Raw genomic sequence first — 56,448 nt, 5'->3', positions numbered from 1 at the left:
CATTATCAGTCCATAAATAGGAGCCAGTGAGTTAGAAACAATGTTCATTCAGTTTCAGAAGCACTGAAGCAGATGTCAATTCTGATTCTTACAATTTCTTGAAACTGAATATATAATGTGGATGAGGTGAACTTTTTTCATGCCCCCCATGCCTTTGTTCACATGTAAAGAGGAAGGAATGCAGTGATGGTGAGGGATTCAGATGCAAGCCCTGAGGCCGTGAGGTTGTTGAGGATTGTTGCACTGTGGCCACAGTCACTATTTTAAAATCATGTGACACTGGTCCAAAAATACTTCTCACAGAAACACTTACTACTCATGGAATGAATGTAAAAGGACTGATAGATTGTCGGAACTCTGAATCCCGATTCTCTTTACCCATACATGTTAGAAGAGATGTACATGTTACACTCTGGGCTGTGGCTTGTAAACAGCTCTGCAGTTAATGCAAAAAGACCACAGTTCAGACCAGGAGCCTGTTTGAGGTCAGTACAACAGAGCACCTGTGGACAGTGAACTGCAGATAGAAGCAAGTCTGTGTGTTTAGACTGAGTTAACACCCTTTACTTTGAAATTATTAGTGGCACGAGGCAACACAAGAGCGTAGCTCGAGCCACTATTGTTATCCCGCGTGTTTTTTCATCTTCCGCCAGAATTTTGGCGCGTAACTAGTCTCGCAGCTTTGAGAAAACCCTCACAAACTATATATCAAAACGTGCAGCTCGATCGGGAATGGTGTGCTATGTCTTTTATAGCTCTTTCGTCAACAATTCGCAAAGTTATTTGCAAAAAACTGTGAAGAATTTCCCATAAGAAATGAATGGGGAAATTTCCTCAAATTTCAGCCTTTTTCAATTGTCCACTGCTTCGCCATACTTTCTCCTAGAGACTTCATTCAAACTTTAAAACGTAGATACTTTTGTCGGGTCGAAATGAACCTCTGAACATTTTCTGCTATCTCTTACAGTTTTCGAGCTATGACCATCTCAAGACCATAAAGTTTCTCAAAAAAAATGCTCAGAATCTCTCCCCCTACAGTGGATGACATCATCACAGAGCCAGTGAGAAATCGCCTGAAATTTTTTCTAAAATTGCCGTAAAATCCAAACGGTGAATAGGAGACACATAATTTTTGGATCTTTTTGTAGACAAACCTTTCTTCTCTCGTCAAAGTTAAATTTTAAAGGGTTAGCCCCCACCAAATTTAAATATCAAATCAAATCAAATCAAACTTTATTTATATAGCACTTTTCATCCATTTAAAATGCAACACAAAGTGCTTCACAAGATAAAAGAATACAACAACAGAGAAAATAAAAGCATAATATGACAGACAATATCCCACTTCCAGATATACACACATGCCGTAATGGCTGAATGCAGCCTCCCCGTAGGTTTTTGTATGAACTCTAGGAATAATTAAAAGTCCAGTGCCGGAGGACCTCAGGACCCGCGAGGGTTGATATGATAAAAGCATGTCAGATAAATAAGTGGGCCCAAGACCATTAAGACATTTAAAAACTAATAAAAGAACCTTAAAATCGATCCTGAAACACACAGGGAGCCAATGCAGCGATTTTAAAATCGGTGTAATGTGAGCCCGCCCTCTGGTCTTCGTCAGCACGCGTGTGGATGAGTTCTGTAATAGTTGCAGGTTAGAAATGGTCTTTTTGGGGAGGCCAGAGAGCAGGGCATTACAGTAGTCTAAACGACAGGAGATAAAGGCATGCATCAGCACCTCTGTGTTAGCTTGAGAGAGAAATGGGCGGACTCTGGCTATATTCTTAAGATGAAAAAAACCTATTTTTGTTACATTTTTAATATGTGGAATAAACTTCAGCTCAGAGTCAAAAATGACGCCCAGGTTCTTTACACATTGTGTTGGTTTAAAATCTTGTAGTTTTGGTAAAAGTTTCTCTCTCTTGCCTTCAGGACCAATGACTAAGACCTCTGCTTTGTCCTGGTTGAGCTGTAGGAAATTCTCTGCCATCCGTGAATTTATATCTAAAATACAGTTAAAAAGAGCATCAATTGGCCCTGTGTCTTCAGGAGACACGGCAATGTACAGCTGTGTATCATCTGCATAACTGTGGAAGCTGATGCCATGTCTCCTGATGACGTCCCCAAGGGGAAGCATATTGAGGAACATGGATCCAAACTTACCCGGAAATATCGATCTGTGAGATAGGAGCTGAACCAGTTAAAAACAGTACCAGAGAGGACGACAGTACCAGAGAGGACGACTAGGTTTCTCAGTCTGTTTAATAAAATGTGGTGATCTACTGTATCAAAGGCACTTAGATCCAGTAGTACCAAGTCTGTGAGTTCATGTGAATCTGCGTTATACCTAATGTCATTTAAAATCTTTAAAAGGGCCGTCTCTGTACTGTGGTTCATCCTAAAACCAGATTGGTATTTCTCCAAAATATTGATACTATTTAAAAAATCATTTAATTGATTAAAAAACAGCTTTTCTAATATTTTACTTAAAAATGGTAAGTTGGACACAGGTCTGTAGTTATTAAAAATGTTGGGGTCTAGGTTACTCTTCTTCAGAAGGGGCTTCACCACTGATGTTTTAAAGGCGGCGGGGAAGACACCCGTCTGAAGAGAGTAATTTACAATATTTAAGATCTGTTCCTCAAAGAAGCCATAAAATGTTTTTAAAAGTGATGTGGGAATTGGGTCTAAAAGGCAGGTTGTTGGGTTTACTTGGGAGAAAGCTCGACCAAGTGTCCTTGCGTCCACCAGGGCAAAACTCTCCAGTGTTTCCTCAGGTAAAGGTAATGGTACAGGTGTGTTAAAAAATAAATTCTGTTGGGGTAAAAGACTGGATCTGATATTATCGATTTTATTTCTGAAGTGGTCTGCAAAGTCCTCACAGAGGGCATCTGATGGGGGTTTGGAGGGTTTTTTAAAATTGCTATTGGTTAAACAATCAATGGTGGAGAACAGGAATTTGGTGTTGTTTCTATGGTCTGTGATGAGTCTTGAAAAATGAGAGATTCGTGCCAGTTTGACTGTGTTATTGTAGATTTTCAGCTGTTCACGTAATATTTCATAGTGAATTGTCAGTTTGCTTTTTCTCCACCTCCTCTCTGCACTCCTGCAATTTCTTTTGAGTTTTCTGATTTCGTCGTTATTTCTCCACGGTGGTGTAGGTTTTGTTTTTATGGTTTTGGTTAAAAGTGGAGCGACAGAGTCCAGTGTTGTTTTCAGTTTGCTGTTAAAATTGTCAACAATAAAATCACAAGAAGCAGGTAAAATTTCTGCAGGAGTGCTCTTTAAAATCTCCATAAAATTTGCAGCCACTTCAGAAGTAATGTAGTGTTTCCTCACCGTTCTCACCGGGGCCTCCTGGTGGTTAAAACTGGTGATGTTAAAATACACACAGTAGTGGTCAGACACAGCCAGGTCAACGACAGAGGACACACCAGTGGACAGGCCATAGGTTATGACCAGGTCCAGGGTGTGTCCTCTGTTGTGAGTCGGCTGTGTGACGTGCTGTTTAAAATCCATGCAACTTAAAAGATTTAAAAAGTCATTGGACATTGCGTCAGAGCTATTATCGACACATGTAGGTTAAAATCACCAGTTATTAGAATTTTGTTATAGTTGGTGTGTATGATTGATAATAGTTCAGAAAATTCACTGATAAAAGAGGTAGGATGATGGTGGGGTGGTCTGTAAACTGTGATACCAAGAATAGGAGGACTGCTAAAAACAAAGGCATGATGCTCAAACGATGTGTAACTGTTAAAAGAGACTTCAATTGAGTTCAAAATGTTTTTAGTGATAGAGGCAGTTCCACCCCCTCTTTTACCACTCCTGGTCGAAAATAAAAAATTAAAATTTGGTGGGCAAGCCTCGGTGAGAACAACTGGTGCGTCAGTGCCAAGCCATGTCTCTGTTAAAAGAATGCTGTCTAACTTGTTATCTAAAATCAGGTCGTTTATGATAAAAGTTTTATTTAAAAGGGAGCGTACGTTCAGCACGGCCAGCTGGATGTTCGTGCTGAACGTGCGCTCTTCGTCACAGTGTGAGGAGGTTGAAGCAGAAGTGACAGGAACTAGGTTATTTCGCTTATTGCTGGTCCATGATGAAACTGGTCTGAGAATTCTGTTTGTGATTCTGACTGTAATTCTTGCTTTATGAAATGTACTGTCATGAGAGGTGGTGGTGCTATGAAGGCTAGTGGAGGGTGTACCTGAGTCATGTGAGATTGGTAGTCAATCACGTGATGAGGTGGATGGTGATGACAACGATGATGAAGATGATCCAAGCTGGTCAGCTGCGTGGTGATTGTCCATGTGGTGTAGGATGGTGAAGTTTATGTTGGAGGAGAGCAGCCGCAATCCCCGAAAATTCAGATGAAGGTCATCTGATTTAAAAGAGTCCCTGCGTTCCCATAAAAGATTAAAATTGTCGATAAAAGCAACACCGTGTTCCCGGCATGACATGGAAAGCCAGGTGTGGAGGCTCAGTAGCCGGGAGAAACGCTCCATTCCACGGCCGAGGGTCGGTACTGGTCCGGAGATAAAAGCTCTCACTCCGGATTGCTTCAGGATGTTAAAAAGTCGAGTAAAGTCTTCTTTTAAGATCTCTGACTGTTGCCTTTTAATGTTGTTAGTTCCCAAATAAAGAGGGATCTTGCACCAGCTGCTCTGCTCTGTTGCTCCATTTAAACCTATACAATCTCCTGTTTTCTGAGTCGCAGCCTGCCGGAGTGTGTCTATTTAAATCGACCATTTAGTCATTTTTCTAAAGAATATCTGGACATAAAACACACGTACATCTGGCCCAGACTTGTCTGCATCTCACAGTGTAATCAGTTTTTTGATAGCAGCTACCGTTTTGTCACAATCACAAGTTGTTCAGAAGAAACCGACAGCGAAAAAGTAGCTTTTCAAGGGGAGAATTGTGAACAGGTGCAACTGTCATTTACACACATACCGGTCAATAACCCACGCACACACATCTGCAGGACAACCAGCCTGAGAATGATTAAATCCATTAAGATCAAAGTTGTCCTCTTAACGAGCTCAGTCAAAACAAGGTCATTGTTTGAAAACAATCTCTGTCCAACAAGCAGCTAAACTCAGCTTCAGAAAGCGCTTTGCCAAAAAGGTTGAGGCAGTAGTCACACACGCACACACAAACAGGACTAACCAACAGCTAAAAAGTGATTAAAAACAAGCACGTCAAAACTGAACAGGAACAGGTAAACAGTGGGAGAGGTAGAGAGGTAATTATCAGCAGGTGGGGCAGAAGTTACACACGCACACACATACGCATTCAGCCACACATATACCAGACACATCTCCATGTAGGAACTGGTTGGGCTGCTTGTTCAAAATACTTGGGACAATTTGATAAATGTGTAGTTCAAGCAGACACACACACACAAACAGACGAAGACACACACATACACAGTCACACACAAAGAGTCAAAATGAACCTCGGCTCACTTTTTGATATCTCTTATGGTTTTCGATGACATACATCTGAAGACCATAAAGTTTCTCAAAAAATGCTCGAGAGGCAGTGAGAAATGGCCTGATTTTGTTTTTAAATTGCCATAAACTTCAAACAGTGAATAGGAGACAAACGTCTCTTCTCGCCTCTGATTTCAATTTTAAAGGGTTAGCCCCCACCAAATTTAAATGAATAGGGATTTTGCACCAGTTTCCCTGCTCTGCTGCTCCATGTAAGCCAATACTCCATGCTCCATGTAAGGTGTGCTCCAACACACCTGATTCAAATGCTCAGCTCGTTGCTGGGCTCTGCTGAGGCCTGATAATGAGCCATTCATTTGAATTAGGTGTGCTGGAGCAGGGATACATCTAAAACAGGCATCTCAAACCGGTTCCATAAAGGGCCACGTGGCTGCAGGTTTTCATTCCAACCCAGGAGGAGCACATCAGGCCAACCAATCAACATCAAGGGGTCACTTAGTTATCAGCTGAAGACTGAGATCAGCTGATTAATTGATTCCAGCCTGGTGTGTTCCTCCTTGGTTGGAATGAAAACTTGCAGCCACGCGGCCCTTTATGGAACCGGTTTGAGATGCCTGATCTAAAACATGCAGGGCAGTGGTATTCCAGGCATGAGAAACAGTGGTATAGATAAGACCAGCAGCCCCCTTGTGCCACTGTCAAAATTACGGCGGCGCCGGAATTGTCTAGTTCAAACTTACAATTGCAGGCATCAACACATTAAGCTCCTCTCATGAAAATGCGTTACAAAGTTTGATTGAAGGGTTAAAATTGACTGGTTTGGTGCTACTAATAATCCCAGTTGCTGTGTTCCAGTTAAGATTTACTATATCTGTTAGCAGTTCTACAGCTTGGTCTAATATTAAACTGCAGCCCCAACAAGACTCAAATTTGGCTTTAGAAATATAAAGCATCTTTCAAGGCCTTACTAATAAATTATTTGATCCTTGAGCATAATCTGGACATGACTCACTAAAGCCAAATAGTTTCTTGCCATTAACTGAAGCTTGCCCACCTGATTATCATAATGTTCATTACAGTGTAATGCTTTAATGTCTGTTTTCAACCTAACCTCCAAGCAGGATATCAAATGTGATTCATTTGAGGTTCTGGTATTAAAACGATCAGATCTGAATTGGTTTGTCCAGGGAAATGTCACCTTGTGGTACTCTGTAGACCACCTGGCCCAAGAATTTGGATACTTTATCTCAGACCTTACCTCACAAATGTAATTGGCAATTTGAATATTCACACAGTTAGAAGGTGGTCAAACTCCAGATGAGACAGAAGAAACATTCAGGTGAGACACCTCTACCCCACAGCAGACAATCAAGTCCAACATTCATGTGCTAAGTCTCAGCTACTCTCAGTTCTTAAGACATTGTCTAAACAGGTTTTAGCTTCAAAACCAACTACCGGTCTCCTGGACCCCTTCAGATAAACCTTTTAAAAAGCTCTGGCCACCTCTGGGACCTACACTGCTGAATATTGTTCATTTATCACTTGCAACTGGCTTTCTCAAGCCCCACCATCATCTGGGGTCTCTAAATAATTATCAGTCAGTCTCTAACCTTCCATTCCTTCAAGTTTTAGAGTTATGTCTCATCAACTTTTGCCCTACAAAATTAACAGTAGTCTTTTTTAACATTTTCAGTCTGCTTTCAGGTCCTGTCACTCCTCTGAAACTGCACTCACTAAGGAGGTAAACAACATTTTGTTTACTACTGATACATATTCCGCCTCTGTGCTTCTACCAGTGGAACTCTGTGTCTTTTGATACCACTGATCACAGTATCCTCCTTGACTGACTTGAAAATTAGTTTGGCATCTCTGGTCTGGTTCCTTGTGTGATTAAAATCTTAACATCCAAAAGTGTGTTTCCCACAGTAATACTACATCAATGTTTTCTGGTGTGAAATGTGGACCACCCCAGGATTCTGTTCCTGGTCCTCTTTTGTTGTCTTTATATATTTCACCTCTTGACCATATGATATGCAGTTGCGCAATACATTTCCATTGCTACACTGATGATGCTATACTGTTTTATTGTTTTACTGGTACAACTGTTTTATGTCTTTTAATCTATTCTTGTATTTTATTCTTTCATTTTGTTTTTATTTATTTTTTCTATACAGCGCTTTGGTGGTTGTTTTTAAAGTGCTTTACAAATAAAGTTGGATTGGATGGATTGGATTGGATTGTATGTCCCTGTAAGGGCTAACGTTAATGCTTTCTTCAGGAATAACCTCCCTGCTGCTACAGGACAGTCCGACTGTTGAGGCCTTTAAATCTAAAAAGCTAAAAACCCATCTTTTCACCGTAACTTTACATTTATGCTCATCCTTGATACCTCAGACCTTGTCCCAGTTAACATGATCCTCCTGGTGGGTCAGCGTCTGTCTCAATTAAACTGCTAACCTTATTGCTTGTGATCCATGTTTATCCTGCACGATGAGAAATCAACAACCGAAGTGTAAACTTTTGATAAACACAGCATCTCTCTTACTTCTGTTGTCTTCATTTCTGTTTACCACAAGCTGTTTGCTTATTTCTCTCTCTTCTTCTTCTCCTTTTCTCCTTCTCTCTTTTCACTGAGACTCTTCTCTTGAGGACCATCTACTGTCCGTGAATCTCTCTCTCTATCCTGGCTGTCGGTGCCTCATCCAGACATTTGGATCTGGATCATCGTCCCCCAGGAGGTTCAGCTTCTCCCTCTCCCCCTACTTTTACATGCTATCTTCGCCCTCTCCACTTGTGTTTGTCTGTCTCTCCTCTCTGTATGAATGTTATGCTGCCTCTTCTGTGTTTGAGTGGTTTATCCTCCTTTCAGGTCTCCATGGTGGAAAGGAGGTCATGTGGCTCAGGTCTTACCTATTCAAGATTCAAGATTCAAGATTGTGTTTATTGTCACTGAGCATAACATGTCAATTAAATTTGCATTGCAACCCCATGTTAGAAACAATAAGAAAGATAATAAAATAAAATAAAGATACTAGAATCAAATAAAATAAGATGCAGATAAAAATATGCGTAAATGCACTAAAAAATATACCAGAAATGAAAATATACTAAGACAATAAACAATAAAATATACCAACAGCAGCTGAAATATACTAAAATGTATATACTGAATGCAAATGGCTGACATTTAGTTAAGCGTGTGTGTACTTAAAAGTCAAGTACACAGAAGGTGCAGGTGCAGGTGGAGGTGTAGGTGTAGGTGTAAAGTGCCGTGTGCAGTGGCTCATAGTCCTCACAGTCACTCCAGTGAGGGGCTGCTGGGGGTGATAGCTCTAACAGCTCTGGGGAAGAAGCTGTCCCTCTGTCTGTTGGTGGTGGTGTGGATGTTCCTGTACCACTTTCCTGATGGAAGCGTTACAAACAGTCTGTGGCCCGGATGGCTGGATCTGGCCCTCTTCCCTACCCGGCCTTCATATATAGAGTCTAGGTCAGGAAGGGGGCAGCCCGCAATGCCCTGTGCCAGTTGTTTCCTCTCCTGTGCTGTGCAGCTGCCATACCACACTGTCACACTAAGGCAGAGGATGCTTTCTGTTGTGGCCCTGTAGAAATTGACGAGCAACCGAGAGGAGAGTCCAGCCCATTTCAGTTTCCTGAGGAAGAAGAGCCTTTGTTGTGCCTTCTTCACCAGGCGGGAGGTGTTCATGGACCAGGAGAGGTCAGATGTGATGTGGAGGCCCAGGAACATGATGTTGTCCACACACTCCACCACTTCTCCGTCCATGAGGAGGGGGGCGTGATCCGTCTTCCTGGACCTCCTGAAGTCCACAATAACCTCCTTGGTCTTCCCTGTGTTCAGCACCAGGTTGTTGGCTGAACACCACTGGGTGAGCTGGTCTCCTCTCTGTAGTGGGTCTCGTTGTTATCTGAAATGAGACCCACTACTGTACTATCAGGTGACACTAGACACTAGGAGTTGTTCAATGTCCTCCTGGATCCATATTCTTCACTTATGTTTTACGAGCTACATGTATCTGTATATTTGTCATCAACATTTACATACACTGTGATTTTTTGCTGGTCTGTTCTGTACTCATGACATCTATTGAATGTCAGTCCTGGTATAGGGATCCCTCCTCTTCCTGAGGTTTCTTCTTCCTGTTTTCCCTGTTAATGGGTTTTTCGTAGGATAAATTGCACCCTGCTGCTATGACTGATGGGCTCCATTCAAAAGAAAGAAAGAGGTTTGACTGCCAGTAATAAACAACAGGAAACATCATTCACTTAAAATTGTTTTTTTTTTTTTAATATTTAACATCATCAGATTTATTTTTAAATCCACAATTGGTATGACAAAATTGAAAATTTTCGTTTTATTTATGGAAAGTATTTAATCCTGATTAATTATTTGAGAAACAGGATTTGGTTGGGATACAGAACTTTCTACAAATAAGACTGTATTATGTAATAGAGAGACTAAGGCCCCTAACAGCTGACATACTCCTACCCTACCCTATCTGAGGTAGAACAAAGCACAGCTTTTTGCACAACTTTAATATGTCTAGTTTTTGAAAAGGCTGGTTGTATCAAAATATGTTACTACAAAATTTGTTTATTTATATGATGTTTGGATCCTCCTGAAAACTGGAAATCTTATAACTTTTGACAATATATAATTATACATATATACAAATAAACATACATGTATTATAGTGAAATTGAATGGGAAATTAAAAATCTAATTGGTATATGTATGCAGTATGCATGTCTGTCAATATTAAAGTGAGGGGACCAATCGCCCAAAACATTTCATGTATATGTTCTAAAGACTGTTATCTTATCATAAAAGTAGGTGATTTGACTCTGATCTAATCAAAGAACGAGGTCACGTGACTAGTAAGCAAAGCACAAAATAAGAATACACATGAAAGAGAAAAACTGATAATGAGGTTACATAGAATATTTTAGCATCATGTCGCTGCGAACTACCCAGCAAACAGGCAACCTTTATGAAACGTTCACAGACAGTGAAAAAAATTACAGAATTTTCTCTGAAGGTTTCCAGAAGGTTATTCTTGAAAAACAGGAGAATCTACAGGGGACATTCCTGAAAGATGAAATATGCGCGCTGTAATTGAGATTCAAATCGAAGTGAAAATGTAATTTCCATTCATAGTATAGTACAGTATACAGTTTCAGTACTACGTGTGTGTGTGTGTGTGTGTGTGTGTGTGTGTGTGTGTGTGTGTGTGTGTGTGTGTGTGTGTGTGTGTGTGTAAATGCGCTATCTACCATTTTCCCAAGGAACTTGAATGCAACACGCCAGGAGAAGGAGTCTCGGTGCGCATGCTCGCAGATTTAGCATTTAGTGTACTGGGATGTGTGTGTGCTTTATGAAGGTGTGTTGTCATCTAGCTATATCGGTGTGTATTTCTTGAATCCGTGTGTTAGTGTACGCTGAAGCAGATCAGTAACCGTCCATGTATTGCAGAGAAAAGTTGTAACGCTAGCTACCGTAGAGCTATCGGCGTGCCGCTGGAGGAAACGGACTATGTCGGCAAATAAAACAAAGAAAGTCAAAATGGCTACTAAATCTTGCCCTGAATGCGACCAACAGGTGAGAAAATACATTTTAATTGAATTCTGAACGTGTTGTTTGTTGCCTCGCTCCTGTACTTTTCGAGATGTTATTGACAACAGTCACAGGCAGCTCTGAGGACGGAAATGGCTGAGTGGCAGCCACAGTGCACACGTGTAAACAACATATCGCCTCTCAAGTTAGCTGTTGGGTCTCTGTTGAAGACAGGTAGCATTCATGTTCTCTCAATTATCCATATATTTGCATACATTCCACCTATTTCGGCAGTTATCGTCTCGTGACAGTCTTGTATTCAACACCAGATATACATATCTCATTTTTGTACATGCAACATTTGCTTCATTGGTGTCGTTGTCTTCTTCAGAATAGACACGGTCCAGGAACATGAACTGGGGAACTAGTTTAGTTCAGATATCACTAAAATAACTGGTGTTAAATTTCAAACTTTTCGAATGAAATTTGGCATGATTGCTTACCCTTGGTTTACATTAGTGTCGAGGCTGTTGTTTTATGGCCGTGGTGATTTTTAGTTAAAGATGAGTAACTGCTCACATTCATACACACCAGAAAATATTCTACAGTGTCAGTGATCAACATGTTGTGGCTTTGCAGTGAATGCTGCAGTGGTTTCTCATTTAAAGGGGAACTCCACCAATTGCACACGTCATAGTCTGCCTGCAGGTCTTGAGGAGTGCAACCTTAGACGAGGAAGAAAGTTCTAATAAAGGCTTTTGTGACTCCAGAGGAGCTGTCTAAAATTTGATAAATTGCCTCAGGTGATGTCACTTGAGGCATCATTAATTGATTGGGCCTGAAGGCTAAAAGTCTGAAAATGAAAACGATCAGGTGTGTGTACTTAGAAAGAAGCTTGCCAGACCTTTGTAGCCCGCTCCTTGTCTCTGCTTGAGACAAAAAACTGCCAGCACACTCTGTCTTTCAGACCATGTCTGTTCTGAGACCCCCAGTCCAGCATTCACACCCACAAGGTGAGAAAGGAGCCGGGGGGTCTGAACTCTCTCAAGCTCCCTTTTCCTTCTTGATACAACTACTTCAGCGACTTTCCATGCGAACCGCTGCACCTCTTTGAATAGCTTCCAGGAGACACTGTCTGAAAATGTGAAATGTCATCCTCATATTTCTACGATATAGCGTCCTCCTCGATGATGATGTTTGCCCTTAAGTGCGGCTACATGATGGCCTTCATGTGAACTAGCTTTGTTGGAGAGTAACCTTATTCTAACACGCCAGAATTCCCAGCCTGAACTGGTGGAGGTCCTGTTACAGTGTGGGTAACGCAGGCGCCGGGTTTCGACAAGGGAGAAGAATGCATTTAATAAAAAAGACAGTATCTCTGCTTCTGCTGCATCAATTTGGACCTTTTCTTGAGTGCAACAGTGTTATGGGAGAGCAAATCTAAAATTGGTGGAATATTATTTCAAGTAAGCTCACTAACCGTAGCTGCACCAAGAACTGTATTCAGTTCAGTGGGTATTAATTACGTTTGTCTCACCCTGTAACATTTCATTAAGTCAAATTTTATGTTGTAAAAGTGCACAGTATTAATGGGGATGAGATGTTAACATTAATGGCTCTGAACAGTTGTTCAGTGTATAAGTAGCATGTGGCCTTGAATTTGGGGAATTTCAGGAAGGCAAAAAAAAAAAACCTGACAGGAATTACCAGTGAACACGTCCACAGTAAACAAAAGCAGCTTCTTTTGAGGTAGTGTTCAGCTTGCTCAGGGTGGAACTGAATCCCTCCTGAAGCAGTTTTAAAGATTCAAGATTCAAGAGTCTTTATTGTCATTGCACATGTCAATTAAATTTTCATTGCAACCCCCATGTTAGATGGTAAGAAAGATAAGACTAGAAAGAGTGAATAAAATTAAGATGACTACAATAAAATAAAATAAACCAACATGCAATAAAAAAAAATATTCGTGAAGCAATTAAAAATATAACAGAATGAAAATATACTTAGGCAATAAAATATACTAAACAATAAACAATAAAATATGGAAGTGAAATGTGCAAACAGAATAAAATATACAAGCAGAATAAAATATAAAATATACACAGTGAAATGTTCCGACAGAGTAAAATATGCCAATGAAACTGAAATGTGCTGATATACTAAAATGTATATAATTATAGTATATGTGTATACATAAAAGTCAAGTACACAGAAGGTGCAGGTGGAGGTAGAGGTGTAGGTGTAGGTGTAAAGTGCGGTGTGCAGTGTTCACAGTTCACACAGTCTCTCACTGCAGTGAGGGGCTGCTGGGGGTGATAGCTCTAACAGCTCTGGGGAAGAAGCTGTCCCTCAGTCTGTTAGTGGTGGTGCGGATGTTCCTGTACCGCTTTCCTGATGGAAGAGGTACAAACAGTCTGTGGCCCGGGTGGCTGGGGTCCGTGGCGATGGATCTCGCCCTCTTTCTGACCCGACCTTCATATATAGAGTCTAGGTCAGGGAGGGGGCAGCCCACGATGCCCTGTGCAGTTTTAACCACCCGTGCCAGTTGTTTCCTCTCCTGTGCCGTGCAGCTGCCATACCACACTGTCACACTGAGGCAGAGGATGCTTTCAATTGTGGCCCTGTAGAAGTTAACGAGCAACCGAGAGGAGAGTCCAGCCCGTTTCAGCTTCCTGAGGAAGAAGAGCCTTTGTTGTGCCTTCTTCACCAGGCGGGAGGTGTTCATGGACCAGGAGAGGTCAGATGTGATGTGGAGGCCCAGGAACCTGATGTTGTCCACACGCTCCACCACTTCTCCGTCCATGAGGAGGGGGGCGTGATCCGTCTTCCTGGACCTCCTGAAGTCCACAATGACCTCCTTGGTTTTCCCTGTGTTCAGCACCAGGTTGTTGGCTGAACACCACTGGGTGAGCTGGTGTATCTCCTCTCTGTAGTGGGTCTCGTTGTTATCTGAGATGAGACCCACTACTGTAGTGTCGTCCGCAAACTTCACGACTGTGTTGGTGGGGTGGATGGCAGCACAGTCGTGAGTAAACAGGGTGAAGAGGGCTGGGCTGAGCACACAACCCTGTGGCGTGCCCGTGCTGAGGACCAGAGGGGATGATGTGATGTTCCCTATTCTCACCACCTGAGGCCTGTTGGTGAGAAAGTCTCTGATCCAGTGGCACAGAGACGCAGGCAGACCCACCGTGTGTAGCTTCAGCGCCAGCTTGTCTGGGATGACGGTGTTAAAAGCTGAGCTAAAGTCTACAAATAGCATCCTGACGTAGGTGTTGGGCTGCTGCAGGTGGGTCAGGGCTGTGTGCAGGGTGATGGAGACAGCATCCTCTGTGGACCGATTCCCTCTGTAAGCAAACTGAAGGCTGTCTAGGTCCGAGGGGATGAAGTCTCTGATGTACCTGAGAAGCACTTCATGATTACCGGGGTCAGTGCAACAGGCCGGTTGTCATTCAGGCAGGTGATGGATGTCTTCTTCGGTACCGGAATGATGGTGGAGGACTTGAGGCACTCAGGAACCGTGGACAGCTGCAGGGACAGGTTGAAAATGTCCAGGAACACTCCTGCTAGCTGGTCAGCGCATGTCCTCAAAGTCTTGCCTGACACCTTATCCGGTCCTGCAGCTCTGCGGGTGTTGATCCTCCTCAGGGTGGATGACACCTGGTGCTGCTGCAGGACAAGGGGCTGGTGCTGCTCCTCCAGCCGGGGTAGGTGTGTGACTTCTCTGCTGCCTGATGTGTCGAAGCGGGCAAAGAAGCTGTTCAAGGTGTCAGGCAGGGCGGGGTCGTGGCTGGTGAGCTGAGTGTTCGGCTTGTAGTCCGTTATGGTTCTGATGCCTCTCCACATGCTCTGTGGGTTGTTGTTCTTGAAGTGATCTTCAATTTTGTTTTTGTACTGGAGCTTGGCCTGCTTGATTCCTTTCTTCGAGCCCTGCTATAAGCCAGCCTGTCTCCAGATCTGTAGGCAGTATCCCGGGCTTTCAGCAGGGACCGCACTGTGCTGTCCAGCCATGGTTTCTGGTTGGGAAACACTGTGATGGTCTTAACAGGGAGGACAGCATCAGTGCAGAACTGAACATAAGACAATACAGATGATGTGTACTCCTCAAGGTCTGCCTCTTCTCTGAACACAGTCCAGTCTGTCAGTTCGAAGCAGTCCTGAAGTGCAGAGGAGGCCTCCTCAGTCCATATCTGTACTGTCCTGGTGGTCGGCTTTGTTCTGCAGGCCAGAGGCTTGTAGGCAGGAATGAGTTTCACGGAGATGTGGTCTGACATGCCCAGGTGTGGAGCTGCTACAGCCTTGTAAGCAGCAGGGATGTTGCAGTAAACTTGATCCAAAATGTTACTGTCTCTGGTAGGAAACTTTATGTACTTATGAAATTTGGGAAACACCGCCTTCAGTTCAACGTGATTAAAGTCCCCCGCCACAATCACGGCCGCCTCCGGGTTGTCGTTCATCTGCCCGCTGATCAGGCAGTACAGCTCCTCTAATGCTAACTTAGCATTAGCCCGCGGTGGGATGTAAGCGGCCACAATAACAATAGACGAGAGTTCTCTAACCAGCTTGAACGGTCGGCATTTCACCACCAGGTATTCCAAATCAGGAGAGCAGAACGTGCTGACGGTGCGTGTGGCTGTACACCAGGCATTGTGTACATACAGCACCAAGCCTCCGCCTCTGCTCTTACCTGAAGCTGCATTCCTGTCCGCCCGGAACAGAGAGCGCCCCGCTATCTCCACCGCTGCGTCCGGGATGTTGTCGTCCAGCCAGGTCTCTGTGACAACGGTAACACAGCTGTCCATCCGGCGAGAGACTATCCTTAGACGGACCTCGTCGATTTTGTTGGTGAGAGACCTGGCGTTGGTGAGGAAGAGACTGGGGAGAGCCGGTCTGTGAGGGCTAGCTTGTAGCCTAGCACGCACGCTGGCTCTCTTGCCCCGCTTTTGTTTACGGTGCCTCCTCCGTCTCCTTGGCAGCAGTGGGGGGATGGTGGTGGGCTCTGGGGTCCGTAGCAGCTCCGGTGGAATAAAGTCCAGTTTAGGGCGTGTGTGAAGTCCGAACTGTACTCCAAAGTTCCACAGTTCAGACCTGCTGTACTGTGTCAGAGCTTCCAGAAGAGAAGTAAAAGTGGAAACGAGTAAAAACAAACAAACAAAAACGTAAACACGGGAGCTACGAGCCGCTGCGTCTGCACGCGCCGCCATCTTGGAAAGATGATTAGAATAAGCATAAAGGACTGTTTCAGATTTCCAGAATATGACAGTGATCCTTCATGATTTGTAGAATGTCCTCAGTTCTTTCCACTTAAATCTTAAATCTATTTGGATGATTTATTAACCCCCCCTGCTCTTTAATTTGTGTCTATCTGCAAATCCCTAGTTTTTCTATGACTCACTGTGTGCTGAGTGGTTCGTCACACTGATTGTTATTTGGTTACTTTAAGTGTGCGCTCTCCCTCATGCCTCTCGCTGCCTGGAGAGCTGTTATCTCTCCTCCTCTGCTCTCTGCTCCACTGTTATAGTGTGTACCCATCAGCCAGCAGCAGGTCTGATGTTTTCCAGTTTCATTCCCTCCTGGTGAATATCAGGTTATAGGCACCATGGGAACCCCACAAATGAGTTCCTTCATTGTTTGACTGAAACTGAACTTATGAAACATAAGCCAGTGAACCCAGTCTCCTAGACTCCTTCACATTTCCAACAATCCTTCAGGTGTATATCTATGGACCCATGAACCCAGTTTTGAGCTCCCATTGGTCCAGTGTGGTCTACAACTGATGAGGTCATCGGGTCAACAAACCCCAGTTCCCCTTTGTTCTCTCTCTTTTCTCTTCTGCTCCCTCACTCTCAGCTGATGGCTCTTGGCCCTGCAAGGCAACAATGTAAAAGCCTGCCTGAGATTAGCTAAATATGCAGCATTGACCAAGAGTAAACAAGTTTAGTTAGCACCAGGAGCTATGACACAAACTCTACCTGCTAACTTTCCAGCGAAAGCTCGTAACTCTGTATGGAGAGCAAAAGGGGGACTGGGTTTCCTCTGACATGCACCATCAGAACACTGACTGCACTGCAAAGATTGCATCATTCAACACTCATGTCTTGTTTCTAAAGAACAGCTGCAGGTTTTCAGTGAATAAAGCTTTAGCCTGAAGCTCTGATGATTCCCTTTTGTCTTAATCTGCTTCTAACGCAAGTATGAAAAGACGAGTGAAATAGCGCAGTTACTACAAAACAACAGTCATAGTCACCTACTTCCAAATATTACAAATACTATATAAATGAGATTTTATATATTTGAAATTATCCACACTTTTTAAGTGCAAGGAATTTAAACAATGAATTTATTGCATTATTTTAAGTATGAACTGTTAATACATGAGCGTACAAATACTATAAACATTACTTCCAGTTCCTTCGTAGTCAATGCAAATCACTGCTTTATATATGAACTTAATGATTGAATTTCAATTAGTCAAACATCAAACTGCATTTAGGGTGTTACAACAGCCAATGGGGAAACACCAACACTCCACTGACCAGTTGTGTAACTTCATCACTCAGTAACACAGTGGAAGACAGTGAGATAGACTTTCACAATATTATGGTTACGTGATAAAAACACAGAATTCAATATTTTACTGATAACGTAGCGTGGCCTTGCTCCTGCATAAATAGCAGAGTTGTCAGCCACTCCGATCGTCTGATCAAGGCTTTTAATGTGTTCCCTCTTCTTATTTATGTCAAGACATGTGGCTCCTAAATTATGGAACAGTCTTCCTCATTTCATCAGATCAGCTGAATGTGTGCTTTGTGTTAAGTGGCTGCTGAAGACTTACTTCTGTAGCTTCGCCTTTTTAGAAATACTCTATTTGCATTTAGTTTTCGTAATTGTGGTTGTGACATGGGCTTTAAAATGATTATGATTATAATATAGTTAGTTAGTATAGTAGTAGTATATTATTATTATTGTTATTATTATTATTATTATTATTAGTAGTAGTAGTAGTAGTAGTAGTAGTAGTAGTAGTAGTATTAAATTAGATGAGACTGATATTCTCTTGTTACAACAGCAGAATAAAAGGAGAGGTAGAAAATACACAATAAAAAGAACAAATAGACAAACCAATGCAAAATAAAATCAACTACAGAGGTTATGTACATTATATACAAAGGAGTATAAAACATATTGCCTTGTTAAAAAAGGCTCAGTATCACAGTGGAATAATAACAATACAGTGTTTTTGGGTTATTGCACAGTAAATTAAAAAGTTGTGCAGTTTTAGGATGTAAAGCAGAGCTTGATAATATTGTAAATACAGACAGCAAACGTGGAGAGATTCTGTGTCTGATGACCCCCACATACACATCAGAAGGAAACCCTGCGCTGAGGTAAAATCATTAATGAGCGGCTACGTAGCTGCTCTGGAACTTTGAGTGCTGTTCCATTATACTTTTTCTAGTAGTAGATTGAAAATTTTCAAGGTCTGTTGTCTGTCTCTAGGGCGACATTTATGCATATGTGCCTAACAGATCGGGTTTCCAGTAAGCAAATTTACCAAACAAGGGGCCAAATACAGTTTTCCTCGACTGTGGACAATAAAGTTGTGTTCTGTCCCGTTGTGAAATGTGTTGTTTAAGAAGGCTAGTTAAGCCTGAACCACTCGGACCAAGACTGTTGCAGCTTTCTTGTCTTCTCTGCTGTGGCTGTGCAGGCACCAAGAACAAACTTACTGGAGGTGGATGATGGGGATTGTATAAATTACAGCATATGTAATGGTGTTAGTGTGTTTGGTGATATGTTTTCAGCTACAGTGAATTAAACTCCTGTCAAATCAATGTGAGTGTGAGTGACTTATTTTGCTGAGCTTTACAAAAAGTGATGCAGGATGCTATCCAAAATACCTTTTCAGTCTAAGCACAGAGACATGGATCACACATTGTGAGAATCACCTGGACCTGGATGTTGAAATGCCTTTCTTTTAATATCACATGACACCAGCTCCATTTGTATGTGAGATATTTCTGAAAACACATTTATGCTCCTAGAAGAAGAACCCTTGTCTATGTGCTGATTCTACGAGCCGTTCCATCGTGCCATACATTGTTCAAAGTTAACATTTTGACCCTCCCCTCCCCCAACTGGCAAAGTCTTAACAGTAATCAAATCTTCCGCATGTTTCCTGTTTGTTTCTCTCTAGATACCAGTTGCGTGCAAGTCCTGCCCGTGTGGTTATGTGTTTATTAGCAGGAAACTCCTGAATGCCAAATTGAATGAGCGGTCTTCTCCAGCCATAGCAGGTAAGGTTCAGCTTGTATAAAGCGAATGAATTATGCCTGAAAATGTAGGTCGACCTTGTGCTAAAGGCTCACATGATTCTTCTAAATGTGTGTTGAGCAAGTTAATATTAATTCAGTTACATCTGGCTCTCTGTCAGACGCAGTAGTTAATGCAGGTACACAAACTTGCATAAAAATTGATGGCTGGAAAAAGAAATGCCAAGTGTTGACGAATGTGTTGACCTGGTGTGCAGTATTTATGTAAAGTTAATTAATCCTTTGTTATGAAGCACACACTGGCACTGGAAGATGACTTCATTCTGATTTTTTCCTACAAAGCTCACCAAACCAGAGACTCAGTGGTCAACGAGTACAGCATCAGATTTATTTAATTCACTCAACAAATCTGAGACATCGGCCTGGAGCCAATCTAACACACAAATTATGGTGCTCTGTTTTTTCATTATGCACGTTTTCTGCTCCAGACAAGCTGGACTTTAAGCGGAGGAGGACCGAGCGCATTCGCAGAGAGAGGATTGACTCTTCTTTAACCAGTGACATGGAAAACAGGAGAAGATCCCGGGCCAACAGCCAATCAGATCCCATCCGGAGAGGACGAGGCAGACCAAAAACAGTGGGGCTGAAGAAGCAGGAAGAGGAGAAAGGTAAAAGAAGAGATTACTTACAGTTTCATATTACAGGTTTCCTATAATGTTTGTCCTTAATTGAATGGAACCATGAAGCAGCAATCATTTTGTTTTTCCCTGACCCAGAAAACCACACCAAATCATTTATTTAAGTTTAGTAAAATTAACTCTGTCTTGTTCATCTGACTCTCATGTCAGTGCATATTTGATTAGGAAAGTTAAAGCAAATGTTTTTTATTAAAGTGGTGGGGTCCTGTTGGAGTAGTGCATGGAGCTGTTGCCACAGTTTTCTCCTTAACAACCTTATTGATTAATATGTAGACTTTTAATTTGATCACTGACACAAATGTCTGATATTGTGCTGCCAGTCAGGTTTGGATCTTACTCTTATCTCAAGAGCTGCTTACTGCAGGCAAATAGAGATCAGTGCAGTGAGAGAGGAAAAAGAACATTTCCCCTGGGGAAGCAAACATCAGTACTGTTAACTTTTGTTAACGGTTTGCAATGTGTGATTGTGTTTTATTGTGTTCACAGAGAAACAAGAGAAGGAAGTGGATATTTATGCAAGTCTTTCTGATGAGAAGGCCTTTGTGTTTTCTGTGGCCTTGGCTGAGATCAACCGCAAGATCCTGGGTCAAAGACTCATCCTATAGATCAAAGCCTGAATAACACGCACAAGCACAGAGAACCCAGCACAGAGAACCCATCATAGAAAATATAGCAAGAGGACGACCAAAGAGGGCAGAACTGGCTGGAGATGAACTTTGACCTGGATGACGGAGCAAGGCTCTGAAAACAGCTGAAGCTTCAGACTGACGTAGAGGGTGTTGCCATTGAAGGAAATCACAGCTCGTCAGCACCTTGAATTATACACCCAGCATCGAGATGCAAACACATGTTTCCTGACTAAAGTGAGGGTATGGTTTGTATGTTGTGAGGACGTACGTTGTTGTTCTGTAGATACATGCTTCTGTGCAGAAAAACGCACCCATCCACACCACGCCACGAGAAACTAAAGAAATACGTCTGTTTGAAATAATCAGCTGGGATATCAAGTGCACATCTTCAGCTGACTTTAGCTTCATGTTAATGAAGGGACCAAGATATTTTGGTACCTGCGTGGTTTCTTATAAACTGAAGATGATGCCTTTTTTATTGAGACAGGGGCCTATCAAAAACTAATAGTCTAGGATGGAATAAAACTTTTATCTTTTTGTTCTGATTACCATTATTTAGTTATGTTGAGCACGTAGAGCATCCTTGTTCAAGCTCTCCTAGAGTCATACAGGAAGTCAGACGAAGATTTATGGAATTGTGAGGTGCGGCTGATGTAGCGAATAGATGTTCTTTTAAAATCATTTTTTATCAATCTGTCCATTTTATTGTATGCAATTGTTGGTTAATCAATGTTCTGTTTGATGGGTTTAGCAGAATCCCATGTATCGTTGTATATTGTGATAATACCACAATATATATATATATATAAATATATTATTACAGCATTTATTCATCTTTATTATTTTACATAGACATTTTATGTAAAGACACTATACAGCCAAGATATAGCAGACTGTTGGGAGTCACACATTCTTCTGTATCTGAAAAATGATCACATCCCACTTGTTATCAGAGGGTTTCTGTTACCTCACAATAATAAATAATAGTTCAATAAGGTTCTGGATCTGTATCTGGACTGTTAAGATCTCCTTTGTAGTCTCCAGGTTCAGAAAAGTTCTCATCAACCAAACATTTCTTTGTTATGGTATGCAGAACATAATGCTGATCAAACACCCAATCAGCCCTTTAAAAGAGAACAGCAAGGATTGTAACTGCTGATGTTCTGTATTCAGAGGAGGTGTGGCTCATCTCAAACAAGCCTACTGATAAAGTTTATCTGAAGGGATTTGACAGGTTTGTAGTTGACAAATTATTCAGTGGCCAAAAGATATATTTATTACAAGCGATAACCAACGGCTGCTGTAAATCTCGCTCAGAAAATACAGTCGTACAAAGCCATTTTAGATATACTTGAGCTAAATTACAATGAAACTTGCATTCAGAGTAGGTTTAAGGCTTAATTTCAACTCCTTACAGTCTAAGATAAACATCACATACTGTCCAGTTCTGTGGGTGAAGTCCAGCTCGGGACGTGGAACGATGATGCTGCTGAACAGGAAACGTGATAAAACACCCACCTTCAATGAAAGCAAGCTTTGGATGCATTTTGGATTTTAATATGTCCCAGCTAAGAAGGAGCCTGACATGACTCATAAAATGATATTATTAAAATAATAATAAACAGTGTATAGTGTTACACAGACAGGAAAAGAAGTGGAACACTCCACACCAATATTTGACCTCCAGCCAACTCTGAATGTGAACAAAAGCTAAACATTTAGCATGGAGCTAATCATTTCAAAGGAGTTGTGGTTAACCGTTTAGACTGCATATACAACATTTGTTGGAAGAATGAATAAAGACATAGCTGCATGTCCACAGTTTCATCAACTTACAATGACAAAAGAGGACTGTCTCCTCAGATGTGTTGAGCAGATGAGCCGCTGCACCAGCAAAATATGTTCACGTATAATCCCTGAATTTTTCACACAGGTCAGAAATCTGTTATGATGCTTCTGGCCTGTCCAGGGCCTGCTGTGCAAACTGTTTTAATCCTCTAATTTCAAGCAGCATAAAGTGTGTCTACTGAATGAAGTCAGACTGATACATTTTGAAGTTGGCCACATACACCCCATTGTCTTTGTCAATCTGTTGATGTCATTGTCACTGTCATTTGTTGCTTTTGTCACAATGAACCCAAATTGCTGTCTTTGTTGTACTTTGATCAGACTTTCAAAATAACAGCCACGGTTGAAATCTGTCTGTTCAAGCTGTGGCGGTGGTCAGGGGTTAGTATTGTGTGTCTGCAGGTGCATGTTCTCCTCCTGCCCCCCACCCCCCCACTGTCCACAGACATGCAGGTTAGGTTAAATAACACTCTGCACATAGGTGTGAATATGAGAATGAATTGGCTGTACTGTATTGTGCCAGCCTTATGGCAGACTGGTGACCTGTCCAGGTGTTCACCACCACTGTGACCATGGATGCACTCCAGCAGGCAGGTAAACCTGTATAGATAATGGATTGAAGAATGTTACAGATATCATGATATATATATGGACCCCTAATCTGCCTCTTTGGCATGTATAGAGGCAGATTAGGGGTCCAAGGTTCTTCACTGACAATGAATCCTCTTTTTGAGCACAAGTATCTTGTGTTTAAATTAAATAAAGACCTTAAGATCAGTGTCACTGTCAATATATTTGGTCTAATTGGTCAGGGGATAATCACATCCAGGTACGGACCATCAGCACTGGACCCCCCAGGGATGTGTGGTCTCGCCCCAGTTCTTCTCCGTCTGTACTAATGACTGCACCTCAAGAGACCCAATAAACTCTTGTATTTTATAAACAATACAACAGTCATTGGCCTCATCCAAGACAGTGAAGAATGTGCACACACATGGGAGGTCGAACAGAGGGTCCTGGTACAGTCACCACCTGGAGCTGCACACGCCCAAAACTGGATATTTTGGACTTCAGGAGAAGCCCCTCAACACTGCCCCCTATCAGCATCCTCAATAACACTGTTTCCAATGTGGAAACCTTCAGGTTTCTGGAATCCACTATCTCCAAGGACCTAAGGTGGTCTTCAAACATAGGCTCAATCATCAGGAAGGCACAACATAGGATGTACTTCCTACATCAGCTCAGGAAGTTCAACCTGCCTCAACAACTGCCCACCCAGTTGTACTCAGGAATAATCCAACCTGTTCCATGCACATCCATCATCGTCTGCTTTGGGTCTACCACCAAACAGGACAAGAACAGACTGCAATGGACTAGAAGGACTGCTGAGTAAATCAGTGCTGCCAGCCTGCCCTCAATTCAGGAGTTCTACACCTCCAGACTGAGGAAACAGGCAGGAGGCATCACTGCAGCCCCTCACATCCTGGACACAACCAGTTCCAACTTCTCCCCTCTGGGGGGTGCTACAGATCACTGAACACCAAAACAACCAGACAGTCTCAAGTGTTATCGCCACATCATTGTATATATTGTTTATTTTACATTTTTGTATTTCTTATTGTTCAGTCTTTTTTTGTGTCCTTGTTGAACTTTGTGTTTTTGTATGCAAATATAATGATTGCAATGTTTAATCCGGAGTCACATTCTTGGTGCACACATACTTCGCGATCATCAGACATCAGACTGGGAGTTTTTCTCTGTTCATGTGTTTTAAGTCCGAGCCTCAAGTGCAATACGGCCAGAATCCATCTCTATAGAAAAGTCTTCACCTTAATTTTCAGTTGTTGTTTAACACTGTTGTCAGTTATTTGTGTACTACATTATTTATGTTATTGCGTTATTTATGTTTGACATTATGTTTGACATTTTGCTAACATCCACATGACTACACTACATCTGTGCAATATTACGTATATATTTTTACTGCGCTTATATATTACTTCTACGGTGTTATGTATTTTCTACTGTGCAACAGCACAAATCACTGTATTTGTATTACCCACATCCTGCCATGTGCAGTTCAAAGTTTTCCATTGCGAAACTGAGCCATCCTCCAAAAGGCAATTTTATTTTTATACACTGTTTGTATATAATGTACATATATATAGTTGATTTTTTCATGTCTTATTGATTTTTGTTTTTATTTCCACGTCTCCTTCTTTATTCTTGCTATCACTGCTGTCTGTAACAACATTATTTCCCCGGCGTGGAATCAATGACGTTTAATCTTGTCTTGTTGGTTTAGTTGAAATATTAAAATCCAGTAAACAGATTTTTTTTCCAGCACTAGTTAAACGTCGACCTGTTCGTAGCAGGATTATGATATACATTTTTATTTTTTTTTTATCATTTATTGGGCTAAATATAATTCCAAGTGAACAGTGAACATCAATTTCCGAATTGTATTAAAATACCAGATTTTCTGAATGTGAAGGTATCTATAATTATTCCACATTTGCCTTCACATATTGGATTCTTGTGATCTATCAGGTCACTCTGGCAAATAAAAACCGGTTTTGAAGCAGTCGTCATCGCGTCATCTCACAGTCAGCATCTACGCCGTACAAGCCACAATGATGACGTTCTTTTATTGTTTGTTTTACTGTTTGGATACACTTTGATCAATAAAGTTTTCTTGAAAAAAAAAAGGTAGCCCATCGTTAAAATGATGCGAGTGTAATTTGTCGTCCAGTCTCGCGGAGGACAGAGACGGCGCGTCAGCGCGAGGCATCGGCGTTCTTCCGCGTGCGGCTCGCTCACCGGAACGTTAACGGCTGGACGAAGGAAATACTGTAAATATTCACCAGCTGTGCTCATTGATGAACCATCGAGCTGAACCCGAGGAAACATGCATCGTCTCAGGCACTTAGTAACGTCACATCTTTCTCCGCATGTTCCCCTTCGGACGAAATCGCTGTACTCGGTTTTGTGGCAGCATGCTCGCTTTAAAACGCAGGGGCCTTCGGAACAGTACGGACTGAAACGGTTCAGCACGGCGGAGGCTACCGTGGAGGCGGGAGACCCGGCCAGGATGCGAGAGAAAACTCTGACCATGGCGACCTTAAACCCGCAGGTGAAAGCGGTGGAGTACGCTGTGAGAGGACCCATCGTCATCAAGGCGGGAGACATCGAGAGGAGGCTGCAGCAGGTCTGTCAGTGGCTGCTAACAGTTACCCCACTGCTTACTCACACACATACAAAGAGCTACACGATGATTGTGGTTAACTAGCTAAAACAGCTAACAGCTTCAGCTCCCTGACGGCACCGCTCTGTCTGGTGATGGAGGGAGTTCATGGGAATAACAGGCGGGTCACGGTTGAAGTTGATATTTTGTTTAATGCTACATTTCGTGTTTACTGAAACACTACGACAAGGCTACATTAAGTAGGTTGAATTTCACTTGTAGTGTTCACACGGGGAGCTACACGGAGCGCAGTCTCTCTCCGTGACAGCGGAGCCGCAGACAGGTTGCATCATCCTCCGTGTCCGACTGTCACTGAGCTCAGTGAGCGCTCTTTACTTGGCTGTGGTGTGGACCATTTGCACAGAGCTCACCATACAGTAATTTACTATTAACTTTAACTATTTACTATCCTTAACATTTTTGTGAAACGTTTTTCATATAATAATTGATGCGTATGATTTGCATTAACATCTGCTGTGCACAGAAATCCATTATACTTCCTTTTTTAGTGCCAATGAAAAGTTTTCTTATATGAAGTGTTGCATGAATTGCATTCAAGGCAAGGCAACTTTATTGACACAACATTTTCATGCATAGCCTTAACTCAAAGTTGTAACTAACACTGACAGTATTGTCCTGTGTAATGTTTACACTGCAGATATTGACATTACATCTGCCAATAGGAGTGTTTTTGAGCTGCTAAATCAAGTGCACACATGAGACAGGAAATTATATTGGTGTGATGTAAAAGTTTGAATGTGATCCAAATCATGCTCTGTCATTTGGTATCACAGATAAACCTCATTAAAAAAAACCTAAAAAAGACAGGTGAGCCTCAGAAAAGAATGGAGTCATAAGATCTGATTCCCATCAGAGAGCCGTAATTTCCATTATTAATTGCAACCTGGCCAGGGAAGCAGCAGGGTTCACTCCAAATCCCTACTGGGTTCGGTTAAAAACTATCCATTTTGGCCAAAGGAATTTCCACAGCCCTGCTTTTTACTGTTGTACATCAAAAAGCCTCAAACTAGCTTGAAGATGTGTTCTAATGATTGTTTTTTCTTGTCTCTCCAGGGAGTGAAACAGCCTTTCACTGAGGTCATCAAAGCCAACATTGGTGATGCCCATGCCATGGGCCAGCAGCCAATCACTTTCGTCCGTCAGGTGAGGTTTGGACAGGCACTGAATCGGGAAGCCATAGATCTACAGTCACAGCTTGAGCTCCTACTGAGAAAACACTTTTCAGTTGTGGGAATGTTCTGTGGACATTGCCTGAAGGTTAGGGGAACATTTGCTGCAAACATCGAGTTATGATCTTTCGCCTTAGGGGAGCTTCAGAAATGTAGCTAATACATCCGAGTGTCAACAAAGTATGATGTATGGGGAGAGAGAGTGTTAACAGCCTTTAAGTTATTCAGGAAAGTTTCCTTAACATTCCACGAAAGGTAATTCTTTGCTAAAAACCTTTCTGTAATGTTGCTGTTTATTGGCTTATACCTTACAATACATAGGACACCATACAGTTTTGACTGTATCAAAATTCATTCATTCCTTGTCTTCATTTACCCGCTGTCTATCACAGTGGCAACAGGGCCATCTGACCACACCAGAGATCCCTTTCCCATTGTCATCTTCTTCCAGTATCCCAAAACGGTCAGCCGCCTTGAACAGAAAAAAAATGAATATCAAGCTTTGGAAGAGCAAAGAAGAAACTACTGAACAGGCAGTCAGCATTACAGGGTCCAGTCTCAAAAGATTACAGCCACTTTAAGATTGAGAGCTGTCTTCTAGCCTCACTTGCCTCGTGTTCTTATGTAGCCTCCCACAGACTCAAGTGATAAATGAGGAGCTCTAGGGGATGACATTGCCCCCTCCAGACTGCTGTCTGCTGTCCTACACCAGTCCTCACAAACATTTAGGAATTTGTGTAAAACTATCTAGCTCAATGTAGTGTAACAGGGTAGTTTGGCTCTTTGAGGATAAATAAGATAGAGGAGCTAACCCGAGTGAAGAGCTCTGTGTCGAGATGCAGAGACAAGCAGTGAAGCTCCCCCAGCTGAGAGAGTGCTGGAGTGCGGCATCAGATCTGATCACTGTAGCTCATTCCAGCCCAGCGCTGCATGTCAGGTCTTTTGTCTCTACACACAAGGTTTTTTAGACTTTCAGAGAAGTACTGTATAGGAACCATTCTCTGAGGCTACCTGTTGGCTGGATATTGTACAAAATGGTGATGAGCATTGCTAGTGCTGCTTGTACGCCTCAAGGGTAAATACTCCCAGTGGTGATAGATCTTTGTTTAATCAGTATAATTTTGGGTTTCCACCTGGAGTTTAGTCAACATACCAAGCTGCACAGGTGTTGAACTTCCATCATGTTGCAATGTGCGTATCATTTCGTTTCATGAGGGCACACCACCGGCATGTTTCCATGGGAGTGGATCGGCACAGTCATTGGTGCTGCTTTATCAGCTCTTTGTCTGCCCAGCTCAGATTGGCGCTTGAATTGGTAACTCATGAAGCTGTCATCAAGATGGTTTAATTGTTACTATTCATGCAGGCACACTGCAGATTCGGGCCTAACTAATGCTTTGCATGTGTTGAGTGTTTATTACTGTGGATATGCTACCATGCTTCAGTCTTAGAGAATGCAGAATTTCAGCATATGGTCAAGGTCAGGCATCTCAAACCGGTTCCATAAAGGGCCGCGTGGCTGCAAGTTTTCATTCCAACCAAGGAGGAACACACCAGGCTGGAATCAATTAATCAGCTGATCTCAGCGTTCAGCTGATAACTAAGTGATCCCTTGATGTTGATTGGTTGGCCTGATGTGCTCCTCCTGGGTTGGAATGAAAACCTGCAGCCACGCGGCCCTTTATGGAACCGGTTTGAGATGCCTGGTCAAGGTGCTTGAGTTTTTCACAGTTTTTCACATAAGAGAAGGAATTACAACATTAATTAAGATTTGCTTTCATAATAACCTTACAGCAATACTAGAGTGTAAACACAAGGGAGCAACGTGGGAGAGCAGAAAGAACACATATACAGGAAAATTACAAAACAAAGGGAAGCTGTGTTAACATAAGTGTTACTACAATAATAAATACAGCCTTTGTATTAATTTTCCTGCCTAGAAAATGTCAAATCAGTTTCACTTTAAGTTTTCACTATGGAAACTGTTGACGTGCACTGTCTTTATAGTAAGTGATTGATCCAGTATATTGAATACAGCATCAGCAAACATTTGAATATGTGCCTGTCCCACCATTTCTTGCTGTTTGTGTGTAATCTTTCTTATTCTGCCTCCATGCAGGTGGTGGCTCTGTGTTGTTTCCCAGAGCTGCTGGACAGTCCGGCTTTCCCTCATGATGCCAAGCAACGGGCCAAGCGCATCCTCCAGGACTGTGGAGGACAGAGTCTAGGTTTGTGTGTGTTGTTCTTGTCACTGAGCGGGAACTCTAGGGGTCACAAGCAGACGAGTCATTGCCACGCAATCCATGTTTTTGATACCTGGATTTTTTATATTTTTATTTTATTTGGTTTCTTATTTTATTCTGGTTATTTTTTGTATTTCTGATCATTTATCAATAATATCAAGAAGTATGTGGTTCTGAAATATAAGTAAATAGTGAACAATGTACATCAGTAAAGATAAGAAATAGCTCTCACAACAACAGCATGATGATAATACCGTAATACTAACGATAATAAATCATAATAATGTGGCTTCGAAAAGTGGCTGTCAGATGTGCTGTGGCTTGAAGCTAACAAAGAACTCACCAAAATGTTGTCCAAGACCTTGTTAACATCAATATCTTGCAGTCACAACAGGTGCATTTTCTGCAGATTGAAAGAATTTCTGTCATTTCTCTACATTATTTGATAAGCACCAAATAGCGAGGAGCACAGAATGTGACACAAGCTACCGCTAACAAACAAGCTACTCAAGCTTAATAGTAGTTTTTACCCTAATATAAAATAGAGTATTGAGCTGCAAAAACTGATTAATTAAAGTTTTCAGATTCTCCCCAGGTCTTTGAATATACATTCAAATTGCAGGAAATTTTGTGATTCTTTTCTTTCTGTCTTTTTTTCTGGGGAAAGTCCCCCAAGCTCCCTAATCTAATTGTGCTTATTGTATTTATGATTGAGAGGAAACCTCCAGGGCTGAAAAATGAAGCCAACATGAAGTTCCCAAAAATGCAGTTCCTCGAATGGCCACTTGAGGCAGGCTGTAAAAGCCAGTCAATCCCCATACGCCTCCTTATTAACATGCCTAAATTTGCAGCAGAAATATGATAACAGGCTGGACCAAAAAAAATCAGTCAGTGAAAAATCTCTAAATTTTTGTTTGTTCTAATAAGCCACACCCACTGTAATCAGTCATTACCAAACAATATGCATCAAATGAGTTATGACCCAAGATTGTACATAATGAATTTTGTACAAATCCACGTAGGCAATTACGAGATATGAACTTGTCACATTTGTCGTGCCCCTTAGAGGCCGAATGTCCCAAGACTGCAAGGTGAAGCTCGGACCTAGCAATTAAAAACACGTGCTCTGAGTTTGGTTATGATTTCTTGAGCCAATTTTGAACATATATGTAAAACTGAACTTAAAGAATCAGGTTCAAAAACCTATAATTTCAAAACACCTAAAAATATACAGTAGGCCTATATCTCAGTAGTTCATTCATTTCTGTGGTGAAAACTAAATTCAGTTGTTATTTTTAAAGTTTAATTTATTATTTAAGAAATAAACTTAAACATAATGAAGATCTGAACTTTATTGACAGAGACTTCACTCTGCTACACAGTCCTGTGTTAGACAAATGCACAGTTAAAAAGCCAAAGAACTGATAAAACAATGATCAAGCATCAGGGAGAAGAAAAAGAGAAGCCTGTTAAGTATGGATGATTATTTTTTTCAATTAACACAATTATATAAGAAGTTCTTAAAGGTCACAGTCAGGAAAACTCATCTCTGATGCAATACTCACAGGAAATAATGTGCAAATTTGTCCAAATTGCTCATTTTACACAACTTTCTGCAGTTATTGCGTCCACTCTGTGGGTTAACTGTACAGTTTTCCACTTGTCTGGTACTGTTTCTGTTATGCATTGAAGTGGAGTGACAGTTGCATAGAGGCAAATTCACTAAGAGGCATTGCAACATGAACAATGAAATATATATGACATGACCAGCTAAATAGTTTTACTAGAAAAGACTTAACACCAACAGCTTCACCAGTCATGAGTTTTTGGACTTCAAAAACATTTGGCACTGTAGAAATTATTACTCATAAATGATCTTTGCCTCAGAGCAAACCCAACATGACCCAAGTTTAATTTTGGCCTGTCATTGGAAAAAGCCACTGGATCAGATGTTATTAATCAGATAATGTATCCACGTACACACACATGTTAATACCAGGTGGAGATGAGCTTAGACACATAATTACTTAGATTATATGGTTGGTAATACAGTAGGTGGAATAGATAGTTGCTTAGGAGCAGAACAGTTGTATGGAGTAGAGCAGGCATCTCAAACCGGTTCCATAAAGGGCCGCGTGGCTGCAAGTTTTCATTCCAACCAAGGAGGAGCACACCAGGCTGGAATCAATTAATCAGCTGATCTCAGTCTTCAGCTGATAACTAAGTGATCCCTTGATGTTGATTGGTTGGCCTGAGATGCCTGGAGTAGAGGTTAAGAGCACTGCTGAGCAACTTGATGGCCAGGTGAGAGACCATTCATTGAAATAACTAGGTTCTGTGCATTGGGTGTGTGACATAGTTAGTGATAAATTAATTCTCTGTAAAGTGTAAGTGAGGTGGGTAAGATAGAGGTTATTGTATTTCTCATATTGCATTTTGCTTTTATATTTCATCATGTCAGTAGAGGCAAGTATACGTACGCTGAGCATTTGCATTATAGATCATGTGTAGCAGTTCAGAGTAATGTGAAAATAACATGCCTCACATTTGTACATGGAAAAATGTGTCTATTAGTTTGTTCTGATTGTTCTGAGCATGTCTAATGTGTGAGCCTCCTTTACTGACACAAAACACAAAGCACACAAGTAGATGACATTTTCTGTTGGACAGGTAGGTCCTGGCTAACATAGTGCACATGCTGCGATATGTAGAGGAAACCAGTGACTGGAAAGATGTAGTCAGATGTCAAATATGACGTTGCATGATATCTGTATTGAGGTAAAAAGTATTATTATCTTTCTTAGAACTGCTTATTAAAAGTCTATGTTGTGTGTTTTGATTCAGGCTCGTACAGTGCTAGCCAGGGGGTGGAGTGTGTCCGTCAGGACATTGCTGACTACATCACACAAAGAGACCAGGGTGTACCTTCTGACTGGAACAACATCTACCTCACCACAGGGGCCAGTGATGGCATCATGGTATGAAGAGCACTGTGGGGTTGATGGGAGGGAAGAGGCAGGAGAAACATAATGACTTGAATGAATTGTCACGTTTTCACCTTGTGCCTTCAGTAGAGCTTTCAAGCTGTCACGTTTGTTTAAGAGTGCTGAATGAGCACAGAGTGAAATGTTGAATCTCCTCTCAGAAATTTGAAAAGCAGCATTCTGTTGCGCGATGTGTGACTTTACAAATCAACAGTGTCACTGTCAGTGCCCCTCTCAGCAGTAGTTGGCGGGGTGTGCATGGCTGGTAAAATGGGCAGAGGTCCAGCTGCTCCACAGATCCTTTTTCTCTGCAAGTCCATCTTCACAGCGATGACGAGGCAGAGTGCTGTCAGAGAAGAGAGGGGAGAAGTTCAGCCAAAATCTGCATCAGTTCTTCGTGGCACAGAAGTGTGCTGACACACACTCTCTCTCTGCCTTTGATCCATGTTATCGAATGAAACTAAAAAATGTGGAGTAATGAATTACTACATGTAATACTGTATTGTGTGTGATGTGATGTCTTTAGGAGACATGTTTTAGTATTTGGAGCTTTGAAGAAGGCTATAACATACTTCTGTTTGAGCTAGCAGTATGTAAGTCTGATACTGGGGAGCAGCGTTTGCAAACAAATGAATCACAGTCGTATCTTTTGTTTCTAGAGCATCCTGAAGCTGCTCGTGTCAGGTCAGGGCAGCTCCAGGACAGGAGTGATGATTCCCATCCCCCAGTACCCTCTGTACTCTGCAACCATCTCAGAGTTAGAGGCAGTGCACATTAACTACTACCTGGATGAGGCCAATTGCTGGGCACTGGATATTGAAGAACTGCAGCGAGCTTACCTGGCAGCCAAGCAGCACTGCCAGCCCAGAGTCCTCTGCATCATCAACCCTGGAAACCCCACTGGTAGGATATGATTGATATTCGTTTGTTGAGGCAGTCAGGATACGAGCCACAACTGTGTTTACTAAATTCTGTGCTACCTGGCTAAAATTAGGAAGTGGATAAAGTGGACTTCCTTATTTTTGTTTTACCCATTACCTTATTTTATGTGGGCAAAGGGGATTTCCAGCTTCTCATAGATTGAGAGATTGACTGCACTGACAGAGATCACCTCCATTTGCTGTTTGCTGTTTGTGAATTTCTCCATTGTGAGATCAATAAAGTCTAATCTGATCTAATCTAATCACATTGCAACATCTGAGTTGGTAGAGACATAACAGTGGATACATCCCACTCTTATCTGATCACTTCTCACTTAGTCCAATAATTGTTCCAGTCTGCCATCATGAAGTTCCAATGCCCTTTTTCCTGTTCAGAGGCTGGTAAATGATAAAGACTGCAGGTGGATCAGAACACTGATACCAGGCTTTTAACACGTTCCAAGAGAAGTGGCCACATCACAGCAATCCTCGCTGCCCTTCACTGATTACCCGTTCATTTTAAGATGTTACTGACCCTTTTCATATTCTTGAGCAGCCAGGCTCCTGTCTGTACCGTTGACCTAACTCCCTATAAGCCTGCTCACTGTTGAGATCCTCTGGCAAAGCCCTCTAATGGCTCTAAAATCTCGACTAAAATCTGTAGATCATTCACATCTTACATATACATTAATTATCTTATTCATATACATTTTTTTAATGATACAAATAATATTACTTTTTTTACTATGATCTTATATGTACAATATAATTCACAGTAATGTGTATATGTTTGCATTATTTTGTACAGTATATTTGATTATTATGTGACTGGGTCAAAACAGATTGTATATTCATATTCAGATATCACTTCATGTTGTCCTGAGCTGCGTTGGTGGACAAGGGTGGAATGGTTGCCTAAAACTGTGACATGTCATCACTCATGAATGAGATGAAAAAGATTCAGTAAGAGTAGACATCATCTACAAATGATTGCCTTCTGTTTTTATTTGCATTTCACACAGTGTCCCAACTTCTTTGGAGTCAGGGTTGTATTTGCCTGAAGCGTGGTCCTAGTTGTCAGTGACCTTTTCTGGCCTACACTATCACCATGTGTGAGAGCTAACTGCACCTGCTGCTCCTTCTCTGGTTACAGTTCATGCCCAGCTTACATTTGCTATTACTCTTCTAATTTCCCTGCTCACTGTAGAATTAAAACTTTTTACTTTGACATTTCTTAACTTTACATAACTATTGCCGCTGACATGAAAACATACTGTAGCTGTTATCCTGCTTCAGCAGTTTGCAAACCATTTTTAATTATGGCACCCTACTTAGCATTTTGTTTCACAGCATTCACCACTGCTTCCACAAATACACACACTTCATTTTCCCTGCAGATGAGTGGGACAGCTTGCTTCCCCTATTCACAAAAAGCTCCCAGTAGCTCTCACAGTATTCTATTATTGGAGAGTTTTTTTGGCTGGATCAGGGTCACTGGCAGAGGCGTTAAAGGCTGAATTGTATCAGCATTTATTTTTGTCTTTTGACTGACAAACATTTCCACTGCCTCCTCTGTATATCTTGGATATGGACATCCTGCTTGATATTTATTTCCAGTGTTAATAACAGTTTTGTTTATCTGTGACACCCTGAACCCCCGACTCTGTCCTACAGGTCAGGTGCAGAGTAAGAAGTGTATCGAGGAGGTGCTCCACTTCGCCTATGAGGAGAATCTGTTTGTCATGGCTGACGAGGTAACTTCCACTGTCAGCACATAATCTACAGCACCACTTCTCCTTAGAGATTCGCTTTTTATTATATTTAAAAATACTTAGAATTATTTCAGTCTGACAACAGTGTGTCGGCCTGAATGAATTATGCCCCTTCAAAGAGCAGCTGCTCTGCGTTGGCTATATGAAGCAGAGCAGTACTGGTTGAGTTTGTTCAGATCACTGAAGACAGGCGTTGCATTCTGCTTTCTAACTAACTCTGTGTGAGGGCCTCAGTGAGAAGAAAAACAAATTGGAGATTTTGAGAATAACAAAATATTTGAAGAGAAAACCGTGTAAGAATAAGATAATATTGTGGTTAATGTTTAGAAAAAAGTTGCGATATGTCCAGATTAAAGACAAATTTATCAGAGAAAGTTATTGTTGTGTTAGTCATAATATGCCCATAATGAAGTCTTCATACTAAGCAGGTGAGATTTATTCTTGATTTTAAGATCAAGAAAATTATCAAATTATTAGGACATTATTTTGTTTTCTCCAAATCTCAGATTTGTTTTCCAACAATGGGTCGAATGCTGCATTGTAGAAAACAACGTAGCGTGGCGTCTAATAACACTGAGATTATCAATGTTGAATTGCAGCTTAAATTGGCTGCTGCTGCTGCTACAGACTGAATTTGTTGGTGATCTGAAATCAGAGTTTTTGCTCAGCCTGGCTGGTGTTTTAACAGGTTTACCAAGACAACGTGTACTCAGCAGACTGCCAGTTCCACTCTTTTAAGAAGGTCCTCTATGAGATGGGTCCTGAGTACTTCAACAATGTGGAGCTGGCCTCCTTCCACTCCACCTCCAAAGGTTACACTGGCGAGTGAGTATCCTCTGCACTGAACACACACACACAGACACACACTGAGCTCTTATCTTATTGCAGGGTGATGGCACAAGAAAAGAATGAGCATTTGAATGTTTAAAACTATGTTTTTTTTACTATTTCCTTTTACTCTGCAGTGAATCTCCAAAAGTGTATGAGGGCTTAATTTCTGTTCACTGAAAAGAGAATTTGACTGTTATTAATATAAAGTTATTTCCATATTCCCCACTTTTTATAGTATATTTCAGTGTATGTTAGTGAGAAGACTTCCAGTTTCCTGATGTTCTCAGCTCTGTCAGACCTTCATTACTGCAGGAGCTTCTTTAGACTGAATTATCAAGTGTACCTGGCGAGTTAGGATATACTGTTCTTCATTATATTTCTGGCCTCTTCCTGTTGGTTGTGCCTGGAACAGATGCAGTTCATAGACATTCCCCAGGTGAAGCTGAGCAGCAAGAGGGACATTGTTGTATACTAATACAGCCTACAAAGGTCAACATGCCAGCAGTACTCCATTGTTTTTCAAACACTCCAAACTGCATCTACTCAAACTCAAAATAGCAAAAATTAGTAGTGGAATAGGTCCATATTCTGGGAAATATGCTTTCTTGTTGAGTTAGATGAGAATATTGATGCCACTCTCATTCTGGTGTGATAAATATGTAGTTACAGCTAGCAGACGGTTAGTTAGCTTAGCACAAACATACATGTATCAGTACACCGCTCGTAAAGAGTGCCAGGACTTTTCATAGTGTCTGTGTTTTGATCTCCTACTCAGGTGTGGTTTCCGTGGAGGCTACATGGAGGTGTTGAACATGGATCCACAGGTGAAGGCCCAACTTGTCAAGCTGCTGTCTGTTCGCCTCTGCCCTCCCGTCTCTGGACAGGCAGCGATGGACGTCATTGTGAATCCCCCAAAAGAGCATGAGCCCTCGTACGCTCAGTTCACCAAGGTGAGTCTGTGGCTTTTGCTTGTTGTTTTGTGACCAGAGGCATTAGCCCTGTGAATCACATCTGCACTATTGGAAAAGGGATTGAATTTGGAGGAATAAATAAGCAGTAGGTGAAGAGTCTGACATCAAACAAGATAAAGTATCACCTGTGGATGCTGGCATCCTTTAGGACAGTGGTTCCTATCTTGTGAGGACCCACACAAGGGATCAAGAGATTAATCTGAAGGGTCATGAGATGCTTATCAGGTTATAGTAAGGAGCAAAATCCTTTTTTTCACACTGTGTAGTCTCCTCGGGCCTAACCCACATATAAAGAAGTGTTTAGGCCTGGGCCATGAGCCTTTTAATTTAAGAAAATAAATGAGCTATGAGGTATCCTGTCACAGCTCACACCGTCAACTGAGCTGAGTTTGTTTTGAAAGTGTAATCTGGTTTTAAAGATGGAAATTTGAGGATTAGAATTTCCAAAGGGGATGCCAGTAGTCATATTGGGGTGACAAAGGCATTGTTATCTGGATCAGTTTTTTTTTTTGCCTCTGTGTGACCGACACTCATCTTATGTGTCCACCTTGAAGCTGTGCTGATTGTAGAGATCTTCTGTGCTGCCGCGTTGAAGATGTGTGTGTGAAGCATCCACGTTTTACAGTTTGTAGCTTCTTCGCGGCAACATCTATATTTGGAGCATTGTAGTTCACCACAAGCTTGTGATTGTTGTTGTATTGTGTGATGAAGCTCTCTATCAGTCCCCTGTACTCCTCTGCAAAAATAGTCACTGAGTGAAGACAAAATGTTTCTCACTGGACATTATTCACTGGAATCATATGTGTCAATATAGTGAGAACTTCCATTTCACCAAAAAATACACTTTCCATTAAATTCCTTCAAAGTCTTCACTACATGTATTATAGGAGTTTGGACAGACCTCTTCTGTCTGAGGTTTGGTGAGGTGACCCTTTTGTGGGGACTTAGCCTAAAAAAGTTTTGGAATCTTAAGTGTCCAGTGGGTTCCTTGATTATTTCCTAACCCTTGTGTATGATGGATTATGTTCCCAGGAGAAGAGCTCAGTCCTGGATGCCCTTGCTCACAAGGCCAAGCTGACAGAGCAAATCCTAAACTCTGTGCCTGGGATCAAGTGCAACCCAGTCCAAGGAGCAATGTACGCCTTCCCTCAGATCTTCATCCCACCACGAGCAGTTCAGGAAGCACAGGTCTGTTTGTTCATGCACTTTTTAACGTGGAATTTTTCCTCCTCTGTTTGTTGTAGACCCAGGTGGTCCTGTGGTTGAACAGTGTCTGTTAGCCAGGGGCCTCGCACACAGAAATACAGTCAAAACAAACCAAAAGGAAAAAAAAGGATCCACAACACTGCCTGTCAACTGCATGGACACACATATTCACTTCATATTTCTATTCAGTTTGATAGAATATTCTGCTCTGTTGTTTCAGTTTTCATTTAGGTACATGTTTAAAACACACCGACTAGTGTGTGGGAGATGGAAATACAGGGAGGAGCCTCTCAAAATGCCTGCATGTCTCTACCAGCTTGTGTCAAACACTAAGCTCTCTTTTTATGCCATATGAACACTTAAGAATAAATCCTGAGAGTCTTTCCCAGCGTGCAGCGAGTTTCCCTGAACATGTCTTCAGCCTGTGGCCGGACGGGAAACTGCTGAAAGGACAGAAGCATCATTTGGTGAGTGAAGTTACAGTAGGCCAGCTGAATGTAATATTCCTGTTTCTGTGCATCTGCAGTCCCTGTCTATGGCTCCTGACATGCTGTACTGCCTCAAACTGCTGGAGGAAACTGGTATCTGTGTGGTTCCAGGAAGTGGATTCGGCCAGAAGGAGGGAACCTATCACTTCAGGTTAGACGTGAACACCAGCACAGGAGAGTGAAGCAGTGGTATATGTAGACACACTGTGTATTTGCATTCACTGTGTATATGCGTGTTTGTTAGAATGACCATCCTGCCGAGCCCAGAGAAGCTGAAAGTCCTCCTGGAGAAGCTGAAGGAATTCCACCTTCGATTCCTTGAGGAATATTCACAACAGGAGCCTCAGATCACCAGAACCACTCAAGACCAGCACAGAGAAATGCCAAAGCATCCAGACTGATGCCCCGCAAACTTGTTCAAAATGTGCTTGTGTAATGTTAATATTGCTTTGAGTGTCCTCTTGTATTTAAGGACTTGGTTACAGAAATGCGTGCCTTACCCTCCGATGATATTTAAAGAGGCCTCTACCTGTCTATGTAGCCCAAAGCCCTGCGTGAGAGAAAAGACAGTGTAGACATAGGAAGCACGCTCTTGTTACTCTCCTCTAAGTAGTTCCCTCATGCTCTCATCGGTCACTTCTCTGTGGCTTAGTGGTGATCTTCCACTGAGAATGTCACATTCAACCAGCTGCTTTTCCTTCCATACACATCCTTTTCATGCTTGGCCAAGGACTTCACACATCAGCTTGTCCCACACCTATTAGGCTTATGAGGAGCTGGATGCCTTATTTAATGTTAAAGTCACAAAATCACAAAAATATCCATACTGTGTCACTGGTATCTAGCCATGGAGACAGTTTTGTTTTAATAGAGTTTTAGATACCTGTCTGGCACAATTATAGAAATGAAAAACTGTAGAGCAGTGTTTTTTCAAAAGAAAACCTCCTCCAACCTAAACAAATAAACAGGTTATTTTACCTTACAAAATTATCAGTATGACTACCAAAAAAATCATTCTTCATATCAGAGAAGGATATCAAAAGTGGTATGAGTGTTTTCTAAAGTTTGGTTAATGCAGAGCCTGGTGAGATGGGCTGTGAAATGCCACCAACAGCATATTGTGGCAGTGTGGAGAAGCCTTTGAAACCGCTTTTAAACTGTCATGTACTGTACGTTTCTTTAGCACGGATAGGTTTATGTCTCTATACGGTTCATTTGTATGCTGTGGCAGCGCTGTGGGTACGGTGGATAAGATGATGTTTCTCGCCACGGACACAGCTGGAAAACGCCCTGGTAAAAATGACGGGCTTTGTACGGTGGTCTGCTGTCACACCACCACCATCGCCTCCTCCTCCTGATGAGAAACACTCAGCTTGTTCCAGCAGTAATCTGAACCACGTCACTTTGATGTGATGTGTATGAAACGTGTAGATTTAATGTATCTGTGGTTTGTAGAAATGTACAATACCAACATGTTATTGTGGCAACTGGGCTGTGATGGTAACATTTCCAAAAAATATCAGTTAAACGAATGAAAAAAATAAAAATTCAAACATCACAGGTTTTTTTTTTTGGGTGGTTTGTAAAACGTGGGTGTGGTTGCACTGTGAGAATTTAGGCTCATGAAAGCCGATTACAGATTGTTCAACTGGAATGACTTGGCCTCTAGAATTAAAGAAGGAGCTGATGATTGCTATGCCCCAACATACCTGATAAACATGGCTAAATTTTTAACATTGCTACTATGGTAACAACGACCATTAACAACAAATATCTGCCAAATGGTTTCCAACTACACTACATAGCTGTGCATCATCCATGTACACGTGTTTGTGAAATTAGGATTTGACTACAGAATGCAAGCAGTCCTGACTCAAACCAATTGCTCCAACCCTCCTGTTAGCTGGGTGTGTGTTCCACAGCCATATGCACCGAAGCCATGGTTAGCATCTTACCTTGGCTTGGTACCAGCTCTGTGGGGTCAGTTCTGGTAACAGTACATGACTGCTCACTGCCCACACAAAGTGAACAAACGCCCCCGCACACTGTGCCAGCATAAGCTAACTAACGTCTCGCTGTGTCTCCAGGGAGTAGGGAAGAAACAACATGAAGAATTAGGAAAAAGCAGTAGTGAAGTGAGTAGTGGTGGAGTTAGTCCTGAAGCAGTCACCAGTCACCAGAGAGAGTGAATCTAGTCGACAAAGCTTACCGCTGTGTGACCTATGATGAGTCCAGAGGTTATTTGGCATACCTAATCCTAGGGGTGCACGATAACTATCAAGCCGATAACAGGAAATTATTACTTCATTCCGTTAAGTCCGATATAGTGACGAATAGCCCCGATAACATACATATTTTCTCGTCTTTTTTGCTGGGACGTCATTCTCCGGCCAAGTAACGTAAAAGTAATGTCCACAAAATGCTCCATATTTTGCCACTCAAATCAGCTGGCGATTTGTTTTTGAGCTTGGTACATAAAGGGATTGCCACTTTAGTCTCTGACTGAATGAACACCTGAGCAGGAGGTCGTCTGTCGAGAAACAACATCGCTGAATTTTCGTTTGATTGACCAATCAGAATCGAGTATTTAAGAGCGTTGTGTTTTAAGTAACTTTCTACTCAAGTAAAAGTAACTTTCTAAGTAAAGTTCGACAGCACATTCTGGAGAGGAGATGGAGATGGAGGGGTTGTGATAGGGTGGAGGGAAAGATGTGTCGACAGGGGGGAAAGCAGTTTCTGTGGAGACACTGATGAGACACTGTTAGTCTGCTGTGGAAACACAGACAAACTGGCTGTCCTCTGCTTACTGGGTGATGCAAGCAGTGTGGTCCAAAGCTGCAGTGAAACCTTCGTTGTGGGCAAAGCCAAACCTGACCAGTAAGAAAGGATTCATGCAGTCTTGAGTCAGTCATGAAAAATGCAAGCTCTCCCTCTCTGGTATAAAGAAATATAAGTATAAGAAAAAGGAGTTGTGAGGAGATCACCCTGAGTTTTCTGTGTTCACCAGGCAGTGTTTTAGTCTGTATAGATTCCACAAGCTATATTGGTATATTCCTAATCAAACCAGAACTTATTTACAAAGATCATAAACTATTCAGTGCAGACAATATTTTGCTCAATATTGAAAACTTCAGTGAACCTCATTTTTACCACAAAGATCAACATAAGCCAAGGATTTGCTTGAAGTTTATTTTTTGATCAAAATATCTGAAACAATATAAAATTTTCAATGATGTAAAATTCTGGACTCAATAATACATGTTCCATAAAGTACAACTTGGGGGAGGATGTGTTGTAGTGAAGGGTAAAATATGACACCTTGGGGCCACAGCAGCACAGAGACGACCATCGGCCACCAAGCTGCAGCCACAGCCAGGACGAAGACGAGGGAAGACCTGGAGAGGACAGTATGAGAGGTGGCAGAAGTATGATGACGTCCAGCTGAACTGGGCATGGCTGAAGTCACCTGGGGACGGATCTGGTAGAGCAATAGGGGAACAGAGAGGGGGATCAGAACAGTTTTTTTATGCACAAGGATCTCATATTCTACAGCAAGTGGTTTGACTATCTCATTTCTTGACCATGCTAATAAATTCATACCAAATAGAAAAAACACATTATGTTGAAATGAATCAGTTTCTCCTTGAATTAATTTTGTGAATTAAACAGAATAAGTTGAATTACAACTAACCTGTGATGTGCCTGTCTTTCACTCTGTGATGCCACACCTGACTATCTGTGAACTATTTGTACCTACCCAGACCTCTCCTGACTTCATCTGTAGAAGCTCCTCCGTTGGTGCTGACACAATGGGACAAGGACCGGTCTGCTCGTGTCATCTGGTCACAGAGGCTTTGGAGAGGCAGCTCTGAATCTGCAGCCAGCCTCTTGGAGACCACGTGGGCCTGGAGAGAGGGGATGTAGTCATAAGCTTTGTGGACTTTGACAGCGTAGACACTTCAGCACTTTGTATTCTTTTTGAAAAGACCACAGTTCCCTTCATTAATCAAAGTATACATGACAAGAAATGTATCATTTAAAGATTTAGCCTACAGTGGTTTAGTTACCTCAAACTTACATCACGTTGCTCTTAGCTCGTGGACATGATCTTAATGTCTGCTTGAGAATTATGAGTTGTGTAAATCAATGCAGTCAGCCAGCTAGAACAATCTTTAAAATACTCACTGGTCGAGTGAAAGTGAAGCGATGATGCTGAACATGGCAGTCAGGTGGTGCTTCTACACACCTGCTGGGTGTTGAGGTCGCTGGGCCATTCTGATGAAACACAACATTATCATGGAGAATATAAAACACACATTAGTAACTTGTAACATTTGCTGTTCAGAACTAGAGGACGAGGATGGGCTAACGCTAACAAACTTACTGCTCATTACTGTTACTGCCTTGTGCCCTGAAGGTGACTTTTTTATTGCCATATTTGAGAGCACAGCCATGCTCTGTATTGTGGTCAAATGTCTTGTGTCTGCTGTTTTATTTATTGGGAGATAAGACGAGTCTGTCCGCAGTAACAGGGCAGCACAGGTGCTGTGTTGTAACCAAGTATTTGTATTGTGCATTATCAATGAATACTGCTTGATCGATGCCAGTGGGCTTCGCTTTACGGACGTTATGTAGCATTACTGTTAGCAATAAACGTGCGTATCACGTCTGGACACTGTTTTACTAGTGTTTGACTTATAACACAGTACCTAGGCCACAGGCTGCCGACTGACACAACAGCCTTATTGGCTTATTTTGTTCAAAAAGTCACCGAGGATGTTCCAGGATTGAAACGCGTGTGAGTTTTCCACAGAAATGATTCAGATGTCGCAGCTGGTGCTAACATGTAGCAGAAAACCTGCTTTGCTAGTGTTAGCTATGTGATGACAGCAAGCTACTAACTTTACCTACATGCTTGGTAGCTAAACTTGCAATGCGGTGTGTAGAGAAACACAAAATGAAATACTCTTTCAGTCACGCAGTCACGCAACCGGCTCCCGGTTTTAAAGCAGCCATGGTGCCGCCAGGGACACATTCAAACTTTCGTTTCAAGTAATGGCACGTAACACAGACCCACGCCGAACACAAGCGAGGTGGAATATTTAATCATTTCAATAACTACCATTTGCCTTCGCGCTGTACACTATACACAGCAGTAGCCCTGTGTCAATAGCTTACCTTCACAGCAGCGACAGGAGGACAGCAGTCCAAGAGTTCCTGTCCCGCTCGCGCAAACACGCAGTCTAACGCATGCGCAGTTTGGAGCACAGGACTCCCGGCTTTCGATGTGATCGTTGTTACTGTTAACGAAAAGGTAGTATGTGTAAAATTTACCGATCAATTAAAATTCCTCGGCTGAATACAATAATCAAGTAAATTTTATACGTTTTGTATAGAATATATTTACCACCCTTCAAAATCGCTTTTTACAGTCTAGTTTCCATGGTAACGACCATCATCAAAGGCACATTCTGGTTCCTGACGTCACATTTCAAGGAGTTTACCTTATCTGTGGAGTATGAATACCCACACTCTCAGTCAGAGAGCAGTCACAACTGAGAAACAGGTTATTACAGAGTGAACAGCGAACGACACATTTTCCCAATGGAGCAAACCAGTGAGAGAAAGCAAATGAAAGGCAAGAACATGGAGAAGATCAACTTTATACCCATCTTCTCAGATTCCTGGGATAAAAGGGTTGCCAAGATCCGCAGACAGAACAACGCTGCTATATCTAGGCAATATTATCCACAGACTGTGAAACATCAGCAGTCTGTCAAGACCACGACCGGTGAGGCACCGAGAGGGGATAAAACCCACCTCACCAACACGGGCCAGGCAGGGAGGGGGAACTTTAACAGGGAGCAGTCTGACACAGGGCCCAGGTATGGCAATCATCAAAAGCAACCTGAGGATGTTCCACAGAAGGGTGCTACACCCTCAGGAGCTCCAAAGATGAGAGCTACACCCTCAAGGGCTTCACAGCAGGCTGCTAGACCTGATCGTGTACCACAGCAAAAGTGCACACGTTCAAGTGCTACACAGCGGCCTCGTGAGGCCACTGAATTCACAAGGGGCCCAGTCCAGAGGAAAACCCTTTGGACACCACAACCACAGAATCACACACCTGCGTGGAACCATGCCCCTCATTTTAAAAGCGGCCCTGTCCAACACAAAAAGGTTTGGACAGCACCAGGCCAACATCCCCCCCAGCGTGCACCTGCCATACCACAGCATGTTGACATGGTCAAGAGCTGTGACTGGGTTAAGGATTCCCCCAAGCAGGCCACGATTCCCGTCCTTGAGCCACAGCATCAGCAGCCTAGTACTACAGTCATGAAGAAGATCTACATCCTGAAGACGGAAGAGGATGTTGCAGCTCTGGAGCAGCAGCTGCAGGGAACGCAGGACAAGGCCTGTGATGTGGTTGAGGATTCCTCCCAGGAGGCCACGATTCCTGTCCCTGAGCCCCAGCACCAGCAGCCCAGCACCAGATTCATGGAGGAGATCCACATCCAGAAGAAGGAAGAGAATGTTGCAGCTCTGGAGCAGCAGCTGCAGGGAACGCAGGACAAGGCCTGTGATGTGGTTGAGGATTCCTCCCAGGAGGCCACGATTCCCGTTCCTGAGCCCCAGCAGCCCAGTACCACAGTCATGGAGGAGATCAACATCCTGAAGAAGGACTTTCACAGGGAGCAGTCTGACACAGGGCCCAGGTATGGCAATCATCAAAAGCAACCTGAGGATGTTCCACAGAAGGGTGCTACACCCTCAGGTGCTCCAAAGATGAGAACTACACCCTCAAGGGCTTCACAGGAGGCTGCTAGACCTGATCGTGTACCACAGCAAAAGGGCACGCGTTCAGGTGCTACACAGCGGCCTCGTGAGGCCACTGAATTCACAAGGGGCCCAGTCCAGAGGAAAACGCTTTGGACACCAAAACCACAGAATCACACACCTGCGTGGAACCATGCCCCTCATTTTAAAAGCGGCCCTGTCCAACACAAAAAGGTTTGGACAGCACCAGGCCAACACCCCCCCCAGCGTGCACCTGCCAAACCACAGCATGTTGACAAGGTCAGGAGCTGTGACTGGGTTAAGGATTCCCCCAAGCAGGCCACGATTCCCGTCCCTGAGCCACAGCACCAGCAGCCCAGTACCAGGTTCATGAAGAAGATCCACATCCTGAAGAAGGGAGAGGATGTTGCAGCTCTGGAGCAGCAGCTGCAGGGAACGCAGGACAAGGCCTGTGATGTGGTTGAGGATTCCTCCCAACAGGCCACGATTCCCGTTCCTGAGCCCCAGCAACAGCAGCTCGCCATCAGAGAGACAGAGCAGACCACCGAGCTTAAGAGGGAGAATGAGGCTTTGGCAGCTGAGGTGGAGCAGTTAAAGAAGATGCTCCAAACAGACAAGGCTCTCCATGATGAGGCTGAGCGGAACATGGTCAAGAAGATCAAGGACCTGGAGCTTCAGCTGGAGGAGAAGAAAGCCACTGAAGCTGAGGCTGTTTGCAAAGTACAGCAGCTGGAGGAAGCTCTTCAGAGGCAAAAAGAGAGCCAGAAAGAACAAGACATGCGTCTGGCCCAGCTGATGAGTGAGCTGGAGAGCCAGCAGCTGCAGTGTAAGGAGATGTCCCGTTTCCTGGAGGCCATGAGCGACATCGAACACACCGCGGAGGAGGAGGTGACCGCCCGAGAGGCAGCATTGGCTGCTGTTATGGACAGGATTGGCAACCTAGAGGAGCAAATGAAAACGGAGGACAAAAAGCCCAAAACACGAGAGGCAGCATTGGATGCTGTGATGGACAGGATTGGCAACCGAGAGGAGCAAATGAAAACGGAGGACAAAAAGCCCAAAAAGCTCTCTCTGAGAAAAAGATTCCTCCGGTTCTTCAAATGAACTGGCCCAGTTTTTGAAAAACGCGTGCTAAAGTGCCCTCTTGGACTCCAAAACGCGTGCTAAAGTGCCCTCTTGGGAGCCAAAACGCGTGCTAAAGTGCTTGCTGGGAGCCAAAACGCGTGCTAAAGTGCACCCTGGGAGCCAAAACGCGTGCTAAAGTGCCCTCTTGGATGCCAAAACGCACTCTAAAGTGCCCTCTTGGGAGCCAAAACGCGTGCTAAAGTGCACCCTGGGAGCCAAAACGCGCGCTAAAGTACCCTCTTGGATGCCAAAACACGCTCTAAAGTGCCCTCTTGGACACCAAAACACGCTCTAAAGTGGCCCCTGGGAGCCAAAACGCGTGTTAAAGTGCCCTCTTGGACACCAAAACGCGCGCAAAAGTGCCCCCTGGGAGCCAAAACGCGTGCTAAAGTGCCCTCTTCAGTGGCGAAGACGCGCTATATGTGCCCTTTTTTTCCTTTCCACCCCTGTCCTTAAATACAAAAAATAAAAAAAATACAAAAAAGTACAAAAAATGTCAAAATTGCAAATCAATTACAAACATTACAAATAAATTAATAAATACATAAATGAAATATTGTTTTTTGTAAACTTCTGAAATGCACTTTTTCAGTTTATAATCCTGATGCATGTATTCTCATCAGTTCGAGGGGCCTTTATCTTTTATATCAGTACATAATGCACCTTATTTAAACTGATGTGAGATATCAAACAGGTTTGTTTGATAGCTTTAAGAAAATGTTTGAGAGGCTTGCCAATAGTTTTTCATTGGAAAAAATAAATATCTCTTCATTTAAAGGGTCAAAACAGTTTATGGTTTTGTTCATAGTATTGATGTCATGATCTTAGGTCTATGTGTGTGGTATCAGTTATCGGTATCAGTTTTAAAAACAGTTATCGTGCATCCCTAAGTATAACTGCTCTGGTTGTGTATTGGGCCGAGAGCGCTGCTAAAACTCTTCTAGTACACAGCGGTGGAACAGCTCCAGTGTGACACGGCCAAGACTGAAGCTGCTGCTCCAAGACACGCTGCTTTGACCGAGCACTGTGTCTCGAACAAATCTCCCGTCGATGTTCAGTTTGGCTGAGATCTGGTGATCGTGAAGGTCAGTATGATTCAGATCACACAGAACACAGGGACCCCTCATGACCTGAATGGAAGCATCTGCATTCATTATGCTTCAGCGTATTTGTTTTGTTGTGAGTAACATCAATTTGCAGTCAAAATGCAAAAAGCTCTTATTAGTAAGAGAGACCTTTAACAAAAACCACTCATCAGTGAATGTGGCCTGAATGATAATTCAGAAATAAACAAGGAAAAAACAAAAATGGGTAGGATTTGAAGCATAAACGTTTTAGTAATTTCCCATTGCGGACGTGTGGGAGGCTCATGAGGCATTTCCCTTTTCTCCCTTTACCACTGGCAAACACTGGGCCGTGGAAATGGGAGCTTGGTCTGTACTGCTTCTTATACTGCTTATTACTATTATTATTACTGTATAATGTGTAAGTGACTGTTAATTAACTAAGGGTGAAACCCTTTTAAACCAGCTGACATTTTTACTTTCGTGGAACAGTTTTTGCTAAGCGGACAAATGAAACATGTTGACACCATCATACGGTAAGTATGTAGTAAATACATGTAGTTGTGTGTATATATATATTGCATATAATACAATGTCAGCTATAGGAAGGTACTGGTAATCTCTCTTTTACAGACCACATCCTGTCATTTCACTGTGGATGGTGTGAATGCAGAGAAGGCTGAGCTGACTCAAGCCACAGTACAGCTACAAACTCCACGCAGGCAGCAGCTAACACTCATTTGCTTTCTTTCTGTGCAGTCCTTTCTGAACTCTGGAGATCACAGCCAGTGTGCGCTGCCATTTGTTTTTATTATTAAGTGAGTCAACACATAATGTCTGTACAATCTGACAGCTAATGTCTTATTCTTTGAGCTTGCCATATGAAGATGAATGGGCATGCTACAGAGAGCTACATCAATTTTTCAACTTGTATACTTCCATTCGATCTGGTAAAATGCGATCACAACAACAGAGCAGTGACGAAACAGAAACAAACTTCCAAACCCACACTGCCACACACTTTTCTGTGAATGGCTGCACACTGCAAAAAATCACCTCTCAAAAACAAGAACAACTGCAATAAAATGACGGAAATATGATTTAAAATAAGAAAAATGATCTGCCAACAGAACAGGAAAACTTCACTGATTTTAAAACAAGTAAAAAATCAACCCATCTTATCGTATTTTATGTTAAAAGTAGTGCATCCAGACTAAAACAAGCACATTTGTCTGGATACAAAGAAACTTTGATTTGGACAAAGCAGTTTTGAACATGTTAGTGTTCAAACAGCTTTAAAATTCTGGAGACTCTAGTATCAGGCTTTAAGTTACTCGGAAACAGTAACAGCAGCTCAGTAAGAAGTTGTAATACCTTTTTGTGATTATTAAGGACAAAACAGCTTGAAACAAGTGGAATGTTGGAACATAAAAGCTGCCGGGTAAGAAGAAATACCTTTCCACACCAAAAACAGCATATATACAGCCTTGATTTAAGATACTTCATCATTGCTAGATTTCGTTTGCTGTGGAACTTAGTGCTTTGACACGTCTGTGGAAAGCTAATGTCTCAAAGTAATACATTCATTATCTCACGATCTCATTTAGTGATCAAGCTAGTAATAACGAATATGCAAAGTCTGCCTACACTTTCAAAATAAAGCTTGCTGAGACCCGTTTCAGGCGATGTTTGCAGTCTGGTTAGGTTTAGGCACAGAAACTACTTGGTTAGTTTTGGGTAAAGATCGAGGTTTGGTTTAAGAATATGAACCCCCAACATGTACTGTAATTGTGTCCTGTGTGGTATCCAGTTCCATGAGCTGCATATGTCCTGATGAATGTATCCAGATGTTAACAAGAACAAAGACACTATTTTTTCCTGCATTACAATATTTACATCCTGCCACGACTCTTCACTGGATCTCTTTTCTTGGAGTTCTTTAATATCGGGTAGCTGCTGACACCAAGTCTGATCTGATCACATGCAGTCATCAAATTATTGGTGAGTAAGTGAGTTATGATTTCGTCGAGCCAAAAGTCATCAGATTTCTGACTGAAGCCTGACTCAAGTCCAAGTCACGTGACTCTACGCCTCTACATTCTCTACGTCTACATCTCTGCTTATGTTCCTAAATGACGATTAAATATATGTCAGTGACATAACAGGTGTAGCTGCTCAATCTGACACACCTTATATTTCACAACCTGCTTCATCCAAACACTGAAGATTCAAAACAGCTAAATTGGATAAAATCATTGATGGTACTATATATGAATGAAAGCTTAAGTGGAAGAATATGACTCCTGAGAGTGATGATGTTAGATGATGATGACGATGTTCCCTCACAAACAATCTTTGCCTGGCTCGCAGTTTGAACAGCCAACAACCAAATTTACTTTTAGCCTGTTATCAAGTCACTCAGTTAATGAATTAGTGGCAGCTGATCTGCCATCAGCTGAAAATGAGAAGCTGTGACCTGAACTTCTTGTAGCCTGTACTTAGCTTTACTGCAGACAAGTTGTCCTGTTGTGTTGTATTTGTAGTCTAGTTGGTCATGTTTGTTTCTTGTTATCCCCCTCGTTTCACAATGGTCTGATCAGCAAGTATATATGTCCCCTTTGTGTGCAGTTCATGAGGTCTATTATGTGTGTCAGTTCTGTTCTTGTGTTGGTTAGGTCAGTTAGGTCTATTTTGTCTTTATTATGTTAGTTTGGTCTGTTCAGTTTGATTCAGTTAAGTTCTGTTCAGTTGACCTCTTTTATGGGCCCAGAACTTAATATATTGACTTCATTTTTTTGTAAATAAATCATTTTTCTTGGAAATCCACTGATGTCTCCTCATGAGATGATTTTATCACATTTACATATTGTTATTTTATTGAAGTAGCAAAATGCATTTTTTCTAACATTGTAGACTGTTGGAAAGGAGCTCAGTTTAGAAACTAGCATTGGCTGTATTTCAGCCAATACTGATCCATTAAAATCATCAGTATTGGGACATCTCTTAAATGGGTCCAGTGCATATGACTTCTGGGTCACATGTTATTTGCTGAGAAGCTTACATGTGGATGACTTTTGTCTCACACAAATGATTTTCTGAAATGAACCTCCAGCTGCTTCTTTGATGCAGTTTCAAAAATGAACCTGGAAATAAAGTGTTTGGAGCAGGGGTGAAAGGGGTGAGAGCAGGGGAAAACATATTTCTTTACACTTATTCAGAGAAATCATGTCAAATGTGGAGAAGTGACGGGAAAACCCAGACCTGAGAGAGACGTAGCTGGAGACAGAGTTTGGTTCACCGCTGTTATTTTGTTCTGATGGATAAAAGTCCCGCAGCAGCTGACTTCTGCGTTCAGCGTCACACATTAAAAATGTGTCTCCAGTTTTGTCTCCACTAAGCAGTCTTACAGCAGGCCCATCGCTCATGCTGTGTTTCATTGTGTTGTTTTCGTGTCTGTCAGCATCACACAACATTTCAAGTAACGAACCTGTTTTATAACTCACTAAACTAACAGCTTCAAATGTGGTTTCTGGACAATAAAACATATCTTCCTGTTTTCGGACATCCAGATTGTTGATAAGAAAAAGGAGTTGTGAGGAGATCACCCTGAGTTTTCTGTGTTCACCAGGCAGTGTTTTACTCTGTATAGATTCCACAAGCTATATTGGTATATTCCTAATCAAACCAGAACTTATTTCACAAATATCATAAACTATTCAGTGCAGACAATATTCTGCTCAATATTGAAAACTTCAGTGAACCTCATTTTTACCACAAAGATCAACATAAGCCAAGGATTTGCTTGAAGTTTATTTTTTGGTCAAAATATCTGAAACAATATAACATTTTCAATGATGTAAAATTCTGGACTCAATAATACATGTTCCATAAAGTACAACTTGGGGGAAGATGTGTTGTAGTGAAGGGTAAAATATGACACCTTGGGGCCACAGCAGCACAGAGACGACCATCGGCCACCAAGCTGCAGCCACAGCCAGGACGAAGACGAGGGAAGACCTGGAGAGGACAGTATGAGAGGTGGCAGAAGTATGATGACGTCCAGCTGAACTGGGCATGGCTGAAGTCACCTGGGGACGGATCTGGTAGAGCAATAGGGAAACAGAGAGGGGGATCAGAACAGTTTTTTTATGCACAAGGATCTCATATTCTACAGCAAGTGGTTTGACTATCTCATTTCTTGACCATGCTAATAAATTCATACCAAATAGAAAAAACACATTATGTTGAAATGAATCAGTTTCTCCTTGAATTAATTTTGTGAATTAAACAGAATAAGTTGAATTACAACTAACCTGTGATGTGCCTGTCTTTCACTCTGTGATGCCACACCTGACTGTCTGTGAACTATTTGTACCTACCCAGACCTCTCCTGACTTCATCTGTAGAAGCTCCTCCGTTGGTGCTGACACAATGGGACAAGGACCGGTCTGCTCGTGTCATCTGGTCACAGAGGCTTTGGAGAGGCAGCTCTGAATCTGCAGCCAGCCTCTTGGAGACCACGTGGGCCTGGAGAGAGGGGATGTAGTCATAAGCTTTGTGGACTTTGACAGCGTAGACACTTCAGCACTTTGTATTCTTTTTGAAAAGACCACAGTTCCCTTCATTAATCAAAGTATACATGACAAGAAATGTATCATTTAAAGATTTAGCCTACAGTGGTTTAGTTACCTCAAACTTACATCACATTGCTCTTAGCTCGTGGACATGATCTTAATGTCTGCTTGAGAATTATGAGTTGTGTAAATCAATGCAGTCAGCCAGCTAGAACAATCTTTAAAATACTCACTGGTCGAGTGAAAGTGAAGCGATGATGCTGAACATGGCAGTCAGGTGGTGCTTCTACACACCTGCTGGGTGTTGAGGTCGCTGGGCCATTCTGATGAAACACAACATTATCATGGAGAATATAAAACACACATTAGTAACTTGTAACATTTGCTGTTCAGAACTAGAGGACGAGGATGGGCTAACGCTAACAAACTTACTGCTCATTACTGTTACTGCCTTGTGCCCTGAAGGTGACTTTTTTATTGCCATGTTTGAGAGCACAGCCATGCTCTGTATTGTGGTCAAATGTCTTGTGTCTGCTGTTTTATTTATTGGGAGATAAGACGAGTCTGTCCGCAGTAACAGGGCAGCACAGGTGCTGTGTTGTAACCAAGTATTTGTATTGTGCATTATCAATGAATACTGCTTGATCGATGCCAGTGGGCTTCGCTTTACGGACGTTATATAGCATTACTGTTAGCAATAAACGTGCGTATCACGTCTGGACACTGTTTTACTAGTGTTTGACTTATAACACAGTACCTAGGCCACAGGCTGCCGACTGACACAACAGCCTTATTGGCTTATTTTGTTCAAAAAGTCACCGAGGATGTTCCAGGATTGAAACGCGTGTGAGTTTTCCGCAGAAATGATTCTGATGTCGCAGCTGGTGCTAACATGTAGCAGAAAACCTGCTTTGCTAGTGTTAGCTATGTGATGACAGCAAGCTACTAACTTTACCTACATGCTTGGTAGCTAAACTTGCAATGCGGTGTGTAGAGAAACACAAAATGAAATACTCTTTCAGTCACGCAGTCACGCAACCGGCTCCCGGTTTTAAAGCAGCCATGGTGCCGCCAGGGACACATTCAAACTTTCGTTTCAAGTAATGGCACGTAACACAGACTCACGCCGAACACAAGCGAGGTGGAATATTTAATCATTTCAATAACTACCATTTGCCTTCGCGCTGTACACTATACACAGCAGTAGCCCTGTGTCAATAGCTTACCTTCACAGCAGCGACAGGAGGACAGCAGTCCAAGAGTTCCTGTCCCGCTCGCGCAAACACGCAGTCTAACGCATGCGCAGTTTGGAGCACAGGACTCCCGGCTTTCGATGTGATCGTTGTTACTGTTAACGAAAAGGTAGTATGTGTAAAATTTACCGATCAATTAAAATTCCTCGGCTGAATACAATAATCAAGTAAATTTTATACGTTTTGTATAGAATATATTTACCACCCTTCAAAATCGCTTTTTACAGTCTAGTTTCCATGGTAACGACCATCGTCACACATCAAAGGCACATTCTGGTTCCTGACGTCACATTTCAAGGAGTTTACCTTATCTGTGGAGTATGAATACCCACACTCTCAGTCAGAGAGCAGTCACAACTGAGAAACAGGTTATTACAGAGTGAACAGCGAACGACACATTTTCCCAATGGAGCAAACCAGTGAGAGAAAGCAAATGAAAGGCAAGAACATGGAGAAGATCAACTTTATACCCATCTTCTCAGATTCCTGGGATAAAAGGGTTGCCAAGATCCGCAGACAGAACAACGCTGCTATATCTAGGCAATATTATCCACAGACTGTGAAACATCAGCAGTCTGTCAAGACCACGACCGGTGAGGCACAGAGAGGGGATAAAACCCACCTCACCAACACGGGCCAGGCAGGGAGGGGGAACTTTAACAGGGAGCAGTCTGACACAGGGCCCAGGTATGGCAATCATCAAAAGCAACCTGAGGATGTTCCACAGAAGGGTGCTACACCCTCAGGAGCTCCAAAGATGAGAGCTACACCCTCAAGGGCTTCACAGCAGGCTGCTAGACCTGATCGTGTACCACAGCAAAAGTGCACACGTTCAAGTGCTACACAGCGGCCTCGTGAGGCCACTGAATTCACAAGGGGCCCAGTCCAGAGGAAAACCCTTTGGACACCACAACCACAGAATCACACACCTGCGTGGAACCATGCCCCTCATTTTAAAAGCGGCCCTGTCCAACACAAAAAGGTTTGGACAGCACCAGGCCAACACCCCCCCCCAGCGTGCACCTGCCATACCACAGCATGTTGACATGGTCAAGAGCTGTGACTGGGTTAAGGATTCCCCCAAGCAGGCCACGATTCCCGTCCCTGAGCCCCAGCATCAGCAGCCCAGTACTACAGTCATGAAGAAGATCTACATCCTGAAGAAGGAAGAGGATGTTGCAGCTCTGGAGCAGCAGCTGCAGGGAACGCAGGACAAGGCCTGTGATGTGGTTGAGGATTCCTCCCAGGAGGCCACGATTCCCGTTCCTGAGCCCCAGCACCAGCAGCCCAGCACCATAGTCATGGAGGAGATCCACATCCAGAAGGAGGAAGAGGATGTTGCAGCTCTGGAGCAGCAGCTGCAGGGAATGCAGGACAAGGCCTGTGATGTGGTTGAGGATTCCTCCCAGGAGGCCACGACTGCCGTTCCTGAGCCCCAGCAACAGCAACCCAGTACCAAAGTCATGGAGGAGATCAACATCCTGAAGAAGGACTTTCACAGGGAGAAGTCTGACACAGGGCCCAGGTATGGCAATCATCAAAAGCAACCTGAGGATGTTCCACAGAAGGGTGCTACACCCTCAGGTGCTCCAAAGATGAGAACTACACCCTCAAGGGCTTCACAGGAGGCTGCTAGACCTGATCGTGTACCACAGCAAAAGGGCACGCGTTCAGGTGCTACACAGCGGCCTCGTGAGGCCACTGAATTCACAAGGGGCCCAGTCCAGAGGAAAACGCTTTGGACACCAAAACCACAGAATCACACACCTGCGTGGAACCATGCCCCTCATTTTAAAAGCGGCCCTGTCCAACACAAAAAGGTTTGGACAGCACCAGGCCAACACCCCCCCCAGCATGCACCTGCCAAACCACAGCATGTTGACATGGTCAGGAGCTGTGACTGGGTTAAGGATTCCCCCAAGCATGCCACGATTCCCATCCCTGAGCCACAGCACCAGCAGCCCAGTACCAGGTTCATGAAGAAGATCCACATCCTGAAGAAGGGAGAGGATGTTGCAGCTCTGGAGCAGCTGCTGCAGGGAACGCAGGACAAGGCCTGTGATGTGGTTGAGGATTCCTCCCAACAGGCCACGATTCCCGTCCCTGAGCCCCAGCAACAGCAGCTCGCCATCAGAGAGACAGAGCAGACCACCGAGCTTAAGAGGGAGAATGAGGCTTTGGCAGCTGAGGTGGAGCAGTTAAAGAAGATGCTCCAAACAGACAAGGCTCTCCATGATGAGGCTGAGCGGAACATGGTCAAGAAGATCAAGGACCTGGAGCTTCAGCTGGAGGAGAAGAAAGCCACTGAAGCTGAGGCTGTTTGCAAAGTACAGCAGCTGGAGGAAGCTCTTCAGAGGCAAAAAGAGAGCCAGAAAGAACAAGACATGCGTCTGGCCCAGCTGATGAGTGAGCTGGAGAGCCAGCAGCTGCAGTGTAAGGAGATGTCCCGTTTCCTGGAGGCCATGAGCGACATCGAACACACCGCGGAGGAGGAGGTGACCGCCCGAGAGGCAGCATTGGCTGCTGTTATGGACAGGATTGGCAACCTAGAGGAGCAAATGAAAACGGAGGACAAAAAGCCCAAAACACGAGAGGCAGCATTGGATGCTGTGATGGACAGGATTGGCAACCTAGAGGAGCAAATGAAAACGGAGGACAAAAAGCCCAAAAAGCTCTCTCTGAGAAAAAGATTCCTCCGGTTCTTCAAATGAACTGGGGGACCATTTGCCCCCCCCCACTGATCCTCATCCTCAACTATAAGCCACCAAGCCCTCGTGGCCCAGTTGTTGAAAAACGCGCGCTAAAGTGCCCTCTTGGACTCCAAAATGCGCGCTGAAGTGCCCTCTCGGATGCCAAAACGCGCGCTAAAGTGCACCCTGGGACTCCAAAACGCGTGCTAAAGTGCCCTCTTGGGAGCCAAAACGCACTCTAAAGTGCACCCTGGGAGCCAAATGCGCGCTAAAGTACCCTCTTGGACTCCAAAACGCGCGCTAAAGTGCCCTATTGGGAGCCAAAACGTGTGCTAAAGTGCACCCTGGGAGCCAAAACGTGCGCTAAAGTATCCTCTTGGACTCCAAAACGCACGCTAAAGTGCCCTCTTGGGAGCCAAAACGCGTGCTAAAGTGCTTGCTGGGAGCCAAAACGCGTGCTAAAGTGCCCTCTTCAGTGGCGAAGACGCGCTATATGTGCCCTTTTTTTCCTTTCCACCCCTGTCCTTAAATACAAAAATAAAAAATACAAAATAGTACAAAAATTGTCAAAATTGCAAATCAATTCCAAACATTACAAATAAATTAATAAATACATAAATGAAAT

General features: G+C 42.8%; 2 protein-coding genes across 2 annotated transcripts; both read left to right on the top strand.

Moving 5' to 3' along the window:
• Positions 1–10,794: 10,794 nt before the first annotated feature.
• On the top strand, positions 10,795–24,204 carry c1h16orf87 (chromosome 1 C16orf87 homolog). The gene is made up of 4 exons (XM_041936077.1): positions 10,795–11,070; positions 19,220–19,319; positions 19,784–19,963; positions 20,480–24,204. Exons 1-4 carry the CDS (start codon positions 11,005–11,007, stop codon positions 20,596–20,598), a joined length of 465 nt encoding a protein of 154 aa, XP_041792011.1. The 5' UTR covers positions 10,795–11,004; the 3' UTR covers positions 20,599–24,204.
• Positions 24,205–25,071: 867 nt separating this feature from the next.
• gpt2 (glutamic pyruvate transaminase (alanine aminotransferase) 2) lies at positions 25,072–39,867 on the top strand. Its single transcript, XM_041938395.1, has 11 exons — positions 25,072–25,678; positions 26,789–26,878; positions 29,024–29,132; positions 31,992–32,125; positions 32,791–33,034; positions 34,726–34,805; positions 35,512–35,648; positions 36,430–36,604; positions 37,658–37,813; positions 38,358–38,470; positions 38,564–39,867. Exons 1-11 carry the CDS (start codon positions 25,379–25,381, stop codon positions 38,718–38,720), a joined length of 1,695 nt encoding a protein of 564 aa, XP_041794329.1. The 5' UTR covers positions 25,072–25,378; the 3' UTR covers positions 38,721–39,867.
• The last annotated feature ends 16,581 nt before the right edge of the window (positions 39,868–56,448 follow it).

This window comes from Chelmon rostratus, chromosome 1, assembly GCF_017976325.1.
Source record: "Chelmon rostratus isolate fCheRos1 chromosome 1, fCheRos1.pri, whole genome shotgun sequence".
In the NCBI taxonomy this organism is placed as follows: domain Eukaryota; kingdom Metazoa; phylum Chordata; class Actinopteri; order Chaetodontiformes; family Chaetodontidae; genus Chelmon; species Chelmon rostratus.
This window is presented reverse-complemented; position numbering and strand designations above follow the sequence as displayed.

Coding starts and splice junctions, on each gene's coding strand:
- c1h16orf87 (XM_041936077.1), top strand. CDS start 11,005: ATGTCGGCAAATAAAACAAAGAAAGTCAAAATGGCTACTAAATCTTGC. Junction 11,071..19,219: donor GCCCTGAATGCGACCAACAG/GTGAGAAAATAC, acceptor GTTTCTCTCTAG/ATACCAGTTGCGTGCAAGTC. Junction 19,320..19,783: donor GTCTTCTCCAGCCATAGCAG/GTAAGGTTCAGC, acceptor TTTCTGCTCCAG/ACAAGCTGGACTTTAAGCGG.
- gpt2 (XM_041938395.1), top strand. CDS start 25,379: ATGCATCGTCTCAGGCACTTAGTAACGTCACATCTTTCTCCGCATGTT. Junction 34,806..35,511: donor TGTTTGTCATGGCTGACGAG/GTAACTTCCACT, acceptor GTGTTTTAACAG/GTTTACCAAGACAACGTGTA. Junction 37,814..38,357: donor GAGCAGTTCAGGAAGCACAG/GTCTGTTTGTTC, acceptor GTGCATCTGCAG/TCCCTGTCTATGGCTCCTGA.